This window comes from Eurytemora carolleeae, unplaced genomic scaffold (assembly GCF_000591075.1).
Source record: "Eurytemora carolleeae unplaced genomic scaffold, Eaff_2.0 scaffold402, whole genome shotgun sequence".
Taxonomy (NCBI): domain Eukaryota; kingdom Metazoa; phylum Arthropoda; class Copepoda; order Calanoida; family Temoridae; genus Eurytemora; species Eurytemora carolleeae.
The window spans coordinates 198,486-269,317 of NW_019396300.1; the positions used below are offsets into that span (position 1 = coordinate 198,486).

Below are 70,832 nucleotides of genomic sequence, written 5' to 3' on the forward strand. Positions count from 1 at the left end.
AAATAAATGTACAAAATTGATAGGAGGGGGGGAGGGGGTCCAAAAACCGTATACTAGGACGGACCCTATAAGTTGATTGTTCTACTGGTAAAACTATTTGTATTAAACAATCATCAAGTAAATAAATATAAGATTGCTTAAATATCGTCTTTCTATTCCACTATTTAATGGGTCCAACTGTACTTTACACATTTAGCCAAGTTGAAATTATAAATTGAAGACATTTTGCAAATTGATTCACAACAAAAAAGAAAAACTAATTGTAAAATCTTCTTGAATAAACGTTTGTTCCACAGTGACCTGTATTCAAACTTAGACAACTAGATTATTTAAAAAGTCAAACTATTTCTAGAGAAGAAATCGCTAAAACGGTGTTGAGCACATTTAAGCATGCGTGCGATCCGTGGGGAATAACTGTCGAGAGAGTAGAGGTAAGTCCTTTTTCTGTTTAAGTCGTTCACACCCTTACAAATATTTTAATTCTTAATTTACAAAATGTTCGTTCATAACTCATTAATCCCTTGACTGTTTTGCCTCAAATTTGTATTGGTGAACTCGGTAGAGAAATGAGAATGTTCTTGACTTGGTTAACTTGAGTGGGATGGCTTTAATAGCGAAAGTTTAGTTACCAGGCAAAACTGGATTCCCAAGCTAGTTATTTATAAAGAAGAGGAATTTTCAAAGAAAATAAGAATATTTAATAAAACAAATGTTTCATGAGTAACGTCAAAATAATTGCTGAAATCTTACTTGTTTTTGCTCATAAATCCTCTTTATAAAGAGCTTATAAAAAGAACAACAATGTTTTGAATTTCTGATAAACTGGATAAATTTGTTCGAAGAATTAAAAGTAGAGGAGCTATATATATATATAGGTCACAAAGTCGCATATACTGTACGTTCTATTTTGTCTTATTTTTTCAGGGGATTAAGTAAACATAAATAATTCATGTGTAATCGCTCTATGAAACTTTAAAAAGGGCCTAGGGATTTAAATGAGATGTTTGACGCTAGATATAGTAGTTAAATATGACCTACTTTGTTAATTTGGTTGATATGTCAGTTTGTCACCTATCTGATGTTAATGTTACCCAGGAGGGAAAGGGTTACGTTTATATATATATATAAATGTATATATAGTTATATATATTTCCCCGATCTAATTTACTTATATCTAATATGAAATATATATTATTATCATATATATACAATATATATTTGCAGGTAAAGAATCTGTGTGTAGCTCGGGAAATGGTAAAGAGTATGGCCGTAGAAGCTCAGGTATAATTAACACACGGTGTTCCGAAAAAGAAAAAAAAATCATAAATAATTTTTTGGCCGTAATGATTGCAGAGTTGTTTTCGAGCAAAAAGAAGTCACATTTTCTCGTTTTTCTCTCTTGAAATTTCTATTTTCTAATCATGGTTTTTCTATAACAGTGACTTACGGATATATGCAACAAGAGCTGAAAACTTTAGAATGGTGGATATTGGGATTAATGCTTGATCCTCTCTTTTTCTTAATATTGAGACTAACCTAATTTTGTACTGGTATCCTGAAAAGTGTATAAAATTCAACTAATCAGAGTCGCATATATGAAGCCGATAAATTTGAAATTTTGCGTGCCATTTAAGAATATATACAGAAACGGGAAGGATTACTAAATTAAAAAAACAGGTTTTTGATTTTTCTCTACTATATCCAAGAAAGAACTGATTAAGAAGGAAATCAAAAGCCTGTCCTTGGATACTTAGATTAAGTAATTGGGATTAAGGATATCTCATTCTAAAGTTTTCAGCTAAGGCCAAAAAACTTAATTTACAGAATACGCCACGTTTTAAGATCGAAAAAATCATTTTTGAATATAAATCAGTTTCGTCACAACCCTGTTTTTACCTATATTCTCAAATTCTTCATTACTTCATAAACAAGTTTAACACTGCCCTTTTTTTGTCTAGGCCTTTAGAAATGCTAATGGGCTTGTCATAATGCAGAAGGGAGAAGGCAAGTGCCTGGAAAAAATAAGGTAGACACCAAGTGATGTTAACTCAATTAAGTTTTTCAGAGAAATGAAGGGTTCATCTCTGCGTTTATTTTAAGAGTAATCTTTGAAAAACTTGAAACCCAAAACCTTTTTGCATTATAAATTCCGATTTCCTTTGTTTTTCCTTTGTTATGTTTTTTACTGTTTAATCTATTTTATTGCTCTATATTAAAATGTAAGTCTGAAAACTAGAAACCAATTCTTGCTAGTTTATCTCGTTCAACCGAGGGATAAATCTTCTCAGTTCAAACTTTTAAATAAGTTTTCAAATCTTTAAAGTATCATAATCAACCTTACCATTTTAAACTTTTTATACTAAAATTCGTATTTTGCTTACTATGTTAGTTGAATTTAAGAAAATTTATTGTGCATCTTGAATTTAAAATTAGTCGACAATTAGAAGAACGGTTAAAATTGCAGAAGATTATAGAATAAGAATTAAATTCTTAACAATTCATTATTCTATTAAACCCCTAAATTTTTTTTTAGAGCGGCAGCTGATGAAATGCAATCTTGTCCTACATCCCTTGTTCTTAAATATTTGCAGGTAGAAACTTAAAATGATCCGCAAATACTGTTTAAGGATTAAATTACCAAATCGTTTTAACCAAAAAAAATTGGGATCAGCGTGTCATCCAATCACCTTTTTGTTTATTGTTATATTTTCTTTTTATTGATGGACATCTGCTATATCAATTATTTCTATATATATATCAATTTTTTATAATTGTATTCTTTTCTCTTCTTAATCAATATTTGTATTCATCTGTTTTGTGCTAATTTAAATATTAATTTTTTGAATAATTAAAAACTAACTATATATCATGATTTAACCTATCCATCTATTTATCTATTCGTGAATCTGCAGGTTCTGAATAATATATCCAGAGAGAAGAACCACACAATCGTTCTCCCTATTCCCAGCATTCTACTTAACCATTTCTCAAAACCTTCCTCGTGATTTCATAAAGAAAATTCCCCTAAAATTAACTTTCCTACCTTGTGATTTAGAAATGAATTTAACTCTACAAAGAACTGTAAATCATTAATATAATATTTCTTTTTAAACTTTGTTTTTATCGAATATCCCCCTGTAAACATTACCCACTGATCCTCAATTAACTTCTGCTCTGCCCTCAGTTCTCACCACAAACCAAAAGGCATGTCTAGTTGGTTTACTAATTGCATGGTATCATGAAACATTAATAGTCCTTAGTTTCCTATTATTTTATCGTTAATCTCATTTCCTTCCATCCTTATCCTATTTTTTTTTATTTTATTCGTATCTCATAGTTTTCCAAACAGAGTTTCTTTTTTATCTCATTTATCTATTCAGAAAAAAATATCTCTCTTCATGGATTTTTACTTAATTCATTATTTCCAAGTAATTTGTTTTGCAGTTTTTTCACAACACTTTGGCTTCAAGTGTTTAAAAAAGATAACAAACTTATCTTTATTCGCATATTAGATTTTTAATGAAAAAGATTATCATTTAAATTTGATCTTTAAAGACGAATTAAGTTGGATTGGAAATGAAAATTTGTCGTTTACACTTTGGTTGGTCCTGTTTCCCTCTTGAATCCCTTGTCCTTTGGTTGGTCCTGTTTCCCTCTTGAATCCCTTGTCCTTTGGTTGGTCCTGTTTCCCTCTTGAATCCCTTGTCCTTTCCTGCTATTTCGTTCAGCTATATAGATAGCTAGATAATGATTTAGTGTATTTTCAATCTGTAGCTTACTTCTTAAAAATGCATTTGTGTTAAATGTATGCATTGAACAGTAGATAAATATTATGCATTTAAATTTTAAGTTCAGATCTTTGTCTTGGCGCAATCAGTGTAAGACTTAACCCTATTCCTGCTGGGGGGGGGGGGGGTTCAATTTGACCCCCCCCTGTAGTTTTTTTTACATAACTCAAAAAGTATTGGTCTGAGGCTGTTGAAATTTTCTGACTTTTCCTACATACCCAAAGCCCTCCCCTTAGGCCTAAAACCGGGCTTTAATACTAACTGCCTGAGTCCTCAGGCACACTGCCTGAATGACTGCTTTTTCCTGTAACAAACTAAATCTTTGTTTTGACCCACTTTCACTTGTCAGATTTTGATAAAATTTAGCTTTTTAGAAAGCCTATGACATAAGGGAACGGATTGCACAAGTTTTGCAAAAAAAAAATGCAAATTTTTTTCAAACAACCTGTCAACATTTTTAGTTTTTCTTAATTAAACATCAGGTTTTTTCAAATTTTGGGCAAAATTTTTGCATATTCGACATGGTATGGTCAAGGGCTTTTCAAAAATGTCTAATTTTTCATTTTTTGGGCAATTTTTTTTGCAAACATTTTTACTGTATAACTGGATTTTGCGATAAAAAATTCAATTTTTGCAAATTTGCATTTTTTTTTACAGATTCTAAAAGTAGAGCACAAGAGCTTTCCAATGATGTATCATTTGTCATATTTGGACATTAAACATGGAATTTAGACGGGGGGGGGATATCCACCAGCATATCCTGGTTTTCAAGTACCCCAGCAGGGATAGGGTTAAAAAACACTCGCCACACATTAAGTATTTAAATCGTTGAAACTTTGCAACCTTATGGTGTAAATCTATGATAATTAAAACTATGTCTACAGATTTGATCAGGGAAAATTCATAGTTTGAATTATTATATGTTATCGTCATCAGGTTGCAGAGATACAAGGATAAAACAATTAAAATTGAGGCGAGTAATCGATTCTTTTCATTTCATAAGAGAGTTGATATTCAGGTAATGCTGATACGAAATCTATGAGTAGAGTTTTGATGTATATGAATTTTAAAGCATGAAAAATAAGTCATATCAAACATTTATCTTTTATCTGGTTTTACTACATAAACAAATAGTTTATTAGAGTTTAAAAAGCAAAATAAGAGCTAAGTATTAGTATACTCTGTAGGTAATTCTATCTTTTCTCTATATATTGAGTTGTTTTCTCTTTATCTAATTATCTGTAACTTGGGATTTCTAACTTTCTCTCTATCCTTCTATCAAATAAATACACTTGTTCTCAGAAGTAAAGACAATCAAAATTCAGTTACAAACTTGCACTTCACAGTGGGGCTCAAGGATATCAAGACTTTTTCAAACCGGGGACAATATTTTTCTGAAACTGCATAATTCACGGAACTAATGAGCTATAAAACCAAATTCTCATATGGGAATTTTTTAAATAAATTAATTTTTAAAATTGGTAACGAAATAGGGCTTAAATCCTATTCTTGGAGAATTCCAAAATTATCAAGAATCCTCGTTTTTGACATGCTTTTCATTATTCAAAGCCTTAGACAAATAAAGATATTAAAATAAAAAGGCAGGTCTTGTTTAAGGGTTTAAGGGTTTTGGGTATGTAGGAAAAGTCAGAAAATTTCAACAGCCTCAGACGAATACTTTTTGAGTTATGTAAAAAAAAACTACAGGGGGGGGGACAAATTGCCCCCCCCCCCCCAGCAGGAATAAGGTTAAATCTCCAAAATTGTTTTGAAACCCTTGTAAAACGTAATGCAAACTTTTTTTGCGGAAAATTTAATTTTTTGACTCATTTTGTTATATAACACCATTTTAAGATGGTTTTATAAAAAAGCGAAGTTTTCATGAAACATTTAACAATTTTAATCTATATAAAAATGGAAAAGCTATATGCTAAATGATGGCATATTTATCATAATTTTTTCAGGTTTCCTCTGAAATGTTAATTTTTAAATTAAAAATCCTGCCTCCCTGGACCTACCTATGCCTGAAAAGGGGGTTGAGATAAAATGCCCGATTAGATTAATGATTTGATATATATATGATTTATCCAAGAAGAAAAACTGAAAACAATGAAAAAAAATATCTCTTCATTTTGCATTTCTTCTCACCAAATCTTGTGTGAACAGAAATATGAATGCATCCTAAAAAAATGTTGACTAACCAAAAGCGTTAAAAAATCAGATTTCCCCCAAAAAACTTTCAGAGATTTTAAAAAGGCTTGGAAACATCATCTTGAACCCCGCAATAATGCATGGATTTACATTTCAAGCTTTTGGTACCTAAAAGGCCTTGAATAATGAAAATCAATAGCAAAACGAGGATTTTCGATAATTCGGGAATTCTCTATGACAGTTGGCTTATCTCGTTAGAGATTCTAAAAATCTGATTATTTCAAAAATCCCGATATAAGAATTTGGTTTTATAGCTCATTACTTCTGTAAAGCTATGAGTTTTAGTAAAAAATAGTCACAGGGTTGGGTACAACAAAAAGTTTCGATTTCCTTTACTCCCACTCTGACTTGTTTATGTTCTTGTAAAAAGTAATATTATAGAGTAAGTAAGACTTATGGTTTTACATCTACGTAGAAGTTTATTTTTAGTTTCATAAAAAGGGACGGTAAGCGTAATTTCATTTTCAAGTGACTTTTATTCAAAGAATTCCAGTTAATATTCACAACGGTATCCTTTAAACCTTCAACAGATCAAGGATATATATCTAATTTATATAAATAAAAAAATCAAATAAAATTCGAATTTTCCGCGTTTTTGCGGATATAATCTAAATTATCTGTATAAAAGCATAGAATTTAGCTTATATCGTTTAAAGGCGGCAGAAAACAAAAATTATTATTTTATTTTTTTACATCAGTGTATGATAATAATAATAAGAAAATTGAGTCATCGACGAACTCTATCCGTTTAGGGTAAATACCGCATTCTCCATCATCCTTGGACCTTGATCTGTCGATGATTACCCACAAAAATGGCGAGACTCTAAAGACGGCCCAAACCCCGTGATATGACGAATTAAATGATAAAGGAATTGAGTCTTTGCCACAAACTCTGATTTTCTAATCACTATATCTTTGGAACCAAATGTTGCAGACCTTAGATATTTCAAACTATGAATTCTGATAGATTAAGTAATCTGAGTTTGAAATATCAAAGGTTTACAACATCGAGTTCTAAAGATATTGCGGTTTAAATATTTGATATTGTTTCAAAGACTCAATTCCTCTGGTTGTTTTACTAAATAATGGTTTGATAAAGGAAAAAGCTCCTTTTAATAAGTGAATAGAACTCAAAAATTCGATAGTCATCTCTGAAGTCTCATTCTTTGTGGGTAACCCTGTAAGTATGTATAAAGATTTAGAAAGATCTTAGGAATATCAGTGTGAAATTGTAGAGAATTGGTTCTCTTTGAAAAGGAACTCATCTTCTTAAATCCTCTAAACTTGGCAGATTTCTTTGCAGAATGTCGACGAAAGAAGCCTCAGAATCTTTAAACACCACAAAAATGAGTTCCATAAAAAAAACTCTCTCAACTAAAATATTTATCTTAACATTTTTTTGTTATTTCTTTCTTTCACAAACTTTAAACTGTTTAACTGAATGTTTATTTTATTCGGTATTCGGAATTTATTGTACCACAATAGCTTCCAGTTTGAATTGGAAAAGAATTTTGTCAAATTCATGTTTACGTTTCTTTAATCTACAAAATGTATTTGATACTTATATTGTTTCCTGTAAAAGATTTAATATACATAGTTAACAACATAGGCAGGCTTCAGTAAATGAGTATTAGAAAGTAGAAACACGATAGTTTGGAAAAACGAAAATAAAATTAATATTTTATTTATTCCTGTAAAGGAATTGAGTTTTTGTCACAATCCCTATATCTTTGGAACCTGATGGAGTAAACCATTGATATTTTAAACTTAGATTATTTGATCTAACTGCAGTATACTTAGTTTGAAATATATTGGGTCTAAGACATTGGGTTGCAAAGATATAGGGATTAGAAAATCAGAGTTTGTGGCAAGGACTCAATTCCTTTGTATGCAATAAAAACAAAACATAGTGCACAATAAAAATCGCAGATATGCGACACATTTTTCTATGAAGCATTAACCAAATACAAAATTTTAGCATTATAAATGGGTATTTGGCCTTTTTTAACTAAATTGTTTTAACTCACTAAATGTTTAGGCTTTTTGAAGTGTAATACCATTTTGAAAATCATTTAACATGGGGCAAATGTTATTTGAGAGAAATTAAAAATTTTCAAATTCTTACTTTTTCGACCCATACTCTTTAAGATCATTCTGACAATTTAGGGTTAAACTATAAAACCTTTTTTTGTTTGTGTAAGGTGAAGGCAAAAAAGTTTACGATAAAAATTGTTTTTTGGTCTGATTTTCTCCCTCTTCGCTCGACTGTCTAGCCAAACAATCTAGATAAGAGTTGTTGTTTCTCAAAAGATGCCCGGTCATTAAAGTTAGATTGCACTATAGTAAAAAAGTTTGATATCTTTAAAGGCGGTCGAGCTATGAACTAAACTATTTAAGCAGCAAAAAAACCAAGATTTATGTTGGCTAGGCCAGTTCAAATCGCACTTATTAAAATACTTCACCAAAACTAGCAAAGATCATATACGCTAATGAACAAACCTTTTCCACCTGTTCTTGAATATTTCACCTTTAATAAACATAAATTCAAACAACTTTTGTCAAACATTTATAGAACAAAGTTCAATTATTTTCATGATGGTATCACGTTTTTAAAATTGACTGAGTTTTAACAAAAAAATGGTAGAAAAGGGTAATAATGGCTGGCCCATTTAGGTAAATCATTAAATTATGCTCAAAAGTTCACCTTTTTACCTAATATATATCTAAAAAGCATATATCATTATAAGACTGGAGTAATAGTTAAACTTAACTCTAAGTTAATTATACAAGATTTATTCTTAAACTAAAAATTATTGAAATATTCAAAGTTATACATTTATTCTAAATGATAATTACTCATAGTCCTCTGACATGACAAGATCCGAATTTAATTAATTTGAGCTACGTCGCTAAACTACCAACTGGCGGTACAAATTTTAACCACCGATTCATACTTAAAGATACAGGAAGAATTTTAATCAAATTTGAGCCGGCGGTAGTCAGTTCACATTCATAAAATTAGGTTCCGGCATAAACTTTTATGTTTAATTGTTGTAATTTAGTATTGCATTTACTGATAGTCGTTATTTAAAGAAACTAATTTTCAAACTCAAATTTTCTTATCCTTTTATTTTTTAACTTAAAGTCGTATTCTTTGATATTTCCAAATATAGAATTCCACTAGATCAAAAGTATAACAACAAGTTGAAAAGATAAAGAGATAAATTATTTTATTAATTAGTTCCAATGATGGAACTGATTAATGAATTGGTTTTATTAAAGGGACTGATTAAGCGCTACAAAATCAATTTTTCTAATATCTATATCTTTCCACCTTGATGTCGTAAAACTTTTATATTTAAATCTAAGCATTAAAATATCAAACCATCAGATTGCATCATCATCAGATCTAGTTTTTTAAAATAATAAGTTTCTTTGAATTAGTCTCATCTTAATTTGATGAAATGTTATCTATGTATGTACTAAAGTGTATATTTATCTATGTATGAAAGTGTTTCTATTTGATATGTGTATATGAATGTACTAAAGTTGTATTTATCTAGGTACTCAATAAAATATCCACAGAGAAGAATCATACAGTAATACTTCCAATTCCGGCAGCCTTTCAGAATAATTGGTCACAACAAGTCCAAGAAGAAAAGTGTTCTACAGATACAACATAGAATATTTACTACTTATTCAAGATTCTCTCTATGTTTAAACTTTTGTGAGACATAGCGCTAATATACATCGTATAGGGGATATCTATCCCCAATATAAAATTAAATTACGGAATCAGTTTAATCCACAGATACGGATAACTTCTTAATCCAGAAATTCACTACACAAAAGTTGTATCTCCAATGTAAAGGAATTGAGTCTTTGCCACAAACTCTGATTTTCTAATCCTATATTTTTGCAATCCAAAGACGTAGACCTTAGATATTCCTAACTCTATAAACTCCGTTAGATAACAAAAATAAGTTTGAAATGTCAAAGATTTACACCATCAGGTTACAGAAAAATTGAAATTATAACATTCGAGTTTGTGGCGAATGCTCAATTCCTTTATTGGTAAAAGTGTATATTTTTCATTCGGGGTCTAATGTTATCTTTCCACCTTTCATATAAATATATATCAAAGGTATATAATATATATACTTTATAGGTTATTTCTGGTTGATTTAGACAAGCTTAATAAATAGTTTTCTAGAGGAAATGTAGGATAAGTTTTTTCTTACAGTGAAATTAAATGTATATAACATCCATTCAAGTGCCGAATTCGGAAAAAGTGTAAAATCTTCGTCCGCAATAGAGAGGATCTTTAAAAAAATCAAAAGGTTCAAAGTAAAAACATATGGCAAAAAGATAAGTAAAATAAAAAGCACCCCACCGATAGTTTTAAAATATGTGTGCACATTTGATGTCCTGTGAGTTGCATTTTATGCATACTAAAATTGACTTTGTACATGTATACTGACTAATGGTACTAAAAAGTACAATATTTACAAATCATAAAAAAGATAAATTATACAGGTTTATGAGTCTTTTCGTATATCTTTAATTTTTACGTGACGCCTCAAAAAAGAAAGATTTTTGCTTTTTTAATAATTTCTAAAACACGTAGTCTTTATATTTAGTTTTTTAAATGTTCATACCTTTTTGAAATATATTTAAAGAGGAAATTTAAGTTGAAAATGTACAATTAAATTTTAGAATTAATAAAAACTATTTATTTGTGACAGAACGTTATCTATATGTGTTATTTGCTATTGTAATTAATTATAAATATAATTTTCATGAAACAATTCCGTTCTTTAAATGCACTGGGCTGCGCACGATCCAACTTTTTTCAATTCGTTCGTGAACAGATATAAAAATTAACTAAACCAACAAGGGGCTCAAAAAGCTGTACAATCAAACTTATTGTTTAATAAATGAGTTTTTTCCGTTTTTTATTGAAGTTTCCGTTTGTTCACGATCTCAATTTCTCAACGATGCTAACAGTAGAATCACCAAATATTCGTTAACTGTCTTCACCATTAACGATTGGTAAGTTCTTTTACTAGAATGGTTCTATTATATAATGAATGGAATTAAATTCATCATCACACATTGTTAAACATAAATATTTGTTTACGTCTTTCATGCAGTTCAAACCAATTAAAAAGTTATGAAATATACCGTTATTTTTATAAGGCTTCCGTTATTTTCAAAAATTGTTGTTTAATTTTTTTCAATGAACGGTTCATTTCGTTAACGATTTGAAAATAAACAGGGTTGATTAACTGAGTTTAGCTGCCGTTTGTTGACGCCTTTACACTTATTTGATGTTGTGAGAGTTAGCAGAGTACTTTATCAGACTTGAGGTTAAAAAAATGTATAACATAATAATATTACATTTACTTTTCAACCAAACAACATAATAATATATTTTATCTCAGGCATAAATAATTGAAATAATTTTTTGAGAATGTAAAAAAATTTTAAAAAAATTTTCCAACACACCTTCGTACTTTCGTGTGCTGGTTAAATATAGTTTTGATGGGAAACTGCAAACAATTACTCGACTTGTCTCATATTTCCGATAATGTTTAATTATCTGTTGTGTGTGTTACTAGAAAAAGAACAAAGAAAAATCCACATTTTGTGTTTTCCTCAATTGCTATAAATGTCTGTATTTCTTTTTTACGATCTATTTTGAAGCTTATTTTTACGTTAATAGTAAAATAATTTTTTTGCTTTGAATACTTGGCTAATCCAGACTAGACTAAAAACATAATTTTGAAAAGTTTTGTTGCAATCTGCATCAATACTTTATGGTACCCGTACACGTACAAATGCTGCACCTATAGCAACATTTATGAAATATGTATTTATATTTTGCGCAACTGACGTTACTTTGTTTTGCTATGCTGGTCAAAGCTTCATCGGAATGAAGTCAGTAAATTTTTGAAAAACACCAAGGAATTGTTTCTTTGCCACAAATTATATTTTTCTAATATGTTTGCAACCCAAGTCTTATATCTCAAATATTTCAAACTATTAAGTCTGCTACTATAGAGCTTAACAGGCTTAGATGATCTATATCAAATCAATGTTTACATATCACAGAAAAGTCCAATGCTTGGTACGATTCCCAGCTGACTCTCTGTACTGTTGTGGAAGCTTTAACCCTTTATTATAACTGGATTGAGCTTAAACCTCACTGTTTTCATTCTTCTTGGCAGTTACAGCTTTTTGAGGTCGTCCTCTGCATTGAAGGGGAGCTGGAGGAACCGGATGAGGTGTGAAGGTCGACAATTTTGAGGAGGCAATGCAGGAGTCTCATCATCTGCAGTGAACGCAGGTTTAAGCTGTTTCGTTGAAGTGAAACTATCCCTACTCTTCTCCCAACCTGGAGCTGAAAGGTTTTGAGGGAACAAGATAAGACCTTGTAAGGGCCTTAATAGAGAGGAGCTAGAGGAGGAATGTGTCTTTCCTGACGAATAAAAACCATTGGACAGGATGAGAGAGAGGACGGGATTGTCTCTGGGAGATCTGCAGCTGATGGAGTATTATGACGAGGTAGGACAGGGGGAAAACCAGACATTGAGTTTTTGACATTTTTAGAAACTGTTTGGGGAGGACCAAATCAGAGCCGTAAACAGCTTCAAAGACGGAGGTGACAGAGTCTTCCCTGGGAGCTGTACATAATCCTAACAGTACCCAAGGTAAGTATTCATTCAAACCAGTTGGAGAGGTCAGATGAGCAATGTTGGGAATTCTTCAATTGCCTGTGGAGCCTATCCACCATTCCATTGAGCTGGGGGCACTCCTGTATGCCGAGTCCATCAGCGCCTGATCCAATCAGGGTTCAGGCATGTGTTTGATGTCTATTCTGAACCAATAGAAATAGTTTGGCGGTAACATCAATCTTTCTATCCAATCAGAGTTATGAATCCTTAAATCAGCGCTATCAGTTAATGGAAATATTTTTTCTACTGAAACTATGGTGGGGGTGGAAGGCCATGGTGGTTTTGTGTTTGATACAAAGTAGGGAGCAGATGGCAGACCACCAGGAGGAGGTGAACTGCGATCCTCTGTCACTTGTGATTATTGCAGGAACCCCAAAACACAAGATTCACTTGTGGAACATGGTTAAGGCACACTCCGCCTGAGAAATTCCAACCAGTGGTATAACTTGAGGCCATTTTGTCAACCTGTCTTTTTAACTTTTATAATTTATTTTAATTAAATTTTACAATATTTTTACATTTCAATATGAATGGAAAACAGATGGAAAACATTTTGAGACTTCTATATTTCTTGTTTTTCATTCTTTCTTCTTGATTGTCCATTCCTTTTCCATCCTTCAATCATACTTTGGCTAATTTTTAAAATAAAAGTAAATGAATTTTTAGATGTTTTCTGCAGCTAGCCAAATTGCAGAGGCAGAACTATTTTTTGGAGCCCTGTATCTATATTCTTTCTTGTTTGTTATTAAATTTTGCTTCAGTCATGTTACTGAGTCAACTCCTGCATTCCTAACATTCATAACACACTTTCAATAAAATTTTCTTGATGGGGGGGGGGGGGATGAGGGGAGGGGGGCGTTTTGCACATTTTCCAGTTTTTTTAATCTCAAGTAGGACATAGAGGGGGGGGGGATGGGACGTCTGCCATCCTGTGTATTTGTCTTTAGTCGCTATTGGTGAAAAAAATAGATAGTGTAAAGATCAAATCCCCTTCTAATTTATCCTGTTCAAAGATTTCTTCTTCTTTCTTGTTTATCTTGCTTGAAGCACCCATCTCTACTGTCAAGAGATTTCCCTTCCACTTTTTTCTGTTCAATTTCTTTTTTCTTCTTGCTTCTTGTTTCTTGTTTTTACACTTCAAGGCCTTTCCAAATAGTTCTTTTAACATTGAGATGTGGAGCAGGTAGGAGAGAGATAAGGAGGTTTGTAGGAAGAAGGGTACAGGGGATTTCTCCCTGTGTTCCTTCATTTTATACTGTTTCCCATTTAGGGGAATTAAGGAATTTACCCATAACTGCACCCCTTATGCAAAATGGGGAGTTGTGATCCCTGAAAGCTCTCTTGAGAGGTATCTTCCATGGCAGTCCAGTCCTCACATCTGGTCGAGTAAAAAACTGGTATCGTTGTGCATGGCTTGTATTCCCACTAGGGGTTAAACTCCTCTTTCAGTGACCAAGCTGAAGATGAAGTTTTGTTTTCAGCTTCCCCTGTAGGAAACAAGATGCGTAACTAAACTCAGCGCTTCCCCAGCTGTAATTCTGGGACTACTACATAGTAGGTCTGTTCTGCTTGAGAGAAAGCAGGCAACTGTTGTCAACCCGCAATGCATGTAAAAAGGTATGTGAATTCCTGGGATGACAGTAGAGGATCAACAAGGTCAACATCAACATGTTCAAATCTTCTAAAAGGAACAAGAATTTTCTCTGGGTGGAGGCTGAACATGGCGGAGTACTTTACCACATTGACAAGGGAGACAGGAAGGGCACGAATCTTAAACATCATTTGCCAGACCACGCCAGACAAATCTGGCAGATATGAGATGTCTAGAAGCATGTATTCCAGGGTGTGATAGGCCTTGTAAGGTGGAGAAAATTTAAAACCTTTGAGAGGATGGAACCAATGGGTGGAGAACCTTTGTTTTGGTTTCACAGAGTATAGAACCACCCTCAACTGGCACAGTGACAAGGCGGAGAGTAGGAGACTTCAGTAGGCGTAGCACATGAGGGCAGGAAAGTTGTACCGCAGCCAGTTCTGAGAAATAAATCCCTATGGCGGAGGCTCAAAAAGGTGAGTGCACAGGAAGATCTGACACCTCTGAGACCTCAGACACCTCAGATACCTCTGACACCACAGACACCTTAGGCAGCTGGACATCAGGGAACAATGCAGGATGCTGATTGGCAGAGAGAGATGGGACAGAGCATCTACAATAACATTTGCAGCTCCCCTTCAGTGGGAACAATCAACCTTTCAGTGGTAGCAATTAACCCTTCAGTGGGAATACCAAGCCTTCAGTGGAATTATCAACCCTTCAGTGGGGAGTATGTCTGATATCACTGGTGAACTCGGATTTGTAGGCTATTTGACGCTGCTGACAGGCAGATCAAGGCAGAGATACACAAGAGAGAGCTGAAACTAAAGGCAGATGATCTGTTATGACTTCCTCCTTTCCAGCTTGAAACGAAAGTGACGTAGAGCTAGGAACACTTCCAACAGTTCTCTATCAAAGGCAGAGTATCGTTGCTGAGTGGCAGAGAGTTTGGCTGAGAAGAAAGCTAGGGGACGCCAAACACCCAATTCCTTTTGTTGTAGAGCTGTTCTAACATGTGAGGCAGAGGCATATGTTTTTAACTTTAATACTTTATTTTAATTAAATCTTACAATATTTTTAAATTTCAATATGATATCAGATGGAAAACATTTTGAAACTTCTATATTTCTTGTTCTTCATTATTTCTTCTTGATAGTCCAATCCTTGTCCATCCTTCAATCATACTTTGGCTAATTTTGAAAATAAAAGTAAATAAATTTTTTGGATGTTTGCAGAGGCAAGGGTGGATTTGGCTTTATCATAAGCAGTTTGTAATTCCTTGGACCAGGGAAGGACTGTAGGACTTCCAGACAGAGCATCAGTGAGGGGGGAGGGGGGAGAGTCCTAGCAACTCCAGGAAGGAGAAATTAACCATTCCTAGAAATTTCTGGAGACCACATACATCTTGAGGATGGGGCTGAAGAAGTAGAGCATTAACATGACCAAGGAGAGGAACAATCCCTGCAGGAGTGATTCTGTGACCAAGATAATCAATCTCTCTCTGAGCAAAACTGCATTTCTCCAGGTTGAGAACCAAACCATTCAGTACCGGGAGGTCAAGTACTACACAGAGATGTTCCAGGTGGAGGTCTCTACTCTGACTTGCCACCAAAATATTGTCCAGGTAGACGAAAATGCATTGTAATCCTCTGAAGATCCTGAGGCATTTTTCAATCCAAACGGCATAGAGAGGAATTCGAACAAACGGAATGGGGCTACAATGGCAGCAGATGGTAACTTGGTTATAACCTTTCACAAGGTTGAGTTTTGAGAAATACATGCAACCTTTTAAATTGTTTGTGAAATCACGAATGTTTGGAAGATGATAACGATCTGGTCTGGTAAGATTGTTTAAACAGTGGTAATCGCCTAATGGTCGCCAGGGCCCATCAGGCTTGGAACCATATAAAGTGGAGAGGCCCAGGGACTATCAGAACGACTGATAAGGCCCGCCGTTTCCATCTTTTGGAATTCTGCTTTAGCAAGAGCTAATTTCACCTGATCAAAACAGAGGGAACAGGCATACAGGGGGTATTGAGATTCCCCCCCCCCCTAATTAGGCCTTACCATGTCAGCCTAGCATCTACCAACCCACTGTACACAAAGAATCAACCCCATGCCTAATTATCCTAATTATGCCTAGGCCCACATAGGCCTCCCACACCCTATGTCTGTATCCCTAATTTATGTACCTCCCCTTTTTGTACCTTTTTGTCTTTACCAATACACCCCTCCCCTCCTTTTCCTTTTGTTTAAGTATATTCATATATGTTAGTTTTAAGATTCGTGAAAATAGAGGTATATTATCCTTGAAACAGGATACTAACAATTGAATAGATTTGTGATTTATATTTTTTATCTTTCCTTGCACTTGTGTCTTTAAAATAAATAACATAAAAGGTTCTCTTAAATTAAATAAGGAGTTAGAGATTTAGACAGGATCAAGCACCTGATTTTGAATAAAAATTGAAATTAGAATTCTTTTTATACAGTTTCAAAGATTGAATTTAGATAGATTGAATAAACATTTAAATAACTGGTTTAATATAAGTTAGATAGATTTGGTATACTCTTATATAACTGTTGGTACTCTCACAGTATAACTGTATGTTCAAAGTTGGGGTCACCAATATAGAGGACTCAATCTCTAGTAAAACGTAAGGATAACTATTCCAGTATATATTTTCTAACACGTTTAAGTAAACGATGCTAGCTTAACAGGATTAGAAGAAATATACTAAATCAATGTTTACATATCAGACAAGGTAGATAGATAAAAGTCCAATGCTTCGTACGATTCCCAGCTGACTCTCTGTACTGTTGTGGAACTCTCTTACAGAGGCCGACTATCGTCTTCCACACTAGTTCAAATAATCTAAGTTTAAAATATCAAACATTTATCCTATTTGGTTTGCAAAAATATAGGGATCAGAAAATTTGAATTAGTTGCTATGTCTCAATTCCTTAGTTTGAAAACCCCATCAATATTGAAACAATTTGTTAACTAGTTAAGATATGGAATTTCAATTGGTCTATGTTAAAGTAGATTATATTTTTGAGATTACTTTACCTTATGTAGTTTCAAATCAAATAACACTAGATGTGCCTAAATTTTATAATTGTAAAGGTGTATTTACAATAAAATCAATGAAATTCTGCTAGAATAATATGTCCCAGAAAACTTTAAGCTAGGATTCATAAGTATCTCAAACTTAGATAAATTAAGTTTACATAGATCTAGACTGATATGAAAAGTTGCATCAATAACACACTTATAATTTTTTGTGGCCCTAGAAATGTACATTTTAGAACAATAAAGCACTGGATGTGGATCAGTCCTCTAGACCTCAAGAGGGTTGATCCATAACTGATTCTTATTCGACTTATCACAGGCCAAATTCTCTCCTGAAGCAGAGTGTTTTTAAGACATTGACCTGGAGATTTCAACTCCGCGTGGAGAAAACCTTTGAATTCTATAAGCCTCAATGTTTCTCCATCACGGCATTCTCGTGTTCAGTCCGGGTTTTAAACCATCACGTTACGAGCGCATGATCAAGGCCTATTTACATCTGGAAGATTCAGAAACAAAAGAAAAAACAATAAGTTTCTAAAAAGGGCTTTTTAAATTTAAAACTACTATATTGGGAACTTAGCTTTTGCCGTGGGTTTTCCTTATTAAAGTTAACATACTCAACTGAGAACTTTGAAACCAAACTAAGAACATTCCAGTGGTTCTACCGATTTCCCCAATCAAAATTTGAGTCAAATAAGTCCAAGGGCTCATGAGATTTCATCGAACATCCAAAAAAATATACAAACAGAGATTACTACTTTATATATATAGATAACACTAAAAGGAATTTGCAAAGATTATAAATTAGAGGTAGGTCTGCAGTCGTGTAACGTCAATTTCAGTTCGGTCCCAATAGTTGATGAAAAATTGTATAAAGCTATACAAGGGGTAAGTTTAAATTTCTTGGAGGGGAGGGGGGGGCGAGGTACTGCCCTGAAATCTCCCTACTCATTACTTTTTTAGTCGGCTGCCTTTGTTATTTCTTAAAAAGAATATGTGAATGATGGATATACATATACTAAGGAAAATTAGATAATCTAAGGCTTCTTTTCGTATGAACAAATAAAGTAGACATTAGTTTTCATTCAAATGCAAATATTATATACTTCACATATTCATATACATACATGCTACTTAGAAATGATGAGAGTTTGATGATATAAAACAAACTATTTAAAATTCGGACTATTTTTAATTTATTGAGACGTTGTCTGCATCAATTGTAAAGATTAAACATATTGTCATGGTGAATGTAACATTTTATTTATGAAGATTTGATCCAGTTACAGGAACTCTATAGAATTAGCTATTAAGTATACAAAAGCAAAAATCTGAAAATGGGTTACTTTTATACAATCATTATACTTAGATCAAGCTGATTTACACAAAACAGACTTGTTTGACTCCGTCAAGTTGTGTTACGAGGGTCAACGTGTATTTTGATATTAAATAGGTTTATTTTATTGATATCTGAAAAGGAATTAATTCTTTGCCACAATTTGTGAATTTCTAACTCATATATCTTTGTAGCCCAATGTTGTAAACCTCAGACATTTCAAATTATGAATTCTAAGAAATATAAAATTTTCATCTAACAAAATTTGCTGGTGCACCTCGGAGCCAAATTCAACCTGGAAGCATAATTTCTCAACTTTTGTTGATTGACATTTACCATTCATCAACATTTGAAGATTCGAGATACTAAGTTAAATTTGGTTACGGTGCTCAAAAAAATTTTGTGAGGTGAAAATTTGACATTTCTTAGAGGGTTGCAGAAATGTAGGGTTTAACAAATTTGAGTTTGTGACAAGACAACTTTCCTCAATTCTACAAAATCTCAAGCCAATCTCGTGGGCCTATTAACCAGCGAAATGTTGTCTTTTCCTCTGTTAAACATACCAAATATCTGAATAGTATGTTTAATTACATGGTAAACAACTTATTGAACTAGTTGTTATTTTCCTTCACAAATAGTACCTCATGATATTTACACAGTGTACCACAATATTGATAAATGGTCAGGTTTGTAAACATTTCGTTCTCATTTACTCATTCATAATTCTATGGGCAGAACTACTTTTAATTCCCATCTTTTATGCAATCTGAAATATATGTGTAGAATTAATTCCATCACTTTTCAAATCCAATAATGTGGCTAAGATTGGCGAAAATAGTGTTTATTATGTGTTCTTTTTTCATCCAGAGAAATAATATTTATTTTCTAAAGAATTTGAGTGTTAGAAATGTCTTTATCTTTGCAACCCAATGTGACAGACCTTGGATATTAATTCTGTTAGATCAAATAATTTAATTTTGAAATATCTAAGATCTACACTATCAGTTTGAAAAGGATTAGAAACTTTAAGTTTGCGACAAAGACAAAAACAAAATTCAAAAACGTTTTTAGGAATTAAGTCAAGTCACTCTTCATTTGTATCTAAAGTGGTGTGGGTAGAAACCCCAGGCAGTATAAATGTCATACTAAAACTTCAAAAGTTTTTTATGCAAAAATGAAGATATTACGAAAACAAATTGTAAAGTAAATTTGATTATATTTTTTAAAATCTTTGATTCAAAAGATACCTTTTTTGAAAATTATTTATGTTTAGATAAATCTTTTAATGCAGATATTTAAAAAAAAGAATTATCTAAATATTAAAAATAATTCAATTAAAGAGATATTTCTTGAATCAAATTATTAAAAACAAATCAAATCGAATTCAATTTAGAATTTGTTTTCTTTATTTCTTTCTTTTCGCGTAAAAAAAGTTTTAGTGAACAATTTAATTGTACTGCATAGCGTAGGCTCGGTGCTGCATAGCGTAGGCTCGGTGCTGCATAGCGTAGGCTCGGTGCTGCATAGCAAATCTAGGAGTCTCGTGGCGGACGGGTGGGGGTTCTCTCCATAGAGTGCACGTCTAGGCTCATGGCGGCCGGGTGGGGGGTTCCCTCCACAGAGTGCACGTCTAGGCTCATGGCGGACGGGTGGGGGGTTCCCTCCATAGAGTGCACGTCTAGGCTCATGGCGGCCGGGTGGGGGGTTCCCTCCACAGAGTGCACGTCTAGGCTCATGGCGGACGGGTGGGGGGTTCCCTCCATAGAGTGCACGTCTCCAAATTACAAGATTACCATTTGACTTTGACTGATCGAGTAGGCCAATTCTTTTATTTACAGAAACAATTTCAATTGTTAAACATTTTTTTAATATTTATGAAAAAAAATATTTAATTTCCAGAAGTGGTAGAAAATAAATATTTACATTTAAAGTTTGAAAGTACGCGTTGGACAAAAATTATTCTGGATTTTCAAGTGATACAAGTAACATCGGCTCAGTTGACTGGACACTACACGCTAGCGTACACTGCAGTTCTACGGAAATTTGAATATAATTTCAAAAATTTATATATACATACCGTTTTTAATTGGGAATGCCCTTTTTTGCTTAGTATGTCAGTTGAAATTACAAACAAAAAAATTGCAAGCTTATCTCTGATGAATGATAAATGTAAAAATGTAGTTTTATTGCTTGCCATTATTTCCCTTATGTGAGTCAATCATATACTGAAAAGAATAAATTTCTCTATCCTCTATCTACTGTCCATTGTTAGAAATTGAATACCAAAAGAATCAATTTTCATAATCCGAGCATGTTTTGCCTTTCACATGGTTTCAGACACCATTCTATTCCTGCAAAAGTTTTTGACTCAAATTTTTAAATATCACATTATGATCAATTTCACTAGAATTTTATATGCATCACTTGGTGTACTTTTCAGTATGGAAAACCGATCGTTTCGTTATTAAAAAGACGACGAAAAAACGAAACGATGGTTTTTATAATTTTTTTCGTTTCGTCAACGATCATTAACTACAACCCCTCGTTAACGAAGAGAGGAGGAGAGAGAAAACCGACCTGAAGGGCATCAGTACATATCATTGAGTAGTTTTAAAGAAAATATTATGAAGTTTTGGCTCCCCCAGAACTTTAACCTGCATGTGAGACGGTATTCGATGAAATTGCATGTAAAACGACATTCATAATCGTCTTTATGAATGTCTGAAAACATACAGAGCGTCCCCTATCATATTAGATTATCTCCAATCTTTAACTTCAAAATAAACATATAATAATCGAAAAACATAGCATTTCCAGCAAGAAAATTTTTATATTAGCCTTATCCAATTTTTCAAAATGATTTATCCTACATAAATTTTCTGATTAGTCCCAGAAATTGTAATTTAGACCCATTGACGATCTAATATGATATGGGACACCCTGTATTTATCAATGAAAATTTGTTTCTAAAAAACGATCGTTTTTTTCAAAAGCGATAGTTTTTTTAAAAAAAACAATCGTATAAAAAAGGTCAAAAAACGAAATGAAAACGATCGATTAACGATCGTTTCAAAACGATTAACAACCCTTTAGACTACAGTCTATAAGTATACTAAAAAACATTTGCTCTTATAACCTTAATTTTAACCTGTCATCTACTTTATTGTGTTTTATAAATGGCAAAGATATTAACTGGCCAGGCAATAAGGAAATATATTTTTTAAGTTAAATTGTCGCAGAAAATTTTTGTGTATAAATTTATTTGGAAGGAATAAATAAGTTCTGTGGATATTTCTGCTTAAATTCAATGATACTGATGTGATATTTACCATTCTGCTCATTTTTCTTGTAGTATTAAAATTCCACTTTGTAAAAAAAGTAAATTTGTAAAATGTGAATGTTTTCAAAATTTTGTTTTTAATTGACCAATTGCAGCTTTACAAAATGTTTTTATCTTCTGATCCAAGATATTCTATTTCAACAATTCAGCTGAGACTAAAGAAAGTAATGAAAATTCCATTCTTTTCATTCTTAACACTTTTCTTTCAATCATCCGTTTGAAGGGAGCGTTTAAGAATTGAACCGATTAATTTAAATTTTACAGATAAAACGTGTCTGGCCGGCCTATACCAAATTCTTCAAAAACAATTCTTCTTTTTGTTCCGTTTATACTTAAGCTTTCCGCATGCTATAGGTAGAGTAAAACTTTAAAGGTCAACCAACAGACTGTTTGCAGCAAACACTGATTTATTTATCCCTATATCTTTACACCCCGATGTTCATACCCCTTTGACATTTCAAACTATATATTAAGTCAGATAAAATAGTTAAAGTTTGAAATATTAAAGATTTTCTCCATCAGGTTGCAAATATACATGTAGTATGTCTTAATGTAAATAAAGCATAGATTTTTATGTTCGTGCTTGTTAACATTATAGCGCATAATTTACACATTTTAATTCTCAAAAAGTTGCTTGTATGTACCCTTTCTACCTTACTCTTTCTCCTCTCAATAACATTATCTGACATACTGGTCCAAATACCCAACATTTAGGTTTATTTATCTTCAGTATTTTATAGATATTTCCAGGATACAGAAATTCCAATACAAAACTTACTAGGGCACCAATTGTACAGGAAAATTTATTAAAGGAACAAACTTAACATTTCTCCTTAATCAACAAAAGGTTAATAAAACTTTTTGACAATCATTCTGTTTGGTCCGATGTACACATTTTACTGGAAGGATTCACTTTTTTTGTTGGTCGAGGTATTTCAGATGTACAGTGTAAACACTTCATAGGTCCTTGCGCTCTTTTGGCAGGTCTTTTTTCGAATATACTTTTAAAAACTTAGAGGCAGTATTAGATCATCAACTACTTATTAAGGTGCAAGCAGTTTTTTACGTATGTTTAAAAGCATTAGGATTGGTGGAATCCCCCTTAGAGTTGAGAGAGAAAAAAAACTTCATGAAATAATTATGAGAAATGGTGTTAGATACAGTTAGAACAAAAAACAGTCTGTAAAAATGTGCCGTGCCGTGCTGTACTGGTACGAGTTTGGCCTGATTAGCTTCGAGTCTCATAAAATTTTAGTATTCCATAATTTTGTCAATAAGCCTACCTTTACAATTCAAATTAAGTTCTGGAATTCCTATATATTTAGTAGGAAAAGTAGGAAATTGTTCCCCTTCCCTTTCATCATTACAGCCTTCATTTCATTCAGATGTCAAGGTATAAAATGTTAGGGGGGAAAAGGGGGTTGAAAAAAAATATTTAAACCTATTCAGACTGACGTCTATTTAAACCCAAAGTAAACTGTTTTATTTCGAAACTTAAAGTTAAGAGTAAACTGTGGAACACAGAGCAAACATTTTAATAGATGACGATATATTTTGAAGACATTTTTCTTGCAAAAGTGAATTGATCTTAACTAAAACGGTGGTTTCCGAATGAATTTGAAAGTTTTAAAAGGATTGGATTGATAAGTTTCAAATGGACCAGTTTAGGTATTTCACAAATACATTAGGTTAACCTTTAGGAATGATTACACAATTTTGATTTATTTATTGAATGGAAAACAAAGCAGAATACAGAATGCATGAGATGGAACCGGATTGTCAAGATGAAAAATATAAAACCAATTGCAGCTTAGATAATTTTAAAATGTTTGAAAATGTGAAAATTAGTTAAAAAATTTATTTAAACATATATGGTGAGAAGAAAAACTGCTTAATTCAGTTTCTCTCATCAGAAGGTTGAATAGATAGATTATGATGGTTTGAAGTTCCATAAAGAATGAGTTTCCATTCATCGATTCTTGACATTCTCTCTCCCCCGTTTCTAAATAAAAGGGAAAAATAAGATTTTCTGCACTGGCCTGTCATCTACACAGTTCTCAAAGAAGTTTATTCCAAATTCAAATGAGAATTAATTAAACTTTGTAGGTAAAACATAGCAGAATATTTTCTTATTAAAAGCGAAAATCCAATGATTTTTTTCTTTGATGAAGAAATGTTTTTACTGAGTTTGGCTTTTGTTTCTTCACTGCAAATTGTGTCCTTGAAGCCAGGAAATCAAAGAGTTTAAAGTTGTTAAACTTTGTGAAGTGTAAACAGGAATTTCGTGATGTAATTCAAACTATGTTTACCTTTTTATTTGGGTGTAATGTCAAAAAAGAAAAAAAAAACGACAAAACGGCTGATCCCGATCGAGCATAATTTTTTTTTTTTTGTGGGGGAAGGCAACATTTTTGACCAAAGGAAAGGTTTTTGTATAATTTTGCCAGCAAAAAAGGTAGAAATTTATTATTTTTGAAAGTGCACCAATTCAAACAGAAAAACACGCGAAAAAACGATTCACAACGCCGACTTTAGAGTAGCAGTTAAAAGCTAAATTATCAAATCAATTTATTTTTTAGATATGAAGAATCTTTTACTATTTTTTGATGATCTTTTATTATCTTAGTTTTTAAATATGATATACCTAATTGTAAGCGTCCAGTTGCCAGTTGGGTTTTCCCCCCAGTAGTGTGTGGACATAAGAGGCCAGATCTGAAATCCCTCAAATCCTGATATATGTATAAATCTGAAAGGTAATGTAGTGGAGGTTTCATGAGTGGATAAAAACGGTGGGCAATTTTTAGTTCTAAGAGATATGTTCACAGATTTTTTTTGGTTCTGAAGAGGAGAAAAGAAAAAGTCATATATTTTAAGTTTCTTGCTTTAGAACTGCAGAATAATCTGAAATTTTGGAGGGAACCTTCTTTATATTTAGTTCATATTTTTGTCTTCTCAATGTAGATTTGAATTCTCGCAAAGGGGAATTGAGTTTTTGCCACAAATCCCAATTTTATAATACCTAAATCTCAACAACCAGATGATGCATACCTTTCATATTTCAAACTTAAATTGTTTGATCCACCAGAATTCATAGTTTGAAATATCTACGGTCTACGACATTTGGTTTTAAATAAATTGAGAATTAAAAATCCGAGTTTGTGGCAAAGAGTCAATTCCTTTGGATTTGGAAATCTTACCTGAAACCGAATGATCCAAGGGACGAGGAGCAAGCAGGTTCGATATAGTACCGCTAGGTGACTCTAGGAACAAAGAGAAAGCTCCGCGTTGAGAAAGTGAATTGATGTTAACCTTCACGTGGACATGTTCAAGCACAGAAACTGCTGAACAACCTTCTTGAACTGGGATCATAAGTTGAACATCCTGAGTCATTGGTATTTTTATACCTCCTGCCCATGTTGCCTCGCAGGACTAACAAAAGACATTTTAAAATGAGAATTGCCCACTTTTGCCAAAACAATAACATTTATACTTTATTGAAAACAAATGTTATTCAATTTGACAAAAATGTTATGAATACAATCATCAGAGACCAAATTTAATAAATTTGAAAGGTCGCTGAACTATACCTACCACTGGTTCAAATTCTGAATAATCTTTTCAGATCCTCATGGACCTTTATCTCAAATTTGAACCGATAGAAGTTTAGTAGGTAGTTCATCGAACTAGCTCAAATTCATTAAATTCGGTCTTGATAGTTCTAAATTTAGTTTCCATCATAAAAGCTTTAATGTTGTTGCCTTTAAATTCAAAAAAATAAACTTTAATTTAAAATATTTCCTCTTTCTGGAGTAACAAGAATAGTTTATTTCTTGAGAAAACTTAAACTTATAATGCGATTCAAACATCCAATTTGTTTCATTTTTGAATTTTAACTTTACAGGATTTTAAATTTGTGCATCACAAAAACTTTTTAAAGGGATTAAATTTTTTATTTTGTTTTTACCTGCATTATTTATAGTCATTTATTATATACAAAATCTAAACTGAATTATTACGCTCTTCTTTTTTAAAGGCGCAATTTGTATTTTAAATATCTATGCTTTTAGCCATCTTCTATTTCAATTGTGAACATTTTCTCTTTGTATACATAAAATAAAATTCGCGGATTTTATAAAAATATTTCGTGGATTTTTAGAATGTTCAAAAAAAAATTTTATTAGAGGCAAATTTTTGAAAACTCGATCATCCATAAACCTTCTTTTGGTTCAAAATATTTATCCCACAAAATATTTGAGCCTGATCGGTTCAGCAGTTTTGACGTTTTTTGGAAACAAACAAACAAAGTATATATAAAGAAGAAGGAGCGAATTTTAATCAAATTGAAGTTTTACACATGATTTACAATTATATATTATTAACTATTATATATTTAATCCCTAACTAGATACGATTAACATTTTTCACGATCTTCACAGGAGTTCCCCACTTAGAGATTTTCAATTAAACTGAAGTATTTTGTCTTATCGTTTTTCGATGGCTAACGATATGAAAAGATTTGTTCAGCTTTTTATCTAATTATTTGCTATCATTTACAAAACTCACTATTAATCATCTCTAACCTTTTGTTCTGGTACAGATGCCCAATTAACCGCTAGTTTTACCATTGCACCAGCATCCATTAAACCGAATCCAAAAGCATGACTGACATTGTATCCTGCACCGTTTGTTCTCCAATCTTGGGCCTGAAATCAAAAATTCAAATTTGCATCATTATTTTAAAATAAAAGAACTAAAAAAATAAAGGTTTATAAAAAAAGACGTTAGATTTTAAATAATTTTAAAAGTTGTGACTGTGGCTCTTCGGCACTTAATTATTAAAGCAAAGGAGAAAAAGCAACAATTTTTTTGGCCGGTTTACTGATTTTAGATCGGGGATATCACTTTAATATTTAAAAACAAACAAAACATTTTTTTGTATATAAATACCTTTAAATTTGCCTGTTTTGCTGTTCTTACTGTTATATGCTGTATGTCTCTCCAGTAAAGGTTGGGATTGGCCTAATTGTAAAAATCCAATTAAACAAACTCTAATTTTCACTGTCGTAAAGAATTTTAATAACTAAAGTTGTTACATTTTAACTCATGCCTACCACTCTAACCGAAGAATTATTGCAGTTTCGACAGAACTACACTGATAGAACTAACGTAGGGAATTCAACAAAAGTCTACATATCCCTTATCATAGAAGGCGAAAAATATAAAAATGTTGACGCTAGGAGGTTGCAATATCTTAATTCTATAATGAGGACGCAAATTGAAATCGCACCCCGAGGACGCACAAAAAGTTGACTTACTAAAAGCTTTAAACAATAGGATATCTGTGGTTTCTTTATTAAAAAATGTGTGCGGACATATCTGACCAGTTTTTTAATTTTTTCTTCTTTTATGTTGATATTCTTAAACAAAAATAATGATTTATTAAAGAATTTACCTCCAGGACTAGGGCTATGATACCAGCTGCCATAGGTGAAGAAGCAGAGGTACCAGTATGGCTAGCAGTACAACCACCATGCAGGTCTGTAGTTACAACCTTTCTTTCCCCTTGTCTAAATAAATCCATGGAATTCGAATTATTTTAAGACGTTAAATGTTTTTTTTGTAAATATTAGAAAATAGATAATATTGGTGAAGAATAAAGGTTTTTGAATTCAAAGATGTATATCTAAACTATATGTATATCTATACATCTTAACTTGTAAGTATGTTTGTTTACTTGATTGCATAAAAACAAAAACAAAAAAACAGCTGAACCGAATGGGTTATATTTTTTATGGCAACTCATATTATCCCAAAATATCGACGGTCAAAATTTGTCAATTTTGACCGTCGATAAACCTTGTTGACTGTTCCGATTTTTTATGTCCACCGATGTAAACAGAAAAACACATTTTTTATTTGAGAGCGACGTAAAAGTGGCGGCTTTAAAATCCCTACCTGAACGCCTAAAAGTAAAGCGCCATAAAAGCCTAGTAATATATAATAATCTAATTTTTAAAGAAACTATAAGCATTGGATTGCAAAACGAGTTCTGGCCTAAGCTTGTAACTCAATTTATTTTTGTTTTAAAGTCTAAATACGCACATTTAACCGTAACTCAGCAAATTCCTTTCTCCGAAAATGTTGGTATTTTAAACATGTTTGAATAATAAAGTACTTTGTTAATAATCACGCGAAACTGTTTTCTATTTTAAATCGTTTTTAAGGGTATTTTACAACACACGTTTGTTAATTGAATTTAAGGATAGTATTAAGAATTGTTAATATAAAAATGAATAAATATTAAAGTGAGGGAATTCAAGACAGAAATTCTACTTTAAATTGCTGTAATGTCTAGCTACAGGCTATATATTCATCACAGTTCGAACATTAAACTTATATTTAAATCATTGCATTACATACAAACCTTGATTTTTTTTATTAGAAATGAGTTTTTAACAAATGAAACTATATCTATATAATAGTTATTTAGCAAAATAGTCATTTACTGAAAAATGAAGAATTTTAAATAAATAAGCTGGATGCTTCAGAAATTCAGGGTTTCAATTTTATTTTACAAATATTAACACATTTCAAAGATTACTATTTTTCATGATATGAATGTTAAATTCGAGAAAACACAAAACAAAGAGAAATATTTATCCCTGATACGTAAAGAATGGTAGAATTGAGCGCCATACTCGTCAGTTCTACTTATACGCTGATAGAGTAAATACTAGAAACTATTCCACCTGTTTTAAATTACAGTAAAGTGAATATTTTTTATAAATTCTAAATTACGTGAGAGAGGCTGTGAATAATTAAGAGCATTTTTAAAATGTGATATTTATACTTCCTCCCCCCACTAACCCTAAATAATAATAAATAAATACTAATTTACTAATTTCGTCATGTACAAATTGATATGAGGGGGGGGGTCCAAAAATCGTTCAATAGGACAGACCCAATTTATAGACGATTATTTCTTTCATTGTGATTAAATCTGAATTTTAGTTGAAAATCAAATGAGTTATGATTTAAAACTAGGCCGGAGTCAAGACTGCTAATATCTGATGTGGACACAGTAGTGGAGAATATGGTGTCAGTGACGGAGTCTGAAGATAAAGAGGTAGCAATGGAAGATTAAAATTATAAGTAAGAATTCAAAATGGACAGTTAGAGAGGAATTAGATAGTTTAATCTAAATGTGAAAATATTTCATAAGTTTGCACCATTTTTTATGTTAATGAAGCTGAGTTCATGCCACAAACTTCAATCTCCTAATCCCTACATCTTTGAATACTTTTTTATTTTTCAAAGTATGAGTCATTAGATTAAATAATTTAGGTTTGAAATATCAAACGGTTTACATCAACATGTCTGTAAAGTTAAAGGATTAGAACGATTTACTTTGTAGCAAAAACTGAGTTCATATCTGTACCTCTGACAAAACAATATTTTTTAGATATCTACTCTTGAAAATAATACAGAACCACCAGAAAATTCTGAAACAACGACCAGGCCAGTTGAATATCTAGCTAAAAGTAAAGAAGTGATAAACATTAATATGTTAGATAAACCAGAATCAAAGATGGGAAATTGGGAACACGGAAGTGATCGAGTTCGTTTTATTGATTTGCACACTGACAGCACAGAGGAGGAGGATGAACCTTTAGAAGATGAAGAAGATGATCTAGATAATGATCCTCTCAATGCTAAAGCAATCAATGATGAGATGAGTCTCCGTCTCAGCAGTATTCAAGATGATGCAATTAGAATGCCAGACAAGATAAACACTTTATTGAGTAAGTATATTTTAATCCAAGTTTGTTTGCCTGTTACTTTGTTTCTTTGTTTAATACAAATACAACGGCTGAGCCGAACGAACCAAAAATGTTAGATGGCTTGTTAAAATTTAAAATTTGTGCATAATAAAAATTTGTCGATTTTTTTTCAAAAAAACTCTGAAATTCCGAGCAATTTTTTTACTGTGTACACAAAATGGCGACTTAAAAATGTGATTAAAAACTAAAATTATCACTCTAAATAAAAATATTATTTAATTTTGTAACTTCCATTGCTTACTCACATCTCTGAATCAATTTATTTAAAAAATTCCATTTAACTTCTGTAATTTTAGGAGCAATTATAGTATTGGAATTCTCAGTGAGAGAGATAAACACAATATTTGGAAAAAACAAGGTATAAGTTTTTTACATGTTACATCTTTGCATTATCCCTGATCCCTGGGCCCAGAGGTCCCCTCCCCCCCCCCAAAAAAAAAAATGGTAAAAATGAAATATTTTTTTTTCAAACATTAAATCAAATTTCACTTTTCACCAATATCGGAGATGATCATTTTTTGAGGCTGTCCCTTTTTTGGGAATGAACCTTATGCAAATAAATGGGCGCTGAATTTCAAGCATCAAAACGATTTTTATATGATTATATTTGATCTTTTACCAAATTTGAAGTATTGATATGACCTACTTTATTTTTAGGCATTGCAGTGCAAGAGAAGAAAAAAACTGTATCATATAGTTGATTCGCAATGTTATAAACATTCCACAAGGTTAGCTACACCCCCATGTATGACATTTTAAATACATATTTTTTCTGTTAAGTGCGTAGTTTTGCACCTAACATATAAAGATGCGAACATAGTTATGTTATAGTTATGTTATGTTATGTTCGCAACGAAAAACATTACATTTAAAAAAACAAAAAATCAATGAAAATAAAAAAACTTCCAAACATTACCAATCTTTGTTGAATTCAAATGAACTAATTTAAGAGGTCCATGCGCTGAGGATGAACTGTTTTTTGCTGTTCGTGGGGAACTGCACGGAGTATGCAAAATAAATCTGTGTCAGGTTCGTTGATCTAGGTTAGTTGATCTAGGTTAGTTGATCTAGGTTAGTTGATCTAGGTTAGTTGATCCAGGTTAGTTGATCCAGGTTAGTTGATCTAGGTTAGTTGATCAAGGTTATTTGATCTAGGTGAGTTGATCCAGGTTAGTTGATCTAGGTTAGTTGATCTAGGTTAGTTGATCTAGGTTAGTTGATCTAGGTTAATTGATCTAGGTTAGTTGATCAAGGTTAGTTGATCTAGGTTAGTTGATCTAGGTTAGTTGATCCAGGTTAGTTGATCTAGGTTAGTTGATCTAGGTTAGTTTATATAGGTTAGTTGATCCAGGTTAGTTGATCGAGGTTAGTTGATTTAGGTTAGTTGGTCTAGGTTAGTTGATTTAGGTTAGTTGATCCAGGTTGGTTGATTGAGGTTAGTTGATTTAGGTTAGTTGGTCTAGGTTAGTTAATCCAGCTTAGTTGATCTAGGTAACGATCCAATATGATGTGTGACAACCTGTCTGTTAGTTGATCTAGTTTATTTATTTCAGGTTAGTTGATAAATGTTAGTTGTTCTAAGTTAATTGTTGATGTTAATTGTTTGAAATTAGCTGAAATTGAACTAGGTTAGGTTGTCTAGTTCTAGTTAATTGTAGGTTAATTAATTTAGATTAGTTGATCTAGGTTTGTTGATCTATTTTAGTTGTTCTAGGTAAGCTGTCTAGGTTAGTTGTCCAACGAAAGTTATATTAAGTTAGTCTATCTGTGTTCGTTTCTCTAGGTTAGTTGTTCTAACTTAGTTAATAATAATAATAATGATAATAATAATATGTATTTGGACATTTTAAATTTATATAAAGAATATTTTTTACAATTGTATCGAGAACTATAAGGTCTCCGACCGTTATAGATTTAGACTTAATTAACTTAGAGGTTAATTTAGGTTAGTTGTTTTAGGTCAGCTAATCTAGATCATGTGTCCTATGTAGGTTATTCTACAGGCTAGATTGCTGATAATCAACAATTTCACGATCCCAGTCTTGAATGTTTCAAGATTAGAAAATTTTGCAACGTCATTTAATTTTTAATTGATTTTAATGTGATATGCAAAATACAATAAAGAATTATTTTTTTTCACGTAAAATGATGCTGAGGTTTGTTTTATTGTTCTAGTTTTCTTATTCTTCATTATGAATATTACTTTGGTCGTACTATTTTATAAAAGTTAAAGCTTTCTGTTTTAGGATCCTCAGCTTCCAATACTGTACAACGACGAATGTGTTAACATTCGAACCTCTTGCCCAGCAGGGATGCAACTGTATTACAACAAGTAAGTTTTGAATATTAAAACTATAATTATGCATCATTAGTTGTAGGATTCAAGAAAATCATGCTATAATCAATGTGACCATGACAAAATGCAGACATCTTTTTTAATTTGTTTCAGATACTTTTAAAGAATAGTTGGATTTGAGAAAACGGCGTGCCAAATATTCAACCATATCAAACTGAGAATTTTTAATTTAAATTTCTTATGCTGTACATAAACTTTCAGGTACGGTGAGAGTGTATGCGGGTGCATTGAAGGATCACTGTACAACCCTCAGCTAAACCAGTGCTTTAATGAGTATTCTGTAGGTAGCTGTCCGGCAACCAGAACTTGGAGAAAACGACCAAGTCAGAGAAAGGTGATTGAAATATATTTTTTATATTTATGAGACGCCTTAGTGACGGTATTTACTTTTAATCACCTTTCTTCTAATAACGTAATCATTAAAAATATTTGAAAACCAGGAGGCCCCAAAATTTGAATAAAACTTGATAAACAAAACTTAGAATGTTCCTGTTCTTGCAGGTAAAACTACAGTAAATTGCAGGAAAGATTGAAATTTAATTTTACTTTATAATATAAACGGATTAACTTATTCTTCCCAAACTTGTGCATAAAATCAAAATTAGAGGAGCTACGAGGTCACAACGTCAGCTTTATTATCTCATAAATTGTATCTTCCCGTTCTAGTTCACAACGCTTGGTAATAGCTAAGTAGTTTTCCTCTTAATTTGCATCGATCAAATTATGATTAGTTTAACAACTATCTCAAAAATACCAAAAATAAATTCTAATGCAATTTTAAGATAATCTTCTTTCCATTTTCTGTTTCGTTGTCATTGACCAATATATATTTACTTCCTAGTCTATTGTGAAGAAGAATAGAAAATGTTTTTAATCTAAGTAGAGTCCAGTGTGGATCTCTCCTACCTAAAGATGCAGATATTGGAATAATTAATTCTTTGACACAATTTTTACAGAAATATCAATTTTAAATATCATTATTATTACCCCTGAAATTAATGTTTGTCAATCAATATATATAATGTTAGGTAAAAATTTAATTTCATTAATTGACTCTAGACTAGTTGTACTTAGGGATGTTAACGTTTTCATTTTTCAGAAAAACGGTCGTTTCGTTATGAAAACTACGACGAAAAATCGAAAACAAAACGATCGTTTTAAAAACGATAGTTTTTTTAAATTCGTCGTTTCGTTGACGATCGTTAACGACGACCCTTTGTTAACGATAGTTAACGACGGACCTTTGTTAACGACAACCTTCGTTCACGATCGTTAACGACAACCTTCGTTAACGATCGTTAACGAGGAACCTTCGTTAAAGATCGTTAACGACGACCCCTACGTTAACGAAGACAGGAAACCGACCTGAAGGGCATCTGTACTTATCATTCAGTAGTTTTTAAGAAAATATCAAGGAGTTTTAACTCCCCCACAACTGTTAAACTTCATGTAAGACGACATTCAATAAAGTTGCATGTAATTTTTTTTTCCAAAAAACGACCGTTTTGATAAAGTTCGTCGTTTCGTTAACGATCGTTAACGACAACCCTTCGTTAACGATCGTTAACGAAGACCCTTCGTTAACATAATTGTCAATAACCTTTTTTTTCAAAAACGATCATTTTTTAAAAACAATCGTATAAAAAACGGTCGCAAATCGTTTTAATAAAAACGATCGTTTTCAAAAACGATCGCTATTCGTTTTCTAAAAGTTCAAAACGAGTGGGTCGTTTTTAAAAACGATCGTTTTTTTCGAAAACGAAACGATCGTTTTTGAAAACGAAACAAAAACGATCGTTTAACGATCGTTTACAAAAACGATTAGCAACCCTAGTTGTACTGATTTTTACATTGAAATTTCTTAAGAGACTGTTGAGGACTCCTGGTTACTGTAAACAAACTAATTGTACTATTGGTGAAGTGGAATGGTTTGACGGAAAATGTTACAGGTTAGTCCACACTCTAGTCATGAATAGAAGTAAGACAAAAATTCGCGATAAGAAATAATTGTTACAGTTAGACTTTTACTTTGCTCTACACTCTAAGAATGTCCTTTTGTCAATTCAAAAAAAATCATACATTAAAATTACTAGATACTATGTCTCCTTTTTGTCCCTTTTAATAAATAAACATTGCAAAATTAATGATTGAACTATTTAATTTCTTTACTTTGTGATAAATATAGTAATTAAATTTACTTTCATGAACTTGAAATTTAAAAATATAGAGTGCAAGATGTTGAGAAGACAAGTCAATGTTATGATGAACTAGCCCTCCAAGATGATACCCAAGAAATAATTTGTCAGCTCATTTACTCAGGAACTAAACCAATCAAATAATAACAAAAAGTTGGGTTAAAAATTGATACATATCAAGATGAATAAATAAAAAAGTGTCAATGACGAAAAAGAAAAATCATTTAAATGTTACGTGTTGTTGTACAATACATTTTTTGAATAGTTCAGATAAAATTTTACTTTGAATTTAAATCTCTTAAATATTGTAATTGGAATTTTCTTTACAATAACTATGGAAATTTAATTAGAATATAACACCAATGACGATGCAAATTTTAAGCGAAATATGCTCATTTAAATACTTTATTGGTTAAATATTTAAATTTATACTGTCAAAACCACCTGCAACTTTTATAAGATATTCCTGTTTTAAGTAAGGAATCAGATTTTCCTGTTTTGACAAGGGAAAATCAGATATTAATGTTTTAACTAGGAAGAAACAAATATTTCTGTTTTGACTTGGGAAAATCAGATATTACTGTTTTTAAAAAGGAAGAATCAGATATTACTGTTTTGACAAGGGAGAATCAGATATTTTTGTCTTAACATGGGAGAATCATACATTCCTGTTTTGACAAGGGAGAATCAGTTATTACTGTTTTAACAAGGAAGAATAAGATATTCCTATTTTAACTAGGGAGAATCAGATATTTCTGTTTTAACTAGGGAGAATCAGATATTTCTGTTTTAACTAGGGAGAAACAGATATTTCTGTTTTAACTAGGGAGAATTAGATATTTCTGTTTTAACAAGGGAGAATCAGATATTAATGTTTTAACTAGGAAGAAACAAATATTTCTGTTTTGACTTGGGAAAATCAGATATCTCTGTTTTGACAAGGGAGAATCAGATAATCCTGTTTTGACAAGGGAGAATCAGATATTTCTGTTTTGACAAGGGAGAATCAGATATTATCGTTTTTACAAGGGAGAATCAGATATTACTGTTTTGACAAGGGAGAATCAGATATTCTTATTTTGACAAGAGAGACTCAGATATCTCGTTTTTACAAGGGAGAAACAGATATCCCTGTTTTGATAAGGGAAGAATCAGATATCTCGTTTTTACAAGGGAGAAACAGATATCCCTGTTTTGACAAGGGAGAATCAGATATTTTTGTCTTAACAAGGGAGAATCAGATATTACTGTTTTGACAAGGGATGTTACAAAGAAAAACAATTGGGAATCATTTTTACTGAGGTTGGAATTTGATTTGATCTATTTCGTTAACAATATTAAACATCATTTAATGCTACTTCTAATTCCATTTTTAATATTAATTCTAAAAATTAATTGAATTCGAAATAAAAAGTGAAAGATTTTGTTTAGTATTTTGAAAAGAAATGGAGTCTTTGCAACAAACTCTGATTTTCAAATACCCTACAACTTTGCATTTGATGGTCAGGATAAAAATATTTTTTCTTGACACCCTTTGATTAATTGGTTGGTTAGAACGTGGAATATTAAACGGCCAAGAAACAAACTGTAGACGAGGAAGAGTCTGGAGTACATACAGACAAGCATGCGTTCAACTATTTGGATAATAAAGATGATTTTTGTTTTGTTTTGTGTGTATATGAAATGTATATAAATAAATGCTATATATTAAAAAAATAACATTCTTACTGAGGCTACAAAAACGTATTCTGAAACTGAACTAATATTTTTAATCAAATCGACAGCTGCAAACTCGGACATATTTAAATTGGTTATATTAATGATTTTTGTAGCCATTGATTGTATAAAAAGACTTTTCTAAAGTATAAAACATACAAAAAGCTTTTAAATCGAACTTTTTTCATATCGTTTTCAATTCTGTGAATGTATGCTTAATTACTAAATATATGGTATTAATATGGTAAAGGTGTATAACAATATGGTCAGAAAAAAAAGTTTTCGGTTAAAAATCTTCAGTTTCTTAAAAACCTTTTTAATTTATTCTGAATATATATCTTTTTAACCTTTACAGAATCTAAACACACAGTTTGTATCCGAACTATTTCTATTGTATCCAGTGTAGCAGCAAACTAACAATAGGTAAAGTTTATTTACAGCGTAATGTTCAAGATAAAAAATGATTATATCATTTATTTTATAATGATTCTTAAAATTATAAAGAAGTACTTTAAATCAAGAATTCTAATAAACTTTATAAAAAAAACCTTGTTCTACAAAAAAAATCAATGTCATTAATGCAACGTTCAAACTTGGTATGAAACCCAGAGATTCCCACGGTGAATTACAATGGAATTTTACTTAACATCAAGTACTTTTGATGTTTTGATCCTTCATTAGAAGAATATTTTAAACGATTTACAGTCAAAAACTATTACCTGGAAACTGCACAGTGCGTAAACTGCGCGGAATTGATTTTGCAGCGAAAATAAACTTCGTAAGAAAACCTTGTTTTACAACAAAAAATCAATGTCACTAATTCGGTGCAACGTTTAAACTAAGTTTTCTAATGAACCATTGTCATGAAACCTAGAGATTCCCACGTTGAATTAACAATTGAATTTTACTTGACATCAAGTTACTTTTGAGTTTTGATCCTTCATTAGAAGAATATTTTCAACAATTTACAGCCAAAAACTTTACGTACACTGCGTGGAATTGTTTTAGTGGCAATTTCCCTTATTTTGAGTTTAAAGCAATAATACCGGAAAACTGATTTTTTTCAATTTTGAAGTATACAAATATGCGCCATTTGATTATTCCTATTTAGAAAATAACAAATTAGCGACACCAGACTTTTACCTTTGAAAGTACCATTGTTCTAATGTATTTTGACAAACTGTTTTGATACTCGTTAGAACTACGTCTTCATTATATTAAACATGTTTGGGAAAAAAGAAATGTTTCTGAAAAAAAATTATTATGATAATTGAGATTGTTAAAGGTTTATTTGGAACTATTTTCTACGTAAATGCTAAACTCTGATTTACTCTATCTTATGATTAATACGAAATTATCACATGTCTTTATCCGTTGGTGCCGTGCCTCCCCCCCCCCCCCCCCTCCTTGAGGGGTTTACGATTTAATTTTTAAACCTTCCTGTACATAAACCTTTCAAGTTAAGCATACCAAAGTTTCTTTTTTAAAGAGTTTGCCTTAAAACAAACTTTGACAAATTAATTTTACTCTTAAGTTTTTCAAGGGAAGAGGAACGAGATCTGCGCTAATCCTAGGGCTTTCCATAAAAATAAAACGTTACCTACTACTACCGCTGCTGTATGTAGTGGCAAGGGTAGAACTACATTGTTCACTATACCAGGGTACTAGACCATTTTCACTTGCAGAGCTAAAAGAAAATTTATTAATAATAAATGATTTAGTAATGTCTCAATTATATCCTTGTAATTTTGTGCACGAAATAGATATTAATAATATTGATAAATTATCAATGTAAGCAATGCTAATTGTCAGTCATACAAATATGTAACTTTTACTTTTCAATTGTTTTTTATCATGAAACATAAGAAACACGGGTTCTTCTTTCGATTTGCATTTAAATTGTTTTAATTACCTTAAAAAAGGGACTAAGCGTAATTTCAAGCGACCCTCCATTCAAAGACGGCAATGCTTAATTCACAACAGTACACATAAAAGCTTTGTCTCTAACTAACAGTAATTATGAGAATTGCACATTTTGAAAGAAGGTGCAATTTCAAGTGATCCTCAACAAAAAGATGGCAATACCCGATTCACAATGGTACCCCAAAAGCTTTGTCTATTCGGGGTTTCTCTACAAAAGTGACTTGCGCATTCCTACTGCAGGATATTACATTGAAATTATCAGAAATAAACATTGTCAAGCTCAAACCTCGAGAAACGACAATATCTTTCACATTATTGATCATTTAAAGGGTACTGTTCTGGATCGAGCAGTGCAAAACTTTAAATCTATAAAAACGATACAATCGTCATCCTATGGAAATTATGTGACTTGTTAGTTTGAGCATTCGATGTACATGGTCTGACATGATAAAGTTTACATTGACAAATATTTCGGAAACTATTTTATTTTGTATAAAATTCCAGGTTACAATGAAACTATCTTTTATTTTGGAGAACAAAAAAATATAAACTAATGGAGAGAGAAATCTCCAGGATTTTGTGATGCATTGTTTAGGTCTATTGGCACTCAACTAATTGCCTGGTTAACTAATTGTCTGAATCCTGGCTTTGTCTGCTGGTCTATTCTACTTGACAGGCAATTACATTTGTTAGCGTCACTTATGGAACTACAACGTGAGAGAGGAAAGCACAAAATAACAAAACAAAAAAATGAGGAAAAAATAATCCAATAAACTTGTTTTTCATGCAGAATCAATAAATAAACCTAGAAAAAATGTTACCTCACAGATAGCGTATATATTGATGTTGCATAGCCATCACAATTACAATTATCTTGATATTTCCCCCCGTTCCCACTGGCCCAGACAAATATACTTCCTTTTCCTCCTCGTCCTTTTCTCACGCCTTCCTCTGAAATGAATGAATATGGGAGCAAATTCGCAAAACCAGATTAATTGCCTTTATTTTTTTAGTCAAAGGTTAAAATACATAATTAAAATTTTTTTCATTACATATTACCTATTGCCTAAACCTACAAAGCAGTCATAATTGAAAATAATATACATTTCATTTATGTTATTTGTATGTGGATTTCCGCAAGAAAAAATCTTGAATTTTAACTTTTAAACGTTTTTTTTCTGTAAATGGTTACGATTAAAAATTCTATAGAAACATATCATAGTATGCACCTTTTGGCTAAAAACTACATATAAGTATTGTAAACCTATAACACGACTAGAGTTCAGAGCAGGATCAACTTTGCGCTTGAACCAATTCAAGGCTTTTGAAATGCATCTGGGAAATTGGTAATTGCGTTGGGGTGGAAAGAAAAGGTAAAATCATGGATGAAAAGGATAACTTATTGAACCGATATCTTCTTGAAAACCTTGTGAACCTACCTGAACGAATCGCTCTTACTTTCGTTTTACCTTTTTATGCAAAAAAAGATGATTTGCCTATTGAAACAAATTTAAAGAAATTCAAAAATTTTTGTGTCGAAAAATGTTTCTTACACAATTAATTCTTTGCATCGCCATAAACTCTGATATTGAAATAACTTTATTTTTGGAATCCTTTTTTACGATAAAATAATTCAAGTTTGAAATAAATCGTCAATTCACAACCGTCTGGACGATTTTGATTTTGTAATATTTTTTTGCGTATAATGCACCGACCTCCAGGGGGCGGTTGGCTGACTTCTAACAAAGTCATAATCAATCACCTTTACTTTAAAACTACCTAGTGCACGTCTGGTGAGTGGACCTGGCCCATCAACAGTTCTACCGTCATCATCTGGGCCCCAGGAGGCAGAGTAGATATCTAGGAGAACATTAAATATATATGTTTTAAATGTCAGTTTGTCTCTACGCCACGTGAACTAGTCACTTTTGCTTCATTAAAAATTAGTAATCTCCGTGCAACCAACCTAGATAGTAGATTTAGTCGCCACAATATTTCATTTTTTATATCTAACCCAGCAAGCTGTCATTTCTTTAACCCTATCTCTGTTGGGGTACCAGGATGTGCTGGGGGGGTCAGTTTGACCCCCCCCCTCTAAATCCCATGTTTAATGTCCAAATATGACAAATGATACATCATTGGAAAGCTCTTGTGCTCTACTTTTAGAATCTGCAAAAAAATTGCAAATTTGCAAAAATTGAATTTTTTATCGCAAAATCCAGTATATAGTAAAAATGTTTGCAAAAAAAATTGTCCAACAAATGAAAAATTATACATTTTTGAAAAGCCCTTGACCATGCCATTTCAAATATGCAAAAATGTTCGCAAAATTTTAAATAACCTGATTTTTAATCAAGAAAAACTAAAAATGTGCAAATTTCCTTTGACAGGTTGTTTGCAAAAAAATTGCAATTTTTTCTCGAAAAAATTGTGCAATTCGTTTTCTTATGTCAAAGGCTTTCCAAAAAGCTAAATTTTATCAAAATCTGACAAGTGGAAGTGGGTCAAAACAAAGATTTAATTTGTTACAGGAAAAAGCAGTCATTCAGGCAGTGTGCCTGAGGACTCAGGCAGTTAGTATCAAAGCCCGGTTTTAGAGGAGGGCTTTGGGTATGTAGGAAAAGTCAGAAAATTTCAACAGCCTCAGACCAATGCTTTTTGAGTTATGTAAAAAAATAGCAGAAATAGGGTTAAGAAATATTTGAATTTCCTTCCTGTCTGGATTTTTGAATGTCTAAGTATTAAACTAGATGAAGGTAATTAAAATCTGCTGAACTAATGATTAAATGATTGTATTCAAATTAATGAAAGACAAGAGTTATTGCAATGATTTATTAAATTGAAAAAAAAGGTTACCTATAAATTGAGGGTTTAGAGACAGAGATCTTGCTTCCACGGCATCTTTGAAAAAACAAACAAATTCAGCAATTTTAAAACAAACTTTGCCTAAAAGTAAGATATTCCTGTTTAAATAAATCAAGATTAAAAAACTAATCTTCTCAGAATGAACTAAGCATGAAAGAATTTCAGTCAGAACCATATGGGTCTTTCTGAAGTTTTGGCCAGCATCATCTCTTCTGTAATTTCAATTTTTATTGGATAAGCATAAAGAATTAGTTACAAGCACTTCACAGTTTTCAAGTAAATACAATTTATTCATTTTTTACAACTTTTCCTTTGCCTGTTCCCATCTCCCTTATGTACCCTTATTTGTAAATTAAAGTTGAATATTTGTTTCTGGACATTACTCAGTGTTGAAAAATCGTTCAGATAATTATCTTGAATTTTGTCATGAACTTGTTTTCCTGTAATAGTTCCATCTAACATCTTCACTCCACCAATTCTGGCGTTAAACGCTATTCCTACAGTGCAAAAAGAATTGTTTGCCACAGCAGCAATTTGTCCTGCACACCGAGTTCCATGTCTGTTTGTGTCAAACAAATCATATCTAACAAAACAAAATGTTAAACAAACTTTAAAATCAAAATAAGAAACCCAAAGGAATTGAGTCTCTGCCACATACTCTGATTTTCTAATCACTATATCTTTGAAACCAAATGTTGCATACCTTAGATATTTCAAACTATGAATTCTGTTAGATCAAATACTCTAAGTTTGAAATATCAAAGGTTTACAACATCAAGTTCTAAAGATATTGAGGTTTAAATATTTGATTTTGTTCCAAAGACTCAATTCCTTTGGAGAGTTAAAATTAATTTTCCGAAAAACTTCTTTAAAAAGACAAACAATTCACTCACAAGTATGTAGAGTGATTGTAGAAGTAAATTAAAGTGACCCTCTATTTGTAGATTGGGGTGTCCAAATCATAACAACATACTTTAAACCTTTGATTAATTCAAGATGACGGAAGTTTGCAAGCTGTTTTGTATTCAAGAATCTATATATAAATTTGTCTTGTCTGTCTGTCTGTCTGTCTGTTTCTTTGTATCCAATAACCGGTCGGGCCCAAATTTTTTGTGGGACATCACGTGACCACAGGGAAGGTTTATGAATGATAAAAAAATGTGTTTTAAAGGTTTTTAATTTTGTAAAAAAAATTAAATTCTTGAAAATCCGCAAATTTTTTTTTAAAAATTCCGCAAAATTTTTTTCTTCTTTGTTATGAAATGTGAACAAAAATAACATGTTCACAATTTAAATAGAAGATGGGCGTGAAGCGCCCTAAAAGCCTAGATAGAAGGGCGCGAAGCGACTTGAATTTATCAATATTTAATTTTAGTCAAAGAAAATATATTGGAAAATTTGAAAACCGCGTCGGTCATAAAATATTCAAAATTTTCGAGGAATACACTTGACGTCACAAAGCGGAAAAAAGCGCGCTCAGTTATTCGACCATTCGATTACCTTTTTAGAGATAAACACACGAAGCCCTCCTTAAACAGTCAAAGAATAAAAACGGGATAAAAGGGAACCGTTGTAAATCGGACATTTGCATAGAGCACACTTTTTAAAAAGTTCGACTCACAATTAAACCTATTAAACATGCGTACCTTCTACGTATCGCTTTTTAACTTTTTACGATTTTACATTCTTGTCTGTAGATACATTCAAAATGAAAGAGTTAAAAAATTGTTGAATTAAAATCCTAAACGCAATTTAATTCACATTCTAGAAACCGAACACATAACATACTAAGTGAAAAGGTCACTCGAATCGAAATGAACTACCTTTGCAGACCCTGTCAGATAACTCAATAAAACTTCTAATTAGTATGTGTTCAGTATTCTTGGCTTTTTAAATGAATATTATTTTTTATCATAAAGGTCTCAACAATTTTGTTTAGAAATAAAAATAACCTGGGAAACGGATCAAGATCGTTCTCATTTATATCAAAACTTGCTTCTCCTGCATAATTTCCCATTAAATCAGGGTGCTTCCATTCAACACCGTCATCAAGTATGGTTACTGTCACTCCTCTTCCACTATAACCTAATCAAATTAAACAAAATTTAAATAGATTCAAAACTCGTTATATTTGTCAATAACATCTAATCTTATGTGATCATTATCAAAACGAATGTAGTTAGAGAAACAAAAGTGATATTCATGTAACTTATTAAGTTATAGGAATTGAGTCTTTGCCTGCACAAACTCTGATTTTCTAATCACTATATCTTTGGAACCAAATGTTTCAAACTATGAATTCTGTTAGATCAAATAATCTGAATTTGAAATATCAAAGGTTTATAACATCGGGTTCTAAAGATATTGAGGTTTAAATATTTGATTTTGTTCCGAAAACTTAATTCCTTTACATGGTTGATTATTATTGCCCTTTTTTAGATAAAAGATCTAAGACAGATGTAAGGACAGATATATGTTAAAATGCAAGGAAATTAAAAGATCTAAGGACAGATATGTTAAAATGCAAGGAAATTAAAAGATCTAAGACAGATGTAAGGACAGATATATGTTAAAATGCAAGGAAATTAAAAGATCTAATACAGATGTAAGGACAGATATGTTAAAATGCAAGGAAATTAAAAGATCTAAGACAGATGTAAGGACAGATATGTTAAAATGCAAGGAAATATTGAAAATAGAAAATATCCAAATTGTCCCATCCAATATTGTGTATCTCGGATGCAATGCATTTTCAAAATTCTATTTCGAATATATATTAAATGTTCACATTTCAGATTTTCACGGTTTCAGCAAGTATGCAACATAATTTGACATTATAAAATTTAACAGAAATTTTAGAAAGTATTGAGCTTCATAACATTACATAAACCTTTCAACAATAAATTCAAACTTTAAAAATATGTTCTTCCAATTTGTATTCTCAGAACTGATGAGCTTTGTAATATAATTGATACGTATACACTGAGCCTGAAAATCTTAATTTCTCCGCCCTTTCTCAAATCTCGTCTCAAAGTTAAAACTATATTTTTAAATTGGTTCCAAAAGCAAGAAATGGATTTAGTAAGATTTTGGATGTTGGAATTGAGCCTCTAGAAACATTACTTCAGGTCATCATATCTGCATTACAATTAAAAATAGTGTTGTTAACAATGCATTGAGTTAAAATTACGTTTGTCTGGTTTTTCCTCCATCAAAACTAATTTTATCTTCACCTAGATCCCAAGCTTCTTCAACATTCATGTCCAATTCACCTCCTCTATTTAAATACCACTGACTTGGCCACTCTTTATCAGAAAATCTAAGAAAAAATAAAACTAGTTAAAATTTGTTTAAAACAAAAATGTGTACATTACAGGGGACACTAGTTCAAAAACACGTTAATGACCACTTTTTAAAGTGTTAGAAATGGGCACAAATTGAAAGATTGGGACCCTATCCCGTTCAATATCGAGAACAGAAGTCTAAAAACCACAACCAACATTTTACTGAGCAAGTCGCGTTTTCGAAACAATCTCCGCTTTTCCATTTTGAGTATAATCCTAGCTTAATTCAAAACAAAAGTGACTTTCATAACTTTTATTAGTCACTGAGTGCTAGTTTAATCGATGCTTCATCCAAAAATTTAATATTTTCGTAGAGACTCGATTCTATACAAAAATTACCTTTTTCTTGTTATCTCATTGATTACTGTTGGTTTTTGTACTATTTCAAACTGCTCTTTATCATGTTTATCATCATGTTGAGGGTTCAAAAGGAGAAGAAACCTTTCCATACCTTGAGGCAGAATTCTGAAACATTTATTACTCGAAAATATCATTGATTTTCTAAAAGATATTGAGTTCGATAACTTAACTGATTTCATTTGTTCTATTTTAAATCTTTTCCAAATTGGCGTACCCCTTTATTAAACCCATCTAAACCAACCTTGTTCCCATTGGCAGTCTCTGTGGTGTGTGAGGAGGTGGAGGTCTGGAAATCAATGAATAAATTTATTCTAAACTTTATGATTTATTGGGAACAAAATCTTGAAACGACTTTAAAGAAAGTTTTTATTAGATTTAAAAAAGATTTATAACGAGAGAGACATTATCTGATAATAATTGAAATTTCTTGAAAGAGTATTTGTGATTAAACATATACACAAAAAATATAAAAAAAAGTTTCATGATTCTTTTTAAAGCCCACTAAAACTAAATTTATGTTAAACTCAATTTCATCTTTACAACTATTAGTAATGATTTTTCTTGTTTTCCCTGTGGAGCCGAAAATTTTGAGGAGGAGGAGGGGCATCAAATATTTCAAACCCTATGTAGATATATTAACTAAACTAAAAATATAAGCTAAATTGAATAAATAAGTCTTATAAAATTGGATGGTATACATTTTTAGATTTTAAAAAATTCAATTGTTCTTTTATTTTCTACTGACATACTACCCCGAATATTAACCTTTACAAAAAATGAAAATCTGCAAAAAATTTAAAATTAAAAAACAATCCCTTGAGAATTAAAAATGAAAGTAGAATGTAAAGGTGTTTCCTAAACGTGATTAAGAAATATCAAGACTAGTGAGCTGTTTTTAATTTTGGCATTTACTGTTCAGGTGCCAGTTTTACATATCTGTCTTACTAATCCCTTTTTAATCCACTCCTTTTCTTTCTTTTTCTCTCACTGCTAGTTTCCAACGAATGCAATGAGTTTTAAACTATATAATTCTATCTGATAATTCTAAAGCTTTCAGCTCAGATATCATTATCGACCATATTATAATAAATACTTTTATAAAGATGGAATTCTGGAATACTTAAATCAAATTAGATGCAGGATGTCGATGTGTTGACACGTTTCAAGGAAAAAAATCAAAAATCAGACCCTTTTTTAAAATAGTTTAAAGATTTAAAAATGCACTTTATAGATAAAGGAACTCAGTTTTTGCCACAGCTTCTGATTTTCTAATCACAATATCTTTGCAGCCCAAGCTATAAATCATGTTAGAGCAAAATAAATATAAAAGGTTTACACCATCTGGTTGCAAATATTTAGGGATTAGAATATTTGAATTTGTGACAAAAAATCAGTGCCTTTAACTGAATAAAGGTTTTAATAAAACTACCCAGATTCAACAAAATATTTTTTTCACCTGTACTTCCAAAACTGTCATGGTGTGGTCGAACAGGTAGACGGAAGGGGGGCCTGTAACATTGTTTATCTTTTTTTTACAAAAAAACATCGAAATAAAAAAAAATCAGTTAATTTATTCAATTTCACCTGGAATCTGGGATAAATGTCCCTGTAAGAGGTTGAGAAGAGTCAGTATCTGGAAATTGGAAAGAATCCGGCAATTCTTCAACTTCCTCAATTGGGGAATCTTCTAGAGATGAAGTTTCAATCACATTTTCTGGGTTCATTTTCAAGTCTGACCTACACAATTTATGATTAAACAATGTTGAAAAAACTTGCGCGTTCTTTTACTTTTTCTATTAAAGTTCTAGAAATGCACTATAATGGCGCACATCAGGAAAGAAACTATTGTCTCATAGTATTGCATGAAAAGGAAAAAAGAGTCCCTCTTAATCCTCCATTTACTTACTGTTAATCTTCGATATCCTTAAACGGTTAGTATATTAATAGATCTACAAAAATGTAGTCTTAGTGTAGCTCAGTATATTTTTTGGTTTCAACTTTCACTACCAAAATTCCAATATTGTCAACAACAAGAATAACGTGTCACGTCATTCTCTTATCTTTTGTCTAAATAAATAAACGTGAACTTTCGTTTGTATCCAATCCACAACGAAACAGCTGAACCGATCAGGTCGAAATTTTTTGTTTTATCTTAGATATATTTCCCCAGGCACGATTAAAATTAAAAATGTTTGACTTCAACACGACGCAACGAAATTTTGGAAATCCGTCAATGGAAACAAAATCTAATAAATACTAAATTGTTGTATATTTTAATGAAATTATATAAATGGTTACAGGTAAAAAATAAAGCTAAAATTATTAGACTAAATAAAGGGGCGTGGAGCGCTCGTGAATGTACGCAAGGGATCGCCATCGCAGGCAACTAATTTAAATTACTAATAAATTAAGATACAAAAAAAGTAAAAGCTAAAGTTTTCTTTTTTCTCCTCGACCATAAGATATGTATATAATCTAGAATTTTCTTTTCTGTCCTAATCCTAGTTTATATACATCTGCAACATGTATGTATATTTCTTTTTACGCATCAGAAATCCATAAACTTGATAGACTTATACAAACAGCATACACCTGTATCTCTACCCAAATAAAATGTAGAAAACTTGCTTTAGTTTGGAAAATCACTCACCTTGATTGTCTTTAGACCCATTTTATTTTTTTATTTTATTATTGATTCTTTGTAAGGGTTATTTACAGATTTATTTACCTACTACAACTAATATTCTGCAGATCACAATCTCCCCAGTCTCCGCTGATAACTGTTCCGTCTCTGATAAACCAAAAATTATATTCTTTCTTATTTCCTGCAATTCTGTTGACCTGTTTCGTAAGTTTTCAGAACTAAGAAGTTGGCAAAATTTTTGGTTCATAACTATTTTTGGACCTGGTCAAGGGTTGAAGTTGGATTCATTTTGAAATTTGTGCCTAAAATAATATCGAGGTAATTTTTGGATCAGTTATGTCCCAAGCTTAGCGCTGCACATAATCGGCTTGAGAAAGAGACATTAATAGAAAAGAATAAAAATCCCAACCCAATCTCAAAATGTTATATCTGGACCCTTTCAGGCTTGCATTGCCCAGTTGCATATGGAATTTTTTATCCCATGAGAAAACATGTTTATCAAAAATAAGAAATTGTCCCTTCTCAAAAACAATGTTTCAATCACATGAGAACATCCAGCCAGGACAATAATATTGGTTGTACTTGAGGTCACTAAAATTCCATCAAACCATTATTATTAGAATTATAAAGTAAAACATTTTCGTTAGCCAATGCATGATTATTTAAATAATTGGTTTCCCAGCAAGACTAGTTGCACACCAAGCAGCTCCGTTGCTGCTGTGCTCCGTCGTACATTCCTGCAAAATTCGTTTCTTCACTTTCAAAACGATTTAAGGATTCATTTTGCAATTTAAGAATTTTTTCCTTGTCCTGCCATTTCTAAAATGTTGTCTGCCATGTTTTAGCTTTAAAACTACCCGAGAAATCTAAAGAATTTTGTTTAGATTTCAATTTAAAAATAAAACCCAAATATTTTTTAAGATTTAATTAGCTTTTGAAGATTCTTAGGGGAAAATTTTTTTCTATGATATTAAATTTTTAGTACAAGAAAGGCTTGCAAATAAATAAAATTTTAAAATCCATGTTTCGACTGATTTTATGCAAGGGCGCAAAGCGCGCTAGAAGCCTGGTGTTAGATAAACATAGATAAAATGGGTTTCTGTCAAAATATTTACAATGGGTTTTAAGGTTTTTTTTATGAACAAATTTGTGTTCCTTATAAAGAGTTCCATTGTAAATAAATGGGAACACACATCTCCTGTAACTTTTATTTATAAACACATATTTATAAACTAAATCAGCTATGTAGTTGGATCTTGATCATGTAATATGATTTTCCTCAGTCATAAAAGAATTGAGCCTATGCCACTAACTCAAAATATTAAATTCCCATAATCTTTCCCTCCTGTTGTTTACAACACCTTTGATATTTCAAACTGAGGTCATTTGATCTAACAGAGTATATAGTTTGAAATAAATAAGGTCTACGACTTTTGGTTTGCAATTTGAGATTGAGGCAGACAATCAATTCCTTTACTTTTCCAGATTAAGCAATCGTTATTGCCAAAGAAAAACGACAATATTATTTCTCTTATTTTTAATTAAATTGTCATTCTTAATCTTCTTAAAAAGTCTATACTCAGAAAAAAATTGCTTAAAAAAGATTCAAATAAATGTCTTTATTAGTGTGAATTTAAATAATCCTTGAAAGACGGTCTGCTAGTCCAATAGTGGATACATAGCAGATATCTTCACTAACTGCAACACTTTCTGAAAATTAATTCTAATAAAATATTATTATCCATGACTGGGAAAAGCAAGAAATAAATCATAAATCACAGCATCAAATTGACAAGGATATTTTAAATATTTCCTGGCAAAAAGGTGAAACAAAATATGATCATAAGTCAGAACTTTTGTATTATGAAACTAGGGATTAAGCATCTTTATCTTATGCATATCTTTGGAGTAATTTAATTCCTCCTTGATATTCTGTGATCTTTAACTGTGTGATCTAGACTTGATCTAATTTTAAAAGTGAGCACATTGAATATCGATATCAAGCTGCAGAGAAAACTTTAAATGAGTGATGAAGCATTGATCGTAAAATTTAAAATTGCCTATATTAAATATCGATATCAAATCCCTCAAGATTAAAAATATCCAAACAAAAGTTTCCGAATCATGTCATTTTAAGAAAAAAAATTAATTGTTTTAATTTTACTCTAACTTACCATCCAAGTTGTCCCTTTTTACCCTTGAAAGTGGTTTCAAGTACTTTAAACCATGTTGCGCTGAAAAAAGATAATCCTTAAAGGGAGTGTTCGCGAAAAATGAAAGGGGGTACAGGCCTAATGCGATAAAAAAGCACTTTTGATCGCTACTAATCTTACTTCTATCTGCTGCGTCTATAAGGAGAAAATTGTTAAAGACGTCTCATACCGAATAACATGGCGTCCATACAAATTGAGAAAATTGCAACATACGACTTAGACCATAAAAAAATCAATTTAATTTCAAACAAATCATTCAGATATTACAAACTATAGTCATCGATTATCTTTCGCCACATTTATATATAGTTGATTTTTCATAATATGTTTTAATTGTTATGATCTGAGAGTAACTTATAAAAACATTTATTCCTGTTTCGAGGATTTTTGGAAATGAAGACGACATTTTCATATTTTCCAGGAATGTTCGAAAACAAGTTGTAAGCTAAATATTATTTTTAAAAAAAAATCAAAACTAGTATGAAATATCAAATATATACAAATGTGGCGAAAGATAATCGATGACTATAGGTTGTAATATCTGAATGATTTGTTTGATATTAATTTGATTTTTTACAGTCTAAGTCGTATGTTCCAACTTCCTCAATTTGTATGGGCGCTACGCTTTTCGGTATTAGTCGTTTTAACAATTTTCTCCTTATAGACGCAACAGATAGAAGTAAGATTAGTAGCGATCAAAAGCGCTTTTTTATCGCATTAAGCCTATACCCCCTTTCATTTTTCGCGAACACTCCCTTTAATGTTGAGTAATTATTTCTGTTTGTTTATTATGGTGTCTAGCTAGTTGGATGTCTCATAACTTAAATTAAACTTTGAAAAACTGAGATGTTCTTAATATGGTTTTAAAAAAATTTTAGATCTCCAGGAAAGCTGGGTTCCCAAGCTAGTTGTAAATATATCACGTATAATTTAACATATTTTTTACTGTATAATATTTTTTGTATAATTAATATTTTGTTTGAAAGTTTAACCTTTTTTGTTATCCTCTTCAACAGAACGTTTGTGTATTTCAGTGGATTTAAAGTGGAACAGGTTTGAATCTATAAAATAACAAAAACACCTCACTATCAAAACAATAACAACTCGAAAATAAAAACAAAACAAGTATTACTGCATTTTTAACATTAAGGTTTTAGAAAATGTACCTAATTTAAAGGAGATTATTTTTAAACACTTTTAATATTTCATTTTTAGGAAAGAAATGAATTAATTTTGTGAGATAAGTCCAAAAGCCATAGCTTTTCGACACTTTAAAGTCCTCCAAATCTGAAAATTGTATGCAGAACATTCTTAGCTGTTTTGGATTTTTATGCAGGGATGGTAGAGATGGAAACGGGAGCGACAGAAATCTTAGAGATATGAATGTGAGGAATGAAAATGGGAGGTTTGGGATACGAAAAGACATTTCCCATCATTGTAAATCTAATAGAATTTACCTGGTATTACTTCTCCGAGCATTAGAAGTTGAAGACCCCTAAAGAAGAATTTATTTCATTGCTTGTATACATATGACGACTCGACATTGAACTAAAATCTAAACTTTAACAGAGATGTTATAGAGCCAAAAACCTTTTAGGGCTGGACAAAATTTTGCCGATTAAAAATTTTCTTAAAAATAACGGAAAATTCATTAAAACCCATTGAAAAAACGCTGAGTAATATTGTTTAAGGACAAACTATTACTTAGTGGATCTGACGTTTTGTTTATTTAAATAACTAATAACAAACGTAATTAAAAACAAGTTCTATGTGCTCATTATTACTTTAACCCTATTCCTGCTGGGGGGGGGGGGTCAATTTGACCCACCCCCTGTAGTTTTTTTTTACATAACTCAAAAAGTATTGGTCTGAGGCTTTTGAAATTTTCTGACTTTTCCTACACACCCAAAGCCCTCCCTTTAGGCCTAAAACCGGCCTTTAATACTAACTGCCTGAGTCCTCAGGCACACTGCCTGAATGACTGCTTTTTCCTGTAACAAACTAAATCTTTGTTTTGACCCACTTCCACTTGTCAGATTTTGATAAAATTTAGTTTTTTGGAAAGCCTTTAACATAAGAAAACGAACTGCACAAGTTTTGAGAAAAAAATTGCAAATTTTTTGCAAACAACTTGTCAAAGGAAATTTGCACATTTTAAATTTTTCTTGATTAAAAATCAGGTTATTTAAAATTTTGCTAAATTTTTTACATATTTGAAATTGCATGGTCAAGGGCTTTTAAAAAATGTATAATTTTTCATTTTTTGGATAAATTTTTTTGCAAACATTTTTACTATATAACTGGATTTTGCGATATAAAATTCAATTTTTGCAAATTTGCAATTTTTTGGCAGATTCTAAAAGTAGAGCACAAGAGCTTTCCAATGATGTTTCATTTGTCATATTTGGACATCAAACATGGGATTTAGGTCAAATTGACCCCCCCCCCAGCATATCCTGGTTTTCAAGTACCCCAGCTTAGATAGGGTTAAAAGGGACTCATGGATTATTATCAATTTCAATGAGAATGGAAAACATGGAATATGAATCTACCCGTTTCGCCTCATCATTTTTTCTGACTGGTCCCTAAATTGGAAAATAATGCATATCACACTGGACCGAATTGACCCCCAGGTTAAAAGTTGTGGCACTCAAACCTAACATTACTATTTTTACTAACATATATATAGGATGTTTAAAAAAGGTTTTTAAAATCTGCACTAGGTGTAAATATGAATTGTTTGACATTTAAAAAATATCTAGCCTATATTACTACATTCACTACTTTATATAAATAATAAAAACGGCACAAAATTCAGTTATTCTTGGAGCCCAAAGTCCAAGATTGCTCTAAGATGCATGCGTAGGGTGCTCCACTGCAAGTGTCGTGATTCTTGCATAAAGGATTGAATGGTGTTTGTTTGGTTTACTCCTCTCTGTTCAACCAGATAATTCACAATTAAAATTCTTATAAAAATTGTTCAATATGACAGAAAATATATTTAATTTCCAAGGTATATTCAAAGTAAATCGATGATTATTGCTGCTTCTTGATAGGGCATTAAGGCCTTTTTAATTTATGCAAAATAGATTTTGTATTTAAGTTCAGGTTTTCTTGAAAGGCACGCATTTTTTACATTACAAAATACAGAACAAATGAAATATGATCAGGTTCAGACTTCTGTAATCGGCAAGGAATCTAAATTCTTCAATATTCTGTTGATGGTATTGCCATCAATCTCTTGATTCTCTTTGTATAGTATACACTTGAACTTAGCCAATCATCAAAATCATTTCAAATGTCAAATATCAACATGCAAAGAAGTGATACTAATCCAAATAAAAGATGGAGTTCTGGTGTGAAGGAACTAAATATTTCATTAATGTGAAAGTATCTTCTGGTTTAGAACTCTTCTCTATGTACAACAAAGAACTTTAGTGTGAAATATCATTAATCATAAACTCTTGTTCTAGAAATCTAATTTGGACACTTTAAAATTTGAGGATAGACGCAGTAAAAGTTATCCCTGCAGGGTATGAGCACCAAGGGATATTGAAGAGAAATTAGATAAATCTGTAGGTCTGAATAAGGTTGAGATGCTTGCTCCCAAGATTCACATCACAAAAGTTCTGGAGTGATATTTGATGGACTGTTCCTCTGCTGAATTTATCACTCTCAATTGAATTTAAACATGGAGTTCCACCTGTAGGCAGCAGAAAGTAGACCCCTCGGCCACCATATGAAGGTTTTTTCTTCCCTTATCTTCTTAATAATGCCATATGAGATAATTGCTCTGCCTTTAAAACGATGCAAGAGAAAAAGCTTTTAGGACGAAATTGCTGTTGTACACAATGTACATTATACAATAATGGATTTGTTTACTGGCTCCAGCAATATATGAGAAGATATTGATCACGCTCAAAATCTTCTCAATCCAGACCACGACGGTGGGAATTTTGCAAACGCTCCTGCTTTTAACCTGTAAAGATTTCTCCAGAAGATGATTTAGGTTAGTGCTTGAAAATAACAGAGTATTTCGGAAAAAATATAGTCTCTGATTTGCTTCTTTATCGCCAATTCACAGGAAATTAAGCTTGAGACCTAGAACCCAACCTCTCCCAACAGCATTCACAAACAGAACATCTATCTCCATTTGTGTATGTGTTGTTTAAACTGTACTATATGGTTTTGTTGACTTTTGGCGGATTTTCTGTCATATTTTCGCGGATTTTTACGAATTTATTATAATATTATAAAGAAAATACAAACAACTTTAATCAACTCTAAATCAATTTTAAATCATAAAATTAAGATACTTAACACGCAGTGCAGATTTTAAATTCATTATTTTATGATAGCATAGGGGTTAGACAGTAGATACGCAAGCTTAAAAAGGTTTTAACTGAGTGCCACAGCTTTGAACCTGGTGGACACTCTGATCCAGCGTGAATGTGTTTAAAGTCTGAAGGTCGCCGTTTTTTAGCAAAGACTTTTTAATTTTAAAAACTTTCAGAGGACAATTTTGGTTTTAGTTTATCAGTCTACTTTTTTAACGTCATCAAACTTTAAAACACGGCCGGGTTTATTTCGTGATTCGTGTGCGGGAAGTAGCTAGTTCAATTATTTTTCTATTAAACTCTCGGAGGTATTTAATTTATTCGCACCTCATTTATACCTCATGCTATTCCTTTATTCCTACCTTAGAAATAAGTATGTAATAAATTGATAACCCTGAATGGAACACAAATAGTCAAAATACCGTAATTGAAAAAAAGCTTTCGTCTGAACAGCACTTCACTATTGTTATGAACAGTTAAAAAAGTGCTAGTGGTCAACCAAAATTTTATTGATATAAATCTATGAAAGTTGAAATACCTTGCAATACTCTCTGCTTCCTCTTTTCCTCCCGAAACATACCCCACCAACTCATCATAGTGACGTACACCTTAAAATCGTTTATTCAATAACCAATACACAATGTTTCGGTTTAGCTCCTCTTAGAATAGAAGCATGGTTGAACTTGGCATTAAAATATATTTACATATATGCACCTGTTGATAGATAAATACTGACAAATTAAAAAGTTCTTCTTTGAATTTATACTTTTAAAGTTTAATTTTTTGGATTTGTTACCTTGACATTGTCGATGACAGATAAACCCAATCAATAAAAAAAGAGTTTTAATCGCCTTCATTCCTGAAAAAAAGAGCCAATAGTTATATTTTAGCACTTCTACAAGATAAGAATTTGTATATCAAAAACAGTATATAAATCATTATTAATTAATCTTGAAAATGCTGGATCAAAGTTAACCTGAAAATATATAGTAAGTCTTTGACTCTATTTTTTCTTCTATATCTCGTGTTTCAGCAATTTCATGTCTGCCTCATTTTACTTGTTTTTCTTCTCTGAAATATCGGAAAACAACAATTTCAATTGGATATTTACTTTCATTTTCTCACAGGATTAAATGTTAAAGGTGAAGTAATAAAAAAAGAGTAAAAGGACAAACCTATCTTGTAAAAAATAAGGATAATGTCGATGCGGACATTGTGTTGGTGGTTTTTTAGTATTTTTTTATTCACATTTGTTTTACAATTCTTTCATGTTTGACTTTTGAATTCAATACTTACAATACTACGTCTTTTTGATTTTGGCGTCATTTCAAATTAAACTTATAAAATCCTAGACTACAGTATCAAAAATTCAGGTGCGAGGCATATGGACAATTTTAAATTTAAAATATTGTTGATTGCTAGTTACAAATTGCAACCCGTTATTGTGATCTATAGTTACATTAACTTAAAGGGAGTGACTTGCTTGACTTGGTAGTTGAGCTGAAAGTGTAGTATTTGTGGAGAAAATCTTTAGGATTTATTTGATACCGATAAGACATTTTTACAGTGTAAATTCGTTTGTAATATTTCACTAATTATTAGCAGAAGAAAGATTTTTTCAATTCTTAAATAACATGAAACCGATATGAATGCAAAAAAATTTACATCTGTAGACTTCAAGTTTCGGACAAATCTGGGGGAGACCCTAAATAGATACAATCCTTCAGGGTTCCGATAATAATACGCTGGGATGTTGGAACTGAGTTTATAAATTCTTTTTGATCCAGAGGCGCATCTAGGGGGGGCGGCCGGGCGCGCGCCCTCCCCTAGCACCTGAGAGGGGGGGTGCATCTGATCTACTCCATTCTTCACCCCCTACTCTAAATCGGCTAGATTTAGCCCAAACAGGATATATTTTAAGCAAAGAAACCGTCCGTTTTTTTAGAAAAGAGTCTATGCCTTGAAGCTTTGAATGAAAATTTTCCCAAACCTTTGAAAGTATAATTAGAATTCAAAGAACTGTATTAGATTAATAGTATGCATCTGGCTGAGTACACTGAGAACTATGCCCAGACTAGAATGGTTTAGACAGATATTATTTATCAAAAAATACACTTTATGTCACACCAATACAATGCTTAGAAATAAATAGAAAAGTTCATACCATACCTAATTCAACACAAAAAGAACAAAAGAAATTTATGTGCAAAACCAAAGGGAAAAACAGTTTTTGATATTTTAAGTTTTAGTTGTTTTGTTTTTAATCTTCACAAAATCTTCAATCACCATGCAAACTGTCATAGAGCTGGTACGACTTTGTAACTTTGTAACTTCGCAGCTCCTTTAGTTTAGATTTTAGACATTAGTATGAGAATAGACAATTCAGCCGGTTCATATTAAAGAGCCCAAGCAGTTTAGTTTTTCCCAATATATTTAAAACTTAAGTACCTGCAATTTATTTTACTTTAATGTGAAATTTTAGTTCTTATAATAACTTAGTTCCAACAAGACGGCTTGTTTTTCATTCACACTTAAAAGCTGTCCAATAAATAATAATTTTTATAAATTATTATAAAATCACTGTGTTTTTCTTGACTACAAATTTCCCAGAAAATGAAAAGCAAACAAAAAGAGATTATCTAATCTTATATCCTGACTTCAAAGCTTATCTATGAAAAGCGCCGAACTCAATTTGTTCGGTTGCAATTTTGTTTGGTAACAGGCAAAAAGTTTGTTACATTACTTAATCCTTGCAAAAAATGTGGTTTCTCTGCAAATAATTATTTATTTACTGGAAATATTTCGCTCTATGGTAAAATGTTTTTTCAGTTTTTTGTTAATTGAAAATTGTTCAGCCTCTGGCAGTTTTGTGTTAGCCCGGCCTCAACAAATTTAAATGTATTTACACTATTGATGCTAGAATTCATTTACCCTCTTTTTCCTGACTTGACATTTTCCGATTTTGGCGCCATTTGGGTTGAATGCAGGTTAAACTTTATTTTTTTATGAATTCTAGCAATGGCAATATAAATTTTCAACAAGGCGATTTATACATTTATCTCACTTAATAAATTCTGATTTATATGAAAAGTAAAAATGCAGAAATGAACATTTTTATAACAATATTACAAATTTTTATTTGATTAATTCCTTGTTAAGGTTAAAGACATTAGAGTGTTTATGTTATTATAAGTTTTTATGATTATAAGTGTGTCAGCTTTATTCATTTAAATCAACAAAGGTTTGTTCCCAAGAAGCTTTGATCGTCATTTTTGTGAGATAAGGTTGTATATAAATTGAGATTAGAAATTACTTCTTTATCACTTTTAGTTCAACTACCAGAAGAAGATGAAAGTTGTTGGAGTTCTCGCAACTCTTCTGGCATCTTGCCTCAGCAAAGACATGTACCTGGGAAATCATAAGACCCGGATATCCCAGGACAAGGCACAAGATCAGTTCCTGGATTGCTATGATTATGCTAATCAAGGAGGGAACAGACTGAGAGCAATTGAGTATATTCCTCAACTAAGCCAATACAACTTTAACAATATCATCACCTCCTGCTGTATTACTGGTATCTGGATCATGTATGCTGATGACAACTACAACAATCAGAACCTTGGAGCTGCTAACTGGTGGGTGTATGGAGATAATTTTTGTACTAATGTTCCTTCAGGGTTTGATAACCAGGCTTCCAGTCTTAGATACACTGGAGCACCTGATGCCTGGAAAGCGGATACACTAAATCTTTACAACAACGAATTTTTCATTGGCGGAGAAGAATATTTCTACGGCGATGTTCCTCAACTAAACTATGACAACCAGGCTAAATCTCTAATTGTAACAGGATGCAGTGGCTGGACCGTATATGATGGACAAAACTACCAAGGTAATTGCAAATGTGTTTGGCCGAGTGACACAAACGCATGTTATCCAGGATTTTACTCTACAGAGCAGACCCTGGGCTCACTAAGCAGATCCATCAGCAGTGCTAGGAGAGGATGTTTCTGTTCCAAGAGTGTCCTACCAGACAATCACGGAGCTAAGACCAGCGAGGGAGGAGCAGCTGGGTTCTTCAATAAGGGAAACTAAATGTTAATAAATCTCAGTTAAAATGCATGCAACTAAACGTGTTTCATTTTAGAATAAATTATATCTAATCAATATTCTGGAAAGTGCTTAAAATTTACAAACACCAGACAGGAAAATTCAAGACATTGATTTTTAAGAGCCCTTTATTGTAATTTTTAACACAACCCTCGGTCCCCTAGAACCTTTTCTTGTTGAAGCCCTCAAAGTTTTTTATATGAGAGAGGGCTTGAATAAGGGTGGTTGGAACTGATGCAGGGGCCGAGTGGGGTAAATTTGATCTAAGGGTGGGACGAAACTGATCAAGCAAGGGTGGAATGAACATTAAACTGACATTGGTCCATTCTTATCCAGACTAAAAAGATCGACAGCAATATGTTTTCGTATTATAAAACTAATTAACTTTATTGCTAAAAAACTTTGAAGTTTGAAATATAAATCATCATAAAAAATGTTTTATTTTGATTAAAGTTTTAAAATTTGTGAAAATAACCAAACCAAGTTGTATTTAATTCATGCAAATATAAACAAAATACTGAAATAAAATTATGAAAATTATCTAAAGAAACTGTCGACGTAACCATTTGTAACTCTTTATTCACAACAACCAAACATTGTTTTTGAGCTAAAATGAAAGAAGTTAAAGATATTCTGAAAATCAACTATTTTTAACAGTTATTTATTCATAAAAGCCCATTTTATAGATTGTTGGTGGAAAAGGCAAGAAAGGAATGGAATTTCTAATTGCTATAAATTTACAATTTCAAAATATAAATTCTGTCAGATCTAATAATCAAAGTTTGAAGTATCAAAGTTTTATACACAATCAGGTTGCAAAGGTAATGAGATTCCAAAATATGAGTTTGTGGAAAAGGCTCAGTTAAAGTGAAAAAAATCTTTATATTTACTTATACTTAAGGTCTGAAGAATATCGTTGTGACTTGGGCCTTCATTATTTTAAAAATAGAGTCACAGAGACTAGTGTAAGAAACTGCATAACATAATTTAAAGAGAAATATTCTCGATTCAAACAGTATTCTTTCCCTTTAAACCTTTGACTGGTTGTAAAGGACAGAGAATTCCGAGTGTATATATTGTAATTATTAATTTGTTCTATTATATACACCCTGATGTAAATCATAGGGATTTTCTAGGTCAATCATTTGCACCCATGGTTTAGGGGTTATGCAAATATTTTACTATAGATCCCCATACTCTTGTTTTTGTATCGTATCGATCCCTTTAATAATCTCTATGCAGATATCTCTGAGAGTATAAATGAATGGGATTAATCAGTTTCATATAGTTTATATATTTAATACATCTGTAAAGTTTATTCATGTTTTAATCAGTTCCTTTAGATCTTCAGCTGCTCCAGTTCAGGATCTGTCTGAGCAGCTTCCTTAACTACACTATCTCGTTCAGCTGTTTGAGTCTCTCTGGAGCTTCCACTAACTTCCTAACTGCTTCATTTACTAACAAAGCTTCTCCCGGAGTCTCTGCTATTCTGGCTGCTCCTCCAATCTGGCATGCTCTTAATGCGTCCTCAGCAGCTTCTTTAACTACTAGAGCTACTCCTTGAGTCCCTGTTATGTTAGCTGTTCTTGTGATCTCAGCCACTCCCGAAGCTGTTCCTAGAGTACCTGCTGTGTTAACTGTACTTACAATCTATGCTGCTCCCGGAGCCGTCCCTAGAGTCTCTGCTATGATAGCCGTACTTACAGTCTGAGCTGCTCCCAGAGCTCTTCCTAGAGTCTCTGCTATGTTAGCTGTCCTTGCAATCTGAGATGCTCCCACAGCTGTTCCTAGAGTCTTGCACTATGAGATGCTCCAGTTCAGCATCTATCTCTTAGCAATCTCTCAACAACAGCTTCCACATTCACAGCTGGTTATTTTGCTGCTTCTACTGTAAACCTAATTGCGACTATGGCTGTCCCGGAGTCTCCGCTAATTTAGCTGCTCCTACAATCTGAGATGCTGCCACAGCATTTTTAAGCTGCATCCTTTAACGAACTGGCAACTGGTCTGTGAAGAGCTGTCTACTAGAAGCAGCGTCCCTGCATCAAGATCTCTTGTTCCTCAACTGTTTCTACAATAGAACTGTGAAGAGCTGTCTGTAAAGAGCAGCATCTCCTGTCCCAGGATTCTCTGGTTCTGTTGCTGGTTCCACAACAGGCCTGTGAAGAGCTGTTCCACAATGAGCAGTGTCTCCGTACTCAGAATCCTCTGGTTCCTCTAGTGGTTCCACAACAGGTCTGTGAAGAGTTGTTCCACAATGAGCAGCGTCTCCGTACGCTGCTTCTACAGCGGGGTGATGGAGAGCTGCTTGCAAGGAGCAGCTTCTTCCATCTCTGATACCAGATCCTTTTATCTGTAGACCTCCTGGTTTCTCAATCATGTCTGGAGGATGATAGATTCCGTCCTCATAGATCCTCATGACCATTTAGCTGGAGTCATTGGTCTGCATTGGTATTCTAGCTGCTCCATGTATTGGTTAACTGTGTCGAGAGAACCAGCTCAAGAATATGGAGCTTCTGCATGTCCTAGAGGTCCTGGCTGCTCTGTATCTCAGGTGTCCCTGTCAATAGAACCAACTCAAGATTAAAGAGCTTCTGCCTATAAACACCTTAGCTGCTCTGTTCATAGATCCAGCTGGAGAATAAAGACTGGTTCTCAACTCAGCTTAGATTGGTAGAAAGGGATGAAGGGTTTTGGTATCTTGTCATATTCTAAATATTACACCATGCTTTCAATAATACAATATCTCTTAAAGGTTGGGTAAAACCCCGTAAAATGCACGCTATAGCGTTCTGGGTCAACTCTTGATGTCGACGTTACATCTATTCATGAAAAATCTAGAACATTCTATGGGCGACGCCCTTTTAAATTTTCGATTGTGAATATTGAAATTCCACCATTTCTAGAAAGTAATGTAAATATTCCATGAATACAAAACAACCTAAATACAAATTGTTTAATAATTACATTCGGCCTTGATCAATCAAAGGTTTAACGAGTATCGTTGTGAATCATAAATACCCCACTTTAAATGAAAGGTCACTTGGAGTTACGCTTACAGTCTCTTTAACAAATGATTGGCAAAAAATGTATTCCAACAAACTAGATGAACACGATTTAGATAAATTTCACACAAAGATAATATAGAACTGTTTGAAAAAAAAATAAAACACTTTGATATCTAATACACGCAGGCCAACAAAAAGTCTAATAGCAACTGGTAATAAATGCAAAAAAAGGTTTAAAACTGATTACTATTAATCTAAGACTGCATGCAGTGCTAAACAAAATTGGGTAACGCTCTTACATTGTAAAACAAAAACAAAAAAAGTTTACGGATTTTCTAAAAAATCGTGGATTTTCAAAATGTAATGGAAATCTAATTTTGTTGGAGGCAAATCTTTGAAATTTTGATCATCCATAAACCTTCCCTGAGGTCACACAATGTCTCACACAAAAATTGGGCCTAAATATCAGAATATATCAGTTTAAAAAAAATTATCCTTAATGAAATTTCATAATTAAAATAAAGATCAAGGACGACGATTTTCCTATAATTTTGGTGGCTAGGATGATATTTATTTAATCTTGTTTATATAAAAAAATGCCAACATGATCAGGAAATTGAATTATGCATGCCTGTCTAGTTTGTGCATAAACCATGTAATCCCTATCATTGTTCATACATAAAATTTCTAAATAAAAATGGTTTATTTAAGGCTGTGTACAGATAGAGTAAAGGTTGTCAAATAAAAATATAGTCAGCACTTCTAAATCTATATTGACCTTTGATATTTTAAACTATGAATTTTGTTAGATGAAAAAGTCTAAGTTTGAAATATTAAAGTTTTACAGCATCAGGTTGCAAAAATGTAGGGGGATGATAGAATTTGAGTTTGTTGCAAGAACTCAAGTCCTTTGTATTAAAATAGTAATCTTTATTTTAAATAAATATCAAATCAGTTCTTTCATGTGGTGCATGAAAAAAGGCTAAACTTTGTAGCGCACAGTAATCATTGAAATAAAAGTTGATGGACAAAGAAAAGAAATGAAACTGAAAGGTTAAATTTACAGGTTGCATGAATCATTATGCATTAATAGTCTATTACTTAATGAAAAATTGAAAACAATTTAAAAGAATCGAAAAATAAGGATTTTTAAGTGTGGAATTTGTTTTAAAAAGTAGTTCCGTGTACAATGTACAACATAATTATTCTACGATGAAGTAGAGTGAAAGAGAAAACGCCCATTGAATTGATTATTTAAAGTTAATTTAAGATTAATTAAAGATAGTTTAAGGTTTGTACTAACTGTATTTAAAAAACTAAACCAAATGACTATAGATGAAAATCTAACAATGATTCACCTACTTTCAAAATGGAAATTAATCTATCTACGTCTACGCCTAGCATTCTATCTATCTATCAATGTATATTTGTATCTACATCTCACTATCTATATTTCACTGGAGTTGATGTCTCTATTAATGATGAAAGACTGGCGAGGGTACAGGTAGCTGAAACTAGAAGAACTAGTAGCAAAATCAGGGTTATATATATTTTCAGACCAGTTTTGAGTATCTCTTGTATTATCCAATTTAGATCAAAGCAGATGATACGGGATATTTTATATATATGTAAACTGTATATTGTAAACCATTATATGTAATGTATGAATGCTAGAAATTCATAGAGTTGATTAGCCTTCTTTATACCAAGCGATCTGAGTTATGACAATTATGCATCAACTATTGAGACTTAACCGTTTTTAAAGCGTGTCTCATAATTATTAAAAATGTATACATAAAGTGGCGTAGGTCTTTGCGGCAAATATTTTTATGCTGTCGGATTTTAAAGGTTTAATTTTATAATGTTAGGTACTTTCCCAAAGGCTTTTTCCCAAGCGGCAACTTTCCAATGGTATTTTCCCAAGTTGCAACCTCCCAACTGTGAAATTTCTCAAGCGGCAATTTCCCAAGTCTGTTCTAGCCGCAGCGCTCGGCCCACACCTAGCCCATCCAAGCCGCAATGCCCGGCCCCATGATATTGCACATTTGGGAAGTTGCCACTTGGAAAGTCCATCTTGGGAACACTCCCAAAACATGTTTTTGCGTTAAAAAAATATGTAAGGCTTATATTAACGGCGTACACAATTATAAAAATTATCATTTTTTAACATTTTAACGATCAAAAAGGGGTTTATTACGTCAATTCAAAGTTTGAATTACTACTCTTCTATTATGTTTTCTGAATAAATTAAGGGTAAAAATGCTAGAATATGTTCATTTCCATTTTGTCAATTTACAGTTCATCAACCAAAAAATTGACAGAATGGTAGTAGCTAGACCCTCAATTTTAAACTTATTCTAAACTTCATATTTTACAATATTTGATCAGAAATTTAAAGATCTGGTTAAATGTAACATTTTATCGACTCTTACAAACGCCAACTAAAACATTTATTCAACTAAAATCAACAAATAAAGAAGTCAACAAATAAAAAGTCAACCTAAATCAAACTTGGCAGTTTTTATCCTGAATGTTAGCTGCAGGGTGTCCCAAAAAAACATGGGAATTCAGTGACGAATTCGATATCGTCTTTTTAAATAATTCCTTGATTAAGTATAGTGATACCAACTGAGAAAGCTGTAATCTGTAAGAATCTCGTCTGCTATGTTCACATTTTGTTTGTTTATGTTTTGACTGCATACGGTTGTACTTAGTAAAACAAGAAAATTGCAGTATACAAACGAGTAAATTTGTCCGTCTTCACTGTTCATCTTGCAGAGACATTATAGACATCTTTACAGTCTTTTACCCTTTTCATAAAATAAACTCTTGCAGACATAATAATACTATGGCTTTTAAAATTAGGTATTACAATGCCAATTCATAGCAAAGACGATATACAATTCGTCACTGAATTCCCATGTTTTTTTGGGACACCCTGTATGTTTACACTGTAAAAAAAGTTTTAAATACAATTGCGAAAAGATGTAAATATCAAACGTGGTTATAAAATAATACGTTGTATAGCAACAAATATGAAAATAATCCTGGATGAAGAGTGTTTCTCTTTATGGTTTAAGTGCAGTAATACAACAAATATTAAACTTTATGCACCTGCAATGCTAATCAAAGACCCTGACCTAGGATTTCAAGCTATTTTATTTCCTCGTTTTATTTTAATCATAACAGGAAAATCTATTACATATTTTTTCAGGCTAGTTCTGAACTTTTAAGACTTTGACGTCCAGGTTTAAGAATTATATATTCTGATTAAAAGAAATTCATGTATTTAGACATCAGTTAGAGTATTAATTAGAGTAATAGTCATATGCTAGTTTTATAACCCTAATTGATTTTCTTTTACATATTTACTGCTTTCTTATTACTGTAATAATACCCTCCATTATTATATAATCTATAGACTATATAATTCATATATTCTATAGATAGAATAAAGCGCAAACTTGCACCCTTGGAATTTTTATATGTTTCTTGTAGGAAAAAAACTATGATATTTATATTATAATATCCAAAATATAGTTGCTAAGTGCAAATGTTTATGCTTTGTGAATATAAATTGTTATCTTTATCTTAACAACTTGTTCTTAGAACAATATAAACTTTATCCTTCATTTAAGATTCGAAGAAGTAGACATTATCATTTGTACTCTCACAAACATTATAATATTTTTTTCTTGTATTTTTGTGTGCTCAAATTTAACTTACTCAAGTTATTCTTATAACCATGTTACTTTTTCACTTTAAAAAATTGATTCAATTTATTCGAAAAAAAGATGCCACAAAAAGACATACATAATATCAATAGTATATACAAGGTAGGTAAAATGGAAAAGAATTGGTAATGGTCGACCATTCTATTCATAAGAAGAAAATTCTAATAAAGAAACTAGCTTAACAAAAGTAGAAGATTTAGTATTTGAAAACTATTGGTGTGCAGTATGCACTGTCTTTAGAGTCGATACAATAAAAATTTTCTATTGACACAAATTCAGGGTTGCAATGTTGCCAAAGAGCTACATTGCAAATTGAATTGGCAAACTAAATTGTCTAGCACTCTAAGATTTTAAATGACTATGTTCTCAAAAAGTTTGTAGCTCTGATGGTTCTCCAGGCCCTGATACTACGCTTCTTCTTGTATTCTCCATTGTACGCCTCTGAAGAAGGAAAAAAATCAATCTACACAAAAAATTACTAAAATAACCGATGAAATGAAAATCAAATAAACTTATTCTAAAATAATTCAAATCTTGTTTCAACCCATGACGTTTTTGAATGTACAAATAAACTGATTGATTGATTGATTGATTTCCTGTAGTTGAGTAGCTGTAAGGAGGAAGCCAGGGTCTTGATAAACAAGGGAGAACTGCACCATTGTAATAGTTGTCACACCCTACACACATTTTATTAATTACTAGCTTGGGAACCCAGTGTTATACCTGGAAACTATGTTTTTCCTAAATATTATAAGATATGTCAACATACTCAACCAAGGTAAAAAAAAAACATTAAGGTGGTTCATTCGCGTTTCCCAAGCAAAATATTTGATGCAAATAAGACAAGAGGTTTCTGAGTTATGATCGGACGCACAAATAAACAGACCAATAGACTAACAACTTTATAGACATAGATAATAACTGTAATATTATACTTTTTAAAGATTTTAAAACAAAACAACTCAAGTTAATAATAATTATTACCATATTCTACAGGGGTAAAATTACAAATTTGACTTAGGAATTAAATGGGCACATTGTCAGAAATAAATCAATTAAAAACCAAAAAATCATTCTCGACAATTTATAGTTATAAAAATATTGACGTTCGGCCTAAGATATACATTTTGCTAAAATGTGTCAAAAAAATTTAAAGTTAAACTGATTTTTAAAACTGGACTAGAAGCCATGATTTGTCAAAACAAAAGTATACGGGAAGTTTTGGGAAAGCAATATGTTTGTGTGTATTTGCATTTCGGGTTCAATGCATTTCAAAGTTTTGGGCTAAAACATCTTTTCCAAAGGTTTCTGGTAAAAATATTTCTCGAATTAGAGAGTGATATAGACAGTTTCTAATGGAGTGGGAAGAAAATGTCATCGGGTTAAAAGAAGATTGATGAAATTTAGAATTGGATATTTAGATTTACGATCAAGAGATAATATACAAGGGTGATATGAAAGTATTTAACAAGATATAGTGAAAAGAGGGATACAAATTTCTTAAAAAGCGATTTCTTGAACACAGCTTTGTCTAACTTTCTTTATAAAATCTAGAAACCAAGCTAAAAAAATTTCCGTGGTTGATCCAAGTTCCCAATCAAAATTGTAGGCAAATCGGTGAAGGGGTTCCCGAGAATTATAATCGTACATATACACAGACAAACGAATAAACAAAATTTAATACTTAATACATTTGGGTACTAACTTCTTTCTCCCAGGTAAACTTGTATCTTTGGAGATTGGACCGGCTGGTAAGGGGTCTGGGCAGGTAGGTCAGCTCCAGCAGGAGGAATATCAACACACTAAATAATCAGCTTTTTATGTACAAGGATACCCACAGAGTACAAACTCGATTGATAAATGTTCAGAACATTTTTTCAATATTTAATAATATTTAATTTTTATTATGTCGCACAATAAGCTCTTCGTTTATGTATATATAAAAAATTAACGTTAGCAACATGAATATTTCACCGCTTTCATTGAATCGCGCGACAACTTTACAAGGTCAAAATAAATTCGGACTTGGTGTCCCAATAAACAGGGAAAACTAATAAATTCGGACTTGGTGTCCCAATAAACAGGGAAAACTAATAAATTCGGACTTGGTGTCCCAATAAACAGGGAAAACTAAGTGTCGACGCATATTGGTAGTTTAAGCAATTTTAGCTACATGTAAATAGAACTCAAATTGTGACTGAATTATTCAAGGCGTATACGGGGGGAGGGGCTATTTACATCTATTGGTGCCCCCAGAACTTAGAGCTATCACACAAATAAAAGAACGATGATCTTTACTACATATATTACAATTTTACATATTTTACACGTCATAATTATTTTCTGGACCTTTGTCCTTTTTTTAATCCCATAGAATTAAAGTTTAAGTTGAGTTTTTAATTTTTAAAAATGTCTTTTACAATCTCCAGTTTAAATAGTAACATAACAATATAAAAAATGTCGATTTTTTAGAAACATGTTTTTTTTGGCGAATCATATTTTTAATTCAGAGAAAATGGTCGCAATAAATTGAGGATTAATCCGGACCATAATTTTCTATTGAAATACAGTAAAACCCTTAATAACGAATACATCGAAAGAATTCATTAAATGTCGTATTCTTCACTTTCTGATAATGGAATGTTGCAGATATTTAGTTTTTTAATTAAATGATTTAAAACTGTTCCCGCATATTCATGGCTATTTATTTATTTTCGCAAACACTGAAATTTACGTAATATAGTATAAGACTCATTGAAAAATTGTCAAGACGACATTTGATAGATTCTTCCGATGTATTCGTTATTAAGGATTTCACTGTATATATTTCACTAATTCATTTTGTAAAAAGCGTTGTACTTTTTTGTTTAAAAAACGTTCGACGCTGTACCCATATGTACAGAAACCTTAGTTAGACTACAGGACTGACTTTTAGGTAACAGGGTTTAACTGGCAAAATATGAGAATAAACCAAATAAACCACCTTTTTATTTTAGTAAGATTAATGTCGCAGTAAAATATGGAGCAAAAGGTTAAAACAAATAGCATTAACTAACCTCAGAAACAGATGTGTAAAGAATAAGAATCCAAAGGACGGGTTGCAAAGACAACATGCTACTCTGAAAACAACCAATATCAAGTAAAACCCAAGCAGAACAAAATTGAATTCACGATGAAGACCGTTAAAGGTTTTCAAATGAGAAAGAAAAAATAATTTCAGTTTTAGACAAATTCCTTAAATGACAATTTTGTTCATGCCCACCCATTTTCTCATTTCCATGGTAACTAAAGTGTTTTGCGTAGGAATACTATGAATCAACTACATTGTTTAGATCTTGCCTATACAGGTTTCTAGGCATACAAGTTGGTACCTGGATTTAAGGAGGGGGTAGGCAGTTCTGATGTGGGGTGGGGAAAGGGGGGGTATTTTGTAGACTCAAATCAGGAATCAATTAGTAAACAGATATTTATTTGGTTTTAATAAAATAGTAGGCCTGTTAATCAATATAATATAGACGACTTCTAGTGCAGCTTTCTATCCAGCTGCACGTAGATAAAGGAAAACTGTGAATTAAAAGGGGAAATATTCTTTGTTTTTATATTATGAAAAGAAAACAGACAATGTTTGATGTTTCAGTACTTCAAGCTTATCTAGTTGTTTGTCTAAAGAATATATTATTTCTATAGCAAACAATGTTCACAGCTTCCCTTTGTTTACATGAACGCTGCACTAGAATGTCTTCGATATTATATTTTAAGTACATAGAGTACAAATATTCACCGTTTTTTAACGCACCTGTAGAGTGTCTGAAATTCGCAAGCATGTAAATAAATCTGAACGTGCTCTTTCAAAAAATGTACAGGGTGTCAATATAAACATGGGAATTGAGAGACGACATAAATATCGTCTTTGATTTACGATAATTTATAAATGACATATAAAGGGCATCAAAAAAGGACTCATTGTCTAAAGAGCTTTCCAAAATAAGGTATTTTTTCTTTGTATCTTTAAAATTGACGAAGATATTAAACATTTGAACAGTTTTGTTGATTTTTGATAAACTGGAATCTGGACAAATTTTTATAATATCTCCGTCAACTTTGAAGGTAAAAAATGGTAGACCACATTTTGGAAACCCCTAGACTTATAGTTTCGGTGCTAAATGTTTTAATTTAATTATGTACGAAATAATTCCACATGGAGCAAAGACGTAAAGTCGTCATTTAATTTCCATGTTCATTGCGACACCCTGTACTATAATTTTCTATTATCAAGAATTAAGATTGATTTTATAAAGATGCAATTGTTTCAGATTTAGAGTTTTCAGTGGAATGGAATAATTGTTGTGCGAATCTTAGTGTACACATTAAATTTCGCATTTATTTTCGCTAACTTCCTTATGAGAATTCCGCGCAAATTGAATAAATGCGCGGAATTTCGCACAAGTTAACAAAAAAGTTGCGCGGAATGATTTTCTTGCAATTTTTATTATCTGATGGGGATAAAGGAAGAGAAATATATATACCCAATATATTGTAGAACATACAGTGTGTCCCACGAAACGTGACAGTGGTGAATGGTTATAAATGTCTTCTTCCATAATTTGTTAAGTTCTTAAATACAAAAGAGAATAGTAAAAAATAAAACATAGCAGTCATTTTATTGAAAATTGATTTATTTAAAAGTAAAATATATTTGAGTAAAAGAGTTTGTTAACGAAATAAGCTGAAAAAAGTCTTTAATATCTAATATAATATATGGAAGGAGACGTTAAAAACCATTTACCACGGTCATGTTTCGTGGGACACCCTGTAACTTCCAAAATATTACCTCGGGCATGCAAATTAGATAAATCACTTTAAATTGTTACCCTTACAACTACGCGACATTCAAGTATAGTTAGTTAATAATTGTAAAAAATATTCAAATGTTTGTAATTGTACTTTCATGATTTATTTAGTCATGTTATCCCTAGATTAAACTGTGCTTTTTTGGGCAATTCTACATAGGACGACATTTGATAGCGTTGGCTCAAACTTTCCACAATTTATATTTATTATTTGGATCATTTTCTTTAAAGAGGAGGGCAGTTTACTTTTACAAAAATAAACTTTAAATAAACGTTTTTTTTACAGTTAGTAACATATGCCTATCTTACTCATCAAAGCTGGCCCAAGGGGTGGATTATTGCTTTTACTTCTTTAAAATATATTAGTTCATTTATTTAAGAGAATTTGAAACCAGAGATTGTAAATACGTTTAGTTTGCTTTAGTAAAAACTAGTCTGATTAAAAGTAAATGAGCACAAGTTCTAAATTATTTTTGTAATTTAACCTAACTTCTTTCTTTCTGATTTTGTGATCGCTTCAATTGTTCCTCTCTTCCCTTCTCCCCATCTCCCAATAGTTACCCCTTCTAACCTATTCTTCTTCTCCCACTAAACTAAATATTCCCCTTTTTAATTTATACTTCTGTAAAGTATGCTAACTCCTCAATTCAAATATTTAAGCGTCAAATAACTTGTCTTAAAAGTAAACTTTAGCATGTTGTGAAAACATTAAGAGACTAGTGGCAGGGCAGTGAGGGACAATAGAAACTTTGTCTTTAACGTTAAAAATATTGAAAATGTGTATTCTGCTGAATAATTGAATAAGAACTATCTTTTTTCATCAACAAGTACAGTTAAACCCTTAATAAAGAATACATCAAAAGAATTCATCAAATGTCGTATTCTTCACTTTCTGATAATGGAATGTTGCAGATATTTAGTTTTTTAATTGAATGATTTAAAACTGTTCCCGCATATTCATGGCTATTTATTTATTTTCGCAAATACTGAAATTTACGTAATATAGTATAAAACTGTCAAGACGACATTTAATAAATTCTTCCGATGTATTCGTTTTTGTCGGAATGAGTATAAGCACTGAGACTAAAAGTTGACTATTTTTGAGTTTTGACTTAGAAATTGAGCGCCTATCAATGCCAGGACAGTTTTGAATGTCGTCTTCGACGAAAATACTTGAAATAAGGTTCTTAGGTCAAAAAATGTCTTTTAAAGCTCCAATTCAGTCTGTCATCTATCCTTCTGACATCTCTCTATCCTTGATCT

At 31.9% G+C, this 70,832-nt stretch overlaps 5 protein-coding genes across 10 annotated transcripts in view; 3 read left to right on the plus strand and 2 right to left on the minus strand.

Moving 5' to 3' along the window:
* Window positions 1-10,171, plus strand: part of LOC111700484 (stomatin-4) — a 29,196-nt gene extending 19,025 nt beyond the window's left edge. The window contains exons 11-15 of one of the 2 annotated variants that reach the window (XM_023471409.1): window positions 353-431; window positions 1,225-1,281; window positions 1,959-2,026; window positions 2,534-2,591; window positions 9,563-10,171. In XM_023471409.1, the coding sequence (XP_023327177.1) occupies window positions 353-431; window positions 1,225-1,281; window positions 1,959-2,026; window positions 2,534-2,591; window positions 9,563-9,682 (382 nt within the window). In that variant the 3' untranslated portion in view covers window positions 9,683-10,171. Of the gene's footprint in view, window positions 1-352; window positions 432-1,224; window positions 1,282-1,958; window positions 2,027-2,533; window positions 2,592-2,912; window positions 3,203-9,562 lie in introns of those variants that run through there. The other variant, XM_023471410.1, reaches the window with a different exon arrangement.
* Window positions 10,172-23,782: 13,611 nt separating this feature from the next.
* On the minus strand, window positions 23,783-54,937 carry LOC111700479 (furin-like protease 1). 5 transcript variants are annotated; one of them, XM_023471400.1, is made up of 28 exons: window positions 54,847-54,937; window positions 54,667-54,729; window positions 54,409-54,478; window positions 50,991-51,028; window positions 50,526-50,594; window positions 49,495-49,554; window positions 48,964-49,030; window positions 48,476-48,518; window positions 47,999-48,057; window positions 47,405-47,467; window positions 46,261-46,413; window positions 46,133-46,185; window positions 45,247-45,298; window positions 44,918-44,962; window positions 44,656-44,781; window positions 44,206-44,291; window positions 42,925-43,057; window positions 41,413-41,555; window positions 40,964-41,008; window positions 39,887-39,967; window positions 38,929-39,058; window positions 37,785-37,871; window positions 27,529-27,643; window positions 27,024-27,095; window positions 26,657-26,779; window positions 25,274-25,505; window positions 24,721-24,805; window positions 23,783-24,078 (listed from the first exon to the last, which is right to left on the minus strand). In XM_023471400.1, exons 2-28 carry the CDS (start codon window positions 54,725-54,727, stop codon window positions 23,973-23,975), a joined length of 2,397 nt encoding a protein of 798 aa, XP_023327168.1. In that variant the 5' UTR covers window positions 54,728-54,729; window positions 54,847-54,937; the 3' UTR covers window positions 23,783-23,972. The 5 variants fall into 5 exon arrangements, with proteins under 5 accessions (XP_023327168.1, XP_023327170.1, XP_023327169.1 ...); XM_023471402.1 differs by lacking the exons at window positions 54,409-54,478; window positions 54,667-54,729; window positions 54,847-54,937 and adding an exon at window positions 53,513-53,708; XM_023471401.1 differs by lacking the exons at window positions 54,409-54,478; window positions 54,667-54,729; window positions 54,847-54,937 and adding an exon at window positions 52,086-52,118.
* On the plus strand, window positions 28,983-36,184 carry LOC111700481 (uncharacterized). Its single transcript, XM_023471405.1, has 10 exons — window positions 28,983-29,202; window positions 29,539-29,878; window positions 30,214-30,275; window positions 30,575-30,645; window positions 30,868-30,946; window positions 32,164-32,249; window positions 32,475-32,607; window positions 34,140-34,222; window positions 34,501-34,592; window positions 36,023-36,184. Exons 1-10 carry the CDS (start codon window positions 29,170-29,172, stop codon window positions 36,112-36,114), a joined length of 1,071 nt encoding a protein of 356 aa, XP_023327173.1. The 5' UTR covers window positions 28,983-29,169; the 3' UTR covers window positions 36,115-36,184.
* Window positions 54,938-57,188: 2,251 nt separating the features above from the next.
* On the plus strand, window positions 57,189-58,036 carry LOC111700489 (uncharacterized). The gene has a single exon (XM_023471420.1). It carries the CDS (start codon window positions 57,219-57,221, stop codon window positions 57,960-57,962), a length of 744 nt encoding a protein of 247 aa, XP_023327188.1. The 5' UTR covers window positions 57,189-57,218; the 3' UTR covers window positions 57,963-58,036.
* Window positions 58,037-64,737: 6,701 nt separating this feature from the next.
* Window positions 64,738-67,883, minus strand: LOC111700490 (uncharacterized). The gene is made up of 4 exons (XM_023471421.1): window positions 67,776-67,883; window positions 66,425-66,521; window positions 65,316-65,396; window positions 64,738-65,160 (listed from the first exon to the last, which is right to left on the minus strand). The coding sequence occupies exons 1-4, from the start codon at window positions 67,830-67,832 to the stop codon at window positions 65,078-65,080; spliced, it is 318 nt and encodes a 105-aa protein (XP_023327189.1). The 5' UTR covers window positions 67,833-67,883; the 3' UTR covers window positions 64,738-65,077.
* Window positions 67,884-70,832: the final 2,949 nt, after the last annotated feature.

What these genes read in the sequence shown, in the direction of transcription:
- LOC111700481 (XM_023471405.1), top strand. Translation starts at nt 29,170, where the DNA reads ATGGTGTCAGTGACGGAGTCTGAAGATAAAGAG. An exon ending in AACGACCAAGTCAGAGAAAG is followed by an intron (nt 32,608 to 34,139) that starts GTGATTGAAATA and finishes AAATTTCTTAAG; the next exon opens with AGACTGTTGAGGACTCCTGG. An exon ending in TTTGACGGAAAATGTTACAG is followed by an intron (nt 34,223 to 34,500) that starts GTTAGTCCACAC and finishes TTAAAAATATAG; the next exon opens with AGTGCAAGATGTTGAGAAGA.
- LOC111700479 (XM_023471400.1), bottom strand. Translation starts at nt 54,727, where the DNA reads ATGAAGGCGATTAAAACTCTTTTTTTATTGATTGGGTTTATCTGTCAT. An exon ending in GAAGCAGAGAGTATTGCAAG is followed by an intron (nt 51,029 to 54,408) that starts GTATTTCAACTT and finishes ATTCTTCTTTAG; the next exon opens with GGGTCTTCAACTTCTAATGC. An exon ending in GATCTTGATCCGTTTCCCAG is followed by an intron (nt 41,556 to 42,924) that starts GTTATTTTTATT and finishes TTGTTTTGTTAG; the next exon opens with ATATGATTTGTTTGACACAA.
- LOC111700489 (XM_023471420.1), top strand. Translation starts at nt 57,219, where the DNA reads ATGAAAGTTGTTGGAGTTCTCGCAACTCTTCTGGCATCTTGCCTCAGC.
- LOC111700490 (XM_023471421.1), bottom strand. Translation starts at nt 67,832, where the DNA reads ATGTTGTCTTTGCAACCCGTCCTTTGGATTCTTATTCTTTACACATCT. An exon ending in TTTACACATCTGTTTCTGAG is followed by an intron (nt 66,522 to 67,775) that starts GTTAGTTAATGC and finishes CTGATTATTTAG; the next exon opens with TGTGTTGATATTCCTCCTGC. An exon ending in TTACAGCTACTCAACTACAG is followed by an intron (nt 65,161 to 65,315) that starts GAAATCAATCAA and finishes TTCCTTCTTCAG; the next exon opens with AGGCGTACAATGGAGAATAC.